Source organism: Lathyrus oleraceus, chromosome 3 (assembly GCF_024323335.1).
Source record: "Lathyrus oleraceus cultivar Zhongwan6 chromosome 3, CAAS_Psat_ZW6_1.0, whole genome shotgun sequence".
NCBI classification, from domain to species: Eukaryota; Viridiplantae; Streptophyta; class Magnoliopsida; order Fabales; family Fabaceae; genus Lathyrus; species Lathyrus oleraceus.
This window is the reverse complement of record NC_066581.1, coordinates 484,239,451-484,311,539: the sequence shown is the minus strand read 5'-3', so window position 1 is coordinate 484,311,539 and position 72,089 is coordinate 484,239,451. Positions and strand designations below refer to the sequence as shown.

The 72,089-nt window shown below is 35.9% G+C and overlaps 1 protein-coding gene and 1 pseudogene across 1 annotated transcript; both read left to right on the top strand.

Moving 5' to 3' along the window:
* The first annotated feature begins 36,367 nt into the window (after nucleotides 1-36,367).
* LOC127128289 (60S ribosomal protein L23a-2) lies at nucleotides 36,368-38,601 on the top strand. The gene is made up of 4 exons (XM_051057534.1): nucleotides 36,368-36,542; nucleotides 36,721-36,754; nucleotides 37,748-38,114; nucleotides 38,266-38,601. The coding sequence occupies exons 2-4, from the start codon at nucleotides 36,739-36,741 to the stop codon at nucleotides 38,348-38,350; spliced, it is 468 nt and encodes a 155-aa protein (XP_050913491.1). The 5' UTR covers nucleotides 36,368-36,542; nucleotides 36,721-36,738; the 3' UTR covers nucleotides 38,351-38,601.
* Nucleotides 38,602-40,112: 1,511 nt separating this feature from the next.
* Nucleotides 40,113-41,081, top strand: LOC127131773 (uncharacterized; annotated as a pseudogene).
* Nucleotides 41,082-72,089: the final 31,008 nt, after the last annotated feature.

The following is a 72,089-nucleotide window of genomic DNA, read 5'->3' as shown; positions in this document are numbered from 1 at the left end:
ATTTCCTTCTCATAGCTTCTGGTATATGCTTGTAACATACTGAACCAAACAATTTTTCCACTCCACTTATCAATAGGAACTACTTCCTTTAAATTATTTATTGGACATATGTTGAGCAGATATACTGAAGTAGAAATTACTTCACCAAACAATTGCTTAGGAAGATTTTTCTCCTTCAGCATGCTTCTTGTCATGTCAAGTAGAGTTTTATTTATCCTTTCAGTAAGACCATTATGTTATGGAGTATATGAAGTAGTCACCTCATGCTCAATACCATGTTCCTCACAGAACTTCTTGAACTATGTTAAGTTGAACTCACCTCCAACATCAGTTCTAAGGATCTTCAACCTTTGTCCACTTTGACTTTCAACTTTCACTTTGAACTTCTAAAACTCAACAAACACATCATGTTTGAACTTAATGAGTGTTACCCATGTCATTCTTCTGAATTCATCCATAAATGACACAAAGTACTTGTTCCCTCCAAGTGAAGGTACCTCAAATGGAACACATACATAAGAATGCACCACAACCAAAGCATGAGTTGCTCTTGGATGCATTTCTGATGAGAATGGAAATCTTAGTTGCTTTCTTTTCACGCATATATCACATGATTTCTCTGGTGCCACAATCTTAGGAATTCCATGTACCAGATTCTTTGAACTCAGATGCCCTAAGCTTCTATAGTCCAAATTCCTCAATCTCTTGTGTCACAACTCACTTTCCCCTTCAGTACTTCTTGCAATAAGGCGTTGAGTTTCTGTTGTTGCAACATTCACTTTGAATGTTTTGTTTCTTACCAATTCATACTGCATAATCATCTTTTAAATACAGTCATATAACTTCAAGATATTTTCCATCATGGTAACTGAAAAATCTTTTTCAATCAGCTGACTACACTCATCATATTTATATTCATGCCAAGAACATACCATACATCCTTGATCAATACATTTTTTCCTTTGTTCAACTTAACTATGAAATTTTCCATTCCTTTAGCATTCAGATATTTATCATTAACACATATGATCTTGGTTCTTTTTCCATAGTCAAAATCAACCAGCCATTGCTTGTTTCCAATTAGGTGATTTTAGCAGCCATTGTCCATATACCATAAGTCTACCATTAATACACTTACATTCTCATATACCATCAATAGAACATGTTCATCATCAAAATTTGTTATGGTTATTGTCTTCTTCACCCTTACTAACCTTGTTTGGCCAACAATCAGCAGCAAAATGGTCAAACTTATTTCAACTGTAGCATTGAACCTTTCTCTTGTCAAACTTCTCTTTTCCCTTCTGAACATTCTAATGTTTCTTATTAGAATTTAAGATTTTTTAATTCTGAACACCACCATCATACTTCTTCTTGTTCTCAAACCATGTTTGCTTTTAGTTCTTCTTGCCAGAAGAAGCTTTTAGAGTCTGGACTTTCAGAGCCTATTCTAACTCTTGTTCAAAGTTTCTTTTAGTCAAACATAACTGTTGTGCCTCTAAACTACTCTAAAGCTCTTTAATTCTTATTGTGTTGGTATCTTTAGAATGTTCTATGACTACAACTATGTAATCAAACTAAAAAGTAAGTGATCTTAAAACATTTTCAATTATTACTTGTTCATATAGCGTTTCTCCACAAGACTTCATCTCATTAGTAACCACAATCACTCTGGAGATGTAATCAGGTACCTTCTCATTGTTCTTCATGTTGATATTCTCATATTGCTTACATAGGGACTGAAGTTTGACCTTCTTCACTGATGCATCACTACCATAGCATCGTACTAGTGTATCCTGCGCCGCCTTCGAATCAACAATTTTCTCAAACACCTTCGTATCCACATACTGATGGATATAGAACAACGTAATTTGATCTTTCTTCCTCGTTTCTCCTTGCGCGGTTATTTGTGTTTCTGTTGCATTTTCTGCAACTGGCGTGTAGCCGTCATTGACGAGATCAAGAATATCTTGAGCTCCAAACAACACATGCATCTGAATCGACCACCAACTCTAATTCTTTCTGTCGAATACTGGAAGCTTATTGTTCAAGTTACCGTTTTCTCCGTTCATCTTCGTTCTTGTGCAAATCACTTAGTTCTCACCAAGACTTATGTTTCTCAAACCTTGAGAATAAAGATATGTGACTCTCTTCGATTTAAACTTCAATTCAACGCAAATTTCAGAAATGAAATCAATCTCACACCTCACTACACCCGTGTCTCCCTATGAATTGAACCGGAGCTCTAGATACCAATTGTTGGAGTTCAACAATGAACTTCCACTAATAATGCACAAGAATGAAGAAGATGATGAACAGTTTGAGAAAAGAGGGAGAGAGATATATAGAGAGAGAGTTGTGTAACTTGTTGGGGTCAATTCGAGAGTTCAACACAATGGAGTATTTTACACTTTAAGATGTTTCTTTAAGAGCAACACACTTTTGTGAGAGATGCACCAGATACTCAATCAAAACCTTTAGGTGATAGGTGTGTGAGTTCTCCCACTTATAAATGTTCAAGTCTCCACATTTCTAATCAATGTGGGACTTCTCCACAGTACTCACACTTGTTATTCTCAACATAACTAACTTTTTAATCTCAAAAATGCAAAAGTTCAAATCTCTTACAAAATGCAACTAACATTTAATTTTATAAATTAACTGAATGAGATTCAAATCAAATACAAACTCAAATATAAACGAAATACAATTAAACCACTTTAATCTGAATTACATTACAACAAGTAGAAGTGTTTATTGGGGAATAATGAATAACACTCAAAGATTTTTAAGAAAGCTTCCATGCAATTCTTTTGTTTTCATATTTTCTTCTTCTTATTATTCAACTTCATATTTTACAAATTTATCATTGATTCAGCGAGAGAAACGGACTTAAAGTAGTGAATATTAATCTCTATTATATTTTTTATTTTTTCTATTATATACCATATGTTTCTTTCATATTTCTATGATTTGATTCTACTTATATTTTGTTTATAAAGATGGTAGAGTTTATGTTATTGTTTTGTTTGGAAAGATTGTAGAGTTTATACGAGGAAAGGGAGATTTAGTGGTTTTTTTTCTTTCATAATGTTGATGTGGTTTTTATAGAGTTTTTACTTAGATTTTTCATATTTTTCTTCTGTCGTTGAAACTCAAGATATACAAATTTAAATATATAATATGTTTTAATATGTTTAAATGTGTTTAGTTGGTATTGATTTTTTTTCTTTTTTTCTTCATGTTAATTTTGAACCTTTATAGCAGCAATATAATGCAATTTCATGTTTTCCTCTAACTCTCATTGTGACTATCCATAAAAAGAAAGGAAGGGGATTATAAAGAGCAAGTGTGCTTAGAGCCGTCAATTTAGGGGGCCGGGGCCTAATTTTTAAGGCCCCCAAAATATAAGGGACCCAAAACTCTAAAAATAAATTAGCCCCAAAATATATAGGCCCCCAAAACTAAGGGCCCATAAAATTCAAGTAAAGCCTTAAGGCCCCATCATTTTTCTAAGTTGACTTTTTAAAGAAAAAAAATTGACTTTTTTTTTAAAGAAAAAATTAATTTATTATTTTATTTTCATAAAAAACATTTTTTTCAAAAAATATCAACTTTTTTATTTTAGAAAAAATTCGATTTTGTTTCAAATAAAATTAAACTTTTTTATTTTAAAAAATCGATTTAATTTTTTGGAAAAAATCGATTTTTTTTATTTTAGAAAAAACTTTGACGTTTTTTTTCTATTTCCGAAAAAAGTCAGTTTTTTTTTTCGAAAAAATTCGAGTTTTTTTTCAAAAACAAATCACCTTTTTTTTTCAAAAAAATCGACTTTTTTTATATATATAAAAAATTGAATTTCTTTTTCAAAAAAAAACAAATTTTTTACTTTCAGGAAAAATCGACTTTTTTCTCGAAAAAATTTAATTGTTTATTTTCAAAATAAAATTGATATTCTTTTTCGAAAAAAATAATTTTTTCTTTTAAAAAAGAATTGACTTTTTTTAAAAAAAAATTGATTTTTTATTTTTAAAGAAAAACCGCCTTTCTCATTTTAAAAAATTAATCAGTTTTTTTTACGAAAAAAGTCTATTTATTTTTCAAAAATATCAATTTTTTTTAAAAAAAACTAAAAATTGTAATACTTTAAAGAAAATCGATTTTGTTTATTTTTTAAAGAAATTGATTTTTTTTAATTTAAAATAATCGATTTTTTTATTTTAAAAAAATAAGGTTTTTTTCGAAAAAATATTTATTATTTAAAAATATTTATTTTAAAAAATAAAATATGTTGTTTCAAATAAATTATATTTTGAGTCCCTCATTTAGGCCCCTTTAAAAAACAAAAATATGAGGGGGCTTAAAAATAAGGGGCCAAAGAGTTATTGATTTAGTAGGGGCCTAAAAAAATGGGGTCAAATAGGGACCTAATTGTTAGGGCTTTATCATTTAGGGCTTTTTTGACCCCTCTAAGTGTAGATAAAGGATTTAATACTAATTTTTTTAGAGATTTAATACCAGATTTTTTCCGGTGTTGTTGCTACCGGTATTGTAAGTATGATTTTGACACTTGTTTTAAAAAATGTATGGTAGATTAATTTAACACCAGTAGTAAACTTGTGTTATAAGTGTTAGATATGAGTGTTAAAACTAATATTAGACACATTTTTTCTCCTTTAAAGAGGTGTAAACACATATAAATCATACCTACTTTTTTTGAAAATTGGTGTTAAAGTTTAATGCAGAGTAGTTTGATTAGAAACCAATTTATGACACCTATTTTTACTTAAAAAAAGATGTAGAACATATATATCATACACATTTTCTCCAAAGTTGGATGTTAAAAGTTTAACGGAGTTATTTGGTTAGAAATCAACCTTTCACACCTACTTTTTTTCTTAAATTAGGCGTATAACCTTTTCTTATAATGTGTGTATGGCAGATGTATCACAAATGTTCTTTATTAAAGTTAGTGTTATAAATGACATCGAGTGTAATTAAATTTTAAATGAACCATTAAGAAATATTATTCTTTAAAATGAATGGAAAAAATATAACATAATTGTTTAATCTTAAATCAAATGAATATTAATTAATAAGTCAACGTTAATTCATATATATATATATATATATATATATATATATATATATATATATATATATATATATATATATATATATATATATATATATATATATATATATATTATATATATATATATATATATATATATATATATATATATATATATATATATATATATATATGAAGCGCCGCGAAAAATACAGAGTCGCCACCGAATTTTATTTATTCCAAAGAAAAGGGAAAATAGCGATAAAACCCCAAATGAGAGAAACGGTCTCGCAACCAAGAGCGGATTCGGAAGTCGGTTATGCAAGGGGAAGATATTAGCACCCCTCACATCCATGGTATTCCATGGGAACCACTTGCTCGTATCAAATGCGTATGGATGTTTATTCATCTGTATGTTGCTTGCTATAAGAAGTGAGATGAAAGATGAAGATGGGGGAGAAAATAAGTTTTAATTTAGTGTGCTCGCCAAGGATTTGGGCCCTTGTGCCTACGTATTCCCATACGTGCAATAGGGAAGTCATAGCTTTGTAGTTCGGCTCAAAAATGGTGTATTTGTTTGGTTGTTTTTACTGAACAGTATTGATGTCTGCGCGCTACTGTTCACTTGCTTGTATACTCTGTCATGGGAGCAGAAAGTATTTGCTTGTTTGCGATAAAGTGGATACGCTTGGTTCGCACTCATGCAGTTAAACATTACTTGCTCGCACATTGAGGCTTAAGCTTCATTCATAGTAGAACGGAAGTAACACGTCCTTATTGAAAGATTTTAAAGAGAGCACTGAGGCAAAAGATGATTTGATTTGTTGGGGTCGATTTTATGCTTGGAGACAAGCATTAGACCCTTGGCTAGATACAGTCAACGGTCCAATAACTCGGGATTTGAGAGGAGAAGTTATCCTAACCACTCTTTTTCGTCCAAAAGAGATTTAATATGAAAGAAGTTTGGCAAGTTTAATCGTTGGAACTTAGAGGGAGACAAGTCTCTAACCCTTGACTAAGTACAACCAACGATCAAAGTACTTGGGAATCGAGAGGACAATGGAGTCCTAACTATTCTTTTTCTTCCTCATAGCGTCTAGATTTAACTTGTTTGAATCATTAGATGTTTTAAAGGGGAAAGTCAAGTGTCGGGTCCTCAGGCTAGGTACGACCAACAACCCAATTACTTGAATGTTGTGTACAAACACGTATACCCCATTTACATTCCAATTTGTTATGAAAATGTTTTGAAAAAGGAACTTGACGTTGAATCAAGCATTTGAATTTATTATGAAACTAGTGAGTGAAGAATGGAGGTGAGATAGGATAAGGTTGAGAAGAGAATGGAGAAGAAATGTGAATAATGGATCTTGGAATGGATGGAGAATGCTTGACGTTGGATCAAGCATTCACATTGCAATGTGTGAGTTTTATTGGAAAACGACTTCGTGTTGAATCAAGTACCTTTTGTTTCTTTTGAAATGCCTTGTTTATCGTTTTGTTTTTTATCTTTGATTATTATCATGCATATTAAACTAACTAGAAAACAATAAAGCTAAGATATTACACGACTAAGGGGTGGGGGAACCTTTAACCCACAATGGGGGGATGGATCCACACAATACAATGGAAAGGAAATGAAAGGAAAATACAAGATATAAATTACTAAACTATGTACCATGCCTAAGGCATACAAGTGACATGGTACTTCAAACAATACAGAGTTATTGAATGAAATGGAATGGTTATGAGCATGACTAGCTAAGAGTGAGCTTGCTTCTCCAAGTCATATGTGACAACCCAAGGTAACAAACGAATTAGCATGAGATAAATTTGAATTAATAAGAATGGTGTAAGTACATGCAATGGTTAGAATCGATTCAAAAGGTAATGGATTAATCAATGAAAAGTGATCAAGATCTATCCTATGATCATGGCAAATGAAATTAGACATGCCAAATATTCATCACCTAAATTGAAATGGGATTTTCAATTTAATCAAAATGATCATAAACCAAAGATATCGATTAAACGGACAATTAAAGTGAGTATTATTTCTAAAGCACTAAAATCTACCTAAACACGCATTAGGATCACAATTAATCAAAATAGAAAATTACCAATCTACATTCAAGAATAGAATTATACTCTACATGATTATACAAATCAAATTGAGTGGAAATTAACCTAAGCTCTAACCATGGCAAAATCGATGTTTAGCCATATTAATCCAAATAAAATCCACAAAAAAGGAATATCTAAGTCTAATGACTAAATATACTAATCATGGTAAGGTTAATCGATTACGAATTAATTTTGAAAAATTAAGAAACTAAATCTAATCTAAAAATTTGATTAGACCTAATTTCTAACTCTAATTAACTAACCAATTCTATTAACCAATCAATCAAGAAGTGAGTTAATCCTAATATCTAAAAATCTAAAATCTACCTAACCTACTCCTAACATGTATTATCAATCCTAATCAGCAAAGTTAATACAACAACTACTGGGATTAAAAAAAGTTAATATGGATTAATCATGCGTTAAGGAGTTAATTAAAAAATGGATTATGAATAATGGGCCTCGGGGGTTTAATGATTAAATGAGGTGTATATGGGAAAATAAATCCAAGACGTTCTTAGGTTGGTTAAAGAGTCTCGAAAAAATGGCCTGCGAGATTGAAATCAGCAGCCTTTCTTTGTCAGGTTTGGGATCGTCTTTTTTTGTTGGTTCCAATAATGGCTTGAAGGTACCGAATCCCTTGATGATGAAGCCTTTTTTTCGGATTGTTAGGTTAGAATTGGTCGTGTGGTGATGAAGGGTGAAGAAATTGGTTAGAGGTTGGTTTCTGTTCTGTTATTGGGGATTTTTGGAGGGTGATGGAAAGGGAGAAGGTTATGAATCATGGAGAGTGAAGAAGGTCCCCTTTGTGATGAAGTTGGCTAGGTTTTGTTAAGGGTTTCAAGGTTGTGAGTTATTCTAGATTGAAGATCGAAGGCTCGAGGGAGTTGGCTTCTGTTATGAAATTCGGTTAGCAATCGGTTTCGACGTGATGAGATGCATCGAGAACGAATGAGTTTCAAATTGTCGCTATAGTACCATAGTATGGTTTAACAAACGTGTATGAAGATTTAAACTTTCTGGATTTTTCTTTTTGGGTGAAAAACACAATGCAATGGCGAACTGTATGAAAAAATGTGGAAACGAACAATGCGAATGTATTAAAGTATTAGTGGCTAAAATCAATTAAAAGGTTAGGGGGATAATATATGTTGGCTGGAATTCATAGTCTGGAAATTGGTTAAAAGGGTTATTATACGATTAAACTGTCGGACAATGTCGACACTTGGTTATGAGAAGCTGCGAGAAAGGCATGGCTCAATGACTATAGAAATAAGGATGTAGCGAAAAGGAGGAGGGGAGGATTTAACCCATTGTTTAGGATAGTGGCCAAACATCTTTTTATTCACTTATTTTAAGCAAACCTTTCTCTCTTTTTTTGGGGTGATATTTTGACATTCCTCTTGAAATGAACATTATACATGTTTAATAAATTAATCAATAGCCAATCATGAATGAAATGTCCATGATGTATGAGTGAACGAAATTCGAATTTTTGAATGAATCTCATTTAGAATCAAACTTGACATATGAATGAATCAATCATCTTTTATCATGTGAACCACCTGAATGAAATGAATCATGATGCATGGGTGAATCAAGAGTTAGAAGCCCTTACGAATCACAATGGACCAAGATTAGTAATGGTCTAATATAAGCAATGTGTCAATGCAAACATGAATCAAAGATCGAAGACCAGGGAATTTGAAACTACCATGAGTTTAGAATCAAAGTCAAATATCCAATGAAATGAACATAAGAGAATAGCCCATGACAAATCTTGAATAAACCCAAGGACCCCAACAAGGACCACGACTTAACCAATGATCCACAAACCAATCATCAATGACATGACCTGAGTTTGTGAACGATGGCTAGATGGAATGACACAAAACATGAGCACACTATGAGCATGAGGAGATGATCAGATGAAAGGAATTTAAACAAGACAAGAACGAAGTACGGGTTAGGCATGAGTTCTAATGGAAACAAAACCAACGAAACATCATGAATGGTTAATGAACAAGGTTGTAGGATGAAGCTTGACCAAGAAAATGCATCAAGCATACTGAATGATGAAGAATCATATGTAACCAGGGTTATAGGGCATGATTAGGGTTTGAGGAAACATCATCAAGTGAGGATCCCCAAGCTATGATTTTGCTTCACCAAGAAGCCACAATTGAATCTCCAAAGTTGATGCGCATACACAAGCTTAAAGAGATATCTCCAATCAGGGTTTGATAGTTGAGCCACCTCTAGCTACAGAGAAACCTTAGCTTCCACCAAGAGCAAGCTCAAAGCTAGGAATCCAAGATACCCGTCATCTTGTATTAGACCATGATTATGCAAATAAAATGAAATGTCTATAAGGCTATGCATATGATCAAGGTTAGTGACCTAGATGAACTTTGTGAAAGGTAGGGTGAATTTTGGGGTATGACAATATATATATATATATATATATATACATATATATATATATATATATATATATATATATATATATATACTGTCACAAAACGAGTTACGGAACTTCATATATGATCAATTTACTGGACATACGTCAAGATGTAGAGTGTGCTGAAAAATACTCGTTTCTTCGTAATTTCTTCTTAATTTCTTGGCATTGCTCTATTTCTTTGTGAAAGGTTGTGAAAGGTAGGGTGAATTTTGGGGTATGACAATATATATATATATATATATATATATATATATATATATATATATATATATATATATATATATATATATATATATACTGTCACAAAACGAGTTACGGAACTTCATATATGATCAATTTACTGGACATACGTCAAGATGTAGAGTGTGCTGAAAAATACTCGTTTCTTCGTAATTTCTTCTTAATTTCTTGGCTTTGCTCTATTTCTTCGAATTCAACACTTTATTCATATTTCTTCATATTTAGTTCATCTTTAACTTGAAATTCCACCGAATTCATCGCAAATACCCATAAAATCATCTAATGACAAACTTTCATCAAGTATGTGACCTTGACTGATGAGGGTTAGCCCGAGTATTTTCAAGAGGCCACGGAAAGTGATGAAAATCAAAAGTGAATGGATTAAATGCATGATGATATGAAATCATTGCATGATAATCACACTTATGATTTAGTGAAGCTGCCTAAAGGCAAAAGGGCTTTGGAAAACAAATGGATTTATAGAGTTAAATATGAGAGCAAGTAAGTGTCCAATATATAAAGCAGTGGTGAAAGGTTTCCATCAAAGAAAGGGTGTTGATTTAATGATATTTTTTCACATGTTGTAAATATGTCATCAATTAGAACCGTGCTGAGTTTGGTTGCTACTTTTGATTTAGAGGTTGAGCAAATGGATGTGAAAACGACTTTCCTTCATGGTGATTTGGAGGAAGAGATCTACATGAAACAACCCAATGGTTTTCAAGTTAAAGGTAAAGAAGATCATGTGTGTGGATTGAGAAATAATTTATATGGGTTGAAGCAAGATCCAAGGTAATGGTACAAGAAGTTTGAGTCTGTTATGTGTGGTCAAGGATACTAGAAGACTACTTCAGATCATTGCATCTTTGTTAGAAAATTTTATAATAATGACTTCATTATTCTGTTGTTATATGTTGATGATATGCTTATTGTAGGGAAAAGTATTTCAAACATTAACAGGTTAAAGAAGCAATTGGAAGAGTCATTTGACATTAAAGACACGGGAATAACTAAACAGATTATTGGCATTAGAATCATGCATGACAGAAAAGAGAAGAAACTTTGGATGTCACAAGAACATTATATCGTAATAGTGCTGCAAATATTCAAAATGGAAAGTTCTAAGGCGGTAAGCACTCCTCTCGCTACTCATTTTAAGTTGAGTTCTAATCAAAGTCCTTCAAGTGAAGATGAAGCATTTGATATGAAATGTGTTCCTTATGCGTCTGTTGTGGGTAGTTTGATGTATGCAATGGTGTGTACAAGACCAGATATAACATATGTTGTTGGTACAGTCAGTAGATTTTTGTCAAATCTAGGTAGAGAGCATTGGAATTTTGTAAAATGGATTTTAAGATTTTAAGTTATCTTCACGGTACTACTTCTATGAGGCTTTATTTTGGAGGAGATAAGCCTACTCTAATGGGGTACTCTGACTCTGATATGGATGGAGACATTGATTCCCGAAAGTCCACTTCGGGCTACATGATTAAATTTGCAGGGGGAGTTGTGGCTTGGCAGTTCAAATTGCAAAAGTGTGTAGCATTGTATACTACAAAGGCCAAGTTTATTCCAATTACTGAAGCATGTAAAGAGTTACTACGGTTGAAGAATTTTTTTGCAGGAGCTTGATTTTGTTCAAGACAGATATATGTTATTTGTTGATAGTCAAAGCGTTATTCATCTTGTTAAGAAACCGACTTTTTATAATAGGTCCAAACACACTGATGTGAGATATTATTGGATATATGATGTTTTGGATGCTAAGTTGTTGGAGTTAGATAAAGTTCATACAAATGATAATGGTTCTGATATGAAGACTAAAGCATTTCCAATAGGAAAATTTGAAGCTTGTTGTGATATCGTTGGTTTGGAGATTTCCTCCACATAATTGTGAGAGGGGGTTTGTTGGGTTTGGGCTCCCTTCCTATATGGGAAAGACCCAAATATAATTAACCCATTTGTCTCACTTATTTAAGTGGAGAAGATCAATTTAGAGTTGAGAGAGATAGAGAGAAAATAAGGATTCAAAAGAGAGAAAAGAGGATAGAAACTCATTCCTTTTTTCTATAATCAGTCTCACTAAATTAACTATCCCCGGTTCGTTAACCTTTGAATCGAGCTCAAATTTGGAGGGCGTGTTTGTAACACACGTATCTAACTTTTGACTGTCCAGAATTTCAAAAAAATGTCTGACGTGAGAGTTATGTTCTTCGCACTGAAGCTGCATATTTTGGAAATTTTTCATCTTTGTGATTCCTATTTGTAAGTTAGTTTTCTTTGTAATTTGCAGTTGTTAGCACTAGTTTGTGAATCACTTTAAAATTCATTTGTATCCTTAATTGATTATAGAGGAGTAATTTATTTGGTCTGGTTGACTTGTGTTTTTACTCTCATATTGAGGGGGGTTTCACGTTAAAAATATAGATGTTCTTTTGTATCGTTATTTGTTCGATTTGCCGTCTTATATTTGTTGTTGATCCTCAAGGTTCCTAAAAATATATTATATGATTTGGCCGATAACTCTGGATTAAGGTAAAGGTCAACATTTCAACTTATGAACGTACATGCGGAGCATAGAGCAAATGTTGGCTTTACACTAGTGGGTGTTAAAAATTACAACAATGCAAGAAGACAGGGAAGTATGGAGTATCGTGAAAGTGGATGTCTTTCACAATATTTCCAATGAAATTTGTTGGAGAACCCGTCTTTCTTTCATGCATATCAAATAGATATATCAGAACAAATTACTAATGTGTGTTGGTGTAAGGCGAATATGATTTTGGATCCCATGTATTTTGGTGATGTTGTGTCTTTAGACACTACATATTATACTAATTATGTGAATATACCACTTGCTTTGTTTTGTGGCTTCAACCACTATATGGGTTTAATAATATATGGTGTAGTCTTATTGTCTAATGAGACAATTGACTCAACTAAATGGTTGTTTAATCCATTCTTGGACGTACATAACAACAAAAGGGCAAGGAATTTCTTCAATGACCAAGGTCAAGCAATGGACATATCACTTGCTAAAGTGAAGCTTGATACTCGTCATGGCTTATGCACTTGGTATTTATTGAAAAATGGAATTAAACACCTTGGAAACTTGATGAAGGAATAAATTTAATTTTTAAGAGATTTTAAAAAAATGCATGTATCATATTGACATTGAAGAAGATTTTGAAATATCTTGTAATAACTTGATCAATGATTATAATATTCATGAAATAATTTGACCAAATAAGTTTATGTTATAAAAAAGAAATGTGCTTCATGTTGTATGAAGAAAACATTAACACTTGGCCTACAAAGTACTCAAATCCGAGAAAGTTTGAATGCTCACTATAAATCTTATATGAAATAGAACGTGGATATCATATAATTCTTTAAATATTCTAACCGAGTTGTTGAAGGGAAAAGAGGAAATGAGATGAGGTGTGAGTATGAGTTTTGAATTCTATTGTAAACCATAGTTTTGTTACGAGAATAAAAGTTTGTATAAAAATGAAAAGGATACACCCACTTCCGTCGACATGTTGTCTTGCTCTGATCAAATACACTACCCATTTTTGTCAGTATAATGTATTTGTTCAGACCTAGTTTTTCAAACAACCATTAACCAAAAAATACTTTCTCTCTCGAATAATTGAGACATTTTCTTCGCCTCAATTCGACAGTTCGATGTTTCTAATTTTGATATCGCGCTACACCTTTTCAGTGTATATGCGGTATCTATTTTATTCCTACTTTCCCGGCGAAAATAAATATATTTAAGATCAAAAACATCAAAACGAAATTTCCTAAAGTTATCGTAACGAATTTCCTTAAGAATCTACATGAGGATTATTACAAGGCAATCCTTATTTCTCTAAACTTTTAATTGACTACTCGGACATGGAAATAATGGTAACAAATGAAGCATACATTACATACATGATTAAAAAAAATAGCAATAAAAATTAATAAATGAAACTTGGATTGAATATAAATAAGACTTGAATTAAAGAAGAAGAAGCTCCAATGGAGTCTTGAAGTTTACAGCAGTTGAAGATAAAAACAAAAATGCAGAAAAATAAACTTGCAAAGTAAAACTGAAATCTAGGGTATAAGGTTTATTGTAAAGACAAAGTGTCATACAACATACGATATCAAGTTTCGATGATGACAAAAGACCATCATGCACGTCTACAAACAAATGCAACACATTACCCACCATATCCTTTTCTACGTTCCTCTAAATCTACTATAATCATTAAAAACATGTAGACAAAGTGTGATCATGACTAAATGCATGAAAATCACAAATCACGATTTTTTGCAGATTTAAAAGCTTTGAGTCGACCATAGGGGTCAGCTCAAAGCTCACGGATCAGCGCAAAGCTCAAACCAAACTGGAGGATGGTCAGCGCAAAACTGCTTGCGTCGACCATAGGGTCGGCGCATAGCTCACGGGTCGGCGCATAAACCCCTTGAGTCGACCACATGTCAGCGCATGGCATAGTGATGCTATCCACGGGTTAGCGCATGAAATGTTTGAGTCGACCATAAGGGTCGGCGTATGCCCCACGGGTCAGCGCACGCCGACCTATGGTCGACCGTTCGCGCGCCAACTCAGTTTTCTGAGTTATTTCAAATGTTTGAAATACTGTTATGTTTGTTTGATTTTGTCTGTTACTATATATAGAAGTCAAAACACTTCTATTAACCAACATTTGTCAATTTGTATGCAAGTGTTCAAGGAAACAAGAAAGAGTGAAAAAGGTGTCAAAGATTCATCATCTTCATCCTCAACAGTTCACAATACATCAACTGCACACAATAACGTTTGATGTGATTCGTGATAGATTGAAGGTGATAAGGTTCGTAGCTACGATTGGAGAATCGGGTTCGAGTTGAAGTCTTGGCAGGTTCTTTCTTGAATAAAACCATTAGGGTTTTGTCCTCCAATACCGGTTTGTGTTTGGGGGTTTTTGGACGAATTGCTTCATTAACATTCAGCTGAGCGAAGGTGACTGATAAGAGAAAGTCTTCATCAGTCTAGTAGCGGATTCGGTGTTTGTGTAGTGAAGGATTCAGGTTTGATTCGTTCGTGTTCGTGATCAGCCGGGCCAAGGGGTTGAAGAACGGAAGGTTTCTCAACGAGTGGCAGGAAACGGAGGTCCAACATCAACGATCAAAGGTCTTGATTCATCTTGAATCAAGGAGCAAGGATAAGAAGTATCATTCAACACATTGGAAGTTCTGTTGTTTACATACTCTGAAATCCTTGTAAAAACGATTAAATCTCACAGGTGATATCTAATTAATCATCTCAATTCTATTTTTAGAATTGAGGGCAGACGTACCCCGAAGCGAGGACGGCGGGGGAACTGCCTCATCAAATCTGCGTCTTCTTTAATTTTCTGCATAATCTATTTTTCAGCTTAAAATTTAAGTGATTTTAGTTTAAGCAATTTTTACCAAACGTTGATATAAGTTGAGTAAGTGATTAAAACTGCTGTTTGAATACTAAGTACAATAATACATTGTACTAGGACAAATTGATTTACTTACTCAACTCAAGTATCACTTGGGGTGTTTATGCACACCAAGTGTTTGTAAATTTGCTTAAGCCAAAGTTGTCTTAAGTTTGTATCGGTTTAAATTTGATATTTTGATTCATTGAAACTAGGTTTGCTAGTAAGTGAATTATTTCATTGATTGTGCAATAATTGTAGTGACTTGTATTCCAATTCATCTATTATCCATTAGCTTAACGCATATCCGGTTTTCCAATAACGGTTCGTTTTAGACTAAAATTTCCTCGGCCGCTTCCGCACCTAAAACATTTTTAAAACCAACTTTTCTTCTAAATTGGTAGCGCCGACTCGAGTTTTTAATTGGGATCTATTCAACCCCCCCCCCCTTCTAGATCCGTGCCATAGTCTAACAAGTGGTATCAGGAGCTCCGGTTCACTCCGTGCTTCAAAATACAACGTTGATAGAAAATGGCTAACGAACCTAAAGGGGCTTACAATAGAGCTCCCGTTTTCAATGGTGAAAATTATAGTTATTGGAAAGACTGTATGCGGGTGCACATAAATTCCATAGATAGAAAAATATGGAATGCTATTCTCAATGGTCCAATTGAAATAACCATGACCAATGAGAATAATGAAATAGTGCCTAAGCCTGAAGCACAATGGACCGATGATGATGAAAAGAAATACAACTATGATTGGAAAGCCAAAAACATCTTAATCTCCTCATTAGGGGTAGACGAATACTATCGTATATCCCATTGTCCTACTGCTAAGGCCATGTGGGATTCACTTCAAATTGCCCATGAGGGGACGAACGGTGTTAAATTGGCTAGAATCAATACACTAACACAAGAGTTTGATCTCTTTTTCATGGAGCAAGGGGAAACCATTGCCGACATGCAAAAGAGATTCACTCATCTAATCAATCGATTACATTCACTAGGTAAACCTATTTCCAATGATGTTGCTACTAATAAGATCTTAAGATGTCTTAACAGGGAATGGCAGCCGAAAGTGACCGCCATCAAAGAGGCAAATGATCTTACCATATTGGACTTGACAACATTGTTCGGTAAACTACAAGAGCACGAACAAGTTCTCTTAAGCTTGGAACAACATGAAAAGAAAGATAAGAAAGACAAAGCAAAGGTGAGTGAAAAGAAATCAATAGCTCTAAAGACTTCCTCCTCAAAGTCTCAAGCAAAAGAGCAAAGTGATTATTCATCGAGTGACGAAGAAGAAGAAGACAAGAGTGAAGATATGGGGCTGTTCGTCAAACGCTACAACCGTTACGTGAGAAAGAACGGCATCCAACATTCCGAGAAGAACTTAGTAAACTTCCGAAAGCCATCTAGGTTCTCCAAAAATGATGACTCCAAAGGAAAAACAACTAGAGGGTCGTGCTACAAGTGCGGAAAGCTGGGTCACTACAAACCGGACTGTCCGATGAACAAAAAGACAAAAGAAAAAGATTCATACAAATCACATAAGAAACCATCAAAGCCAAGGAGGGCATACATTGCTTGGGAAAGCGATAGCGACTCCTCCGATGATGAAAGCTCTAGTGATGAAGATGAAAATGCAAATCTATGTCTCTCTGCTCATCAAAAGAACAAGAAGAAACAGGTACGACATGCTAAATATGAAAATTCCTCTAGTATGTCTCATCATGAATTGCAAACTGTTTTTGAAACTTTACACTGTGAAGCAAAAGAGGCCTTTAAAAGGCTTGCCTCAAATAAGAAAATCTTTTCTCATTTAGAACAAAAAATTCAAGAATCCAAAAGGAAACTTGAGGCACTTAAGGCTTCTATAGTGGAAAGCACAAAAACAAGTTATGAGGACCTTAAAAGTAGAATGATGAACTTTGGGTGTGATACTTGTTACATTTGGCAAGGTGAAGTAAGGAACCTAAAAGCCAAACTTGACAAGGCTCTTGAGCCCAAGATTACATTTGCTATTGATAAATCTAATTTTCGAAAGAGTATGGTTAATCCATATCAAAAATACAAATATGTTATAAAGGATGAAGATAGCAAAAGTGATCAAAATGAAAAGTTCTCTTGTCTTTATTGTTGCAAGAAAGGCCATTCCATTGCTAAATGTAGATTTAGGAGATTTTTGGTTCCTAAAGGCATTTATCAATGGATGCCCAAATGCAACCATTTTGTTCCTCACCACTCAGGACCCAATAAGCCATTGGGTACCTTCTCTTGTTAATTATCTTGTCACAGGTACAATGCCTCGAGACTACCGAGAGACGATGGTTTCTCGATAGTGGATGCTCAAGGCACATGTCTGGTGACATATCTCTCTTCATTGACTTTGTGGCTAAGAAGAAGGGATATGTAACTTATGGTGATAACAACCGTGGAGCAATACTTGGTAAAGGTAGTGTAGGTAATCCCTCGTCTACTACTATCTCTGATGTGTTGCTTGTCGAAGGTCTTAAACACAATCTACTTAGCATCAGTCAATTATGTGACAAAGGATACAATGTATCGTTTTCAAAAGATTGTTGCAAAATTGTACATAATGATGATAAGAAGAGTATGTTTAATGGTCTTCGTGTGAGCAATGTCTATATGCTTGACTTAAATGAAGTATCGTTAACAAGTGACAAATGCCTCGTAACAATGAGTGAAGACTCATGGTTATGGCATAGGCGTTTAGCACATGTTAACTTTGACTTACTCAACAAAGTAGTCTCAAAAGATCTAGTCCTAGGTCTCCCCAAAATTAAGTTCACCAAGGATCACCTTTGTGATGCTTGTCAAAAGGGGAAGCAAACGAGGATCTCATTTAAATCCAAAAATATCGTTTCAACAACGAGACCTCTCGAGCTTCTCCATATGGATTTATTTGGGCCATCTAGGATTAAAAGTCTAGGAGGAAACTATTACGGTTTCGTAATAGTGGACGACTTTTCTCGATTTTGTTGGACTATTTTCTTAGTAAGTAAGAGTGACACATTCGCCGCCTTTGAACGATTTGCCAAGCTTTCCCAAAATAAACTAAATACAAACATTGTTGCAATTAGAAGTGATCATGGAGGTGAGTTTGAAAATCACTTATTTGAAGAATATTGCGGTAACCATGGTATTGATCATAACTTCTCCGCTCCACGTACCCCTCAACAAAATGGGGTTGTGGAGCGTAAAAATCGAATTTTGGAAGAATTGGGAAGAACAATGATCAACGAAAGTGGCTTACCGAAATATTTTTGGGCCGACGCCATTAGTACGGCTTGTTATGTTTTGAATAGGGTGCTTATACGCCCCATTCTAAATAAAACACCGTATGAACTTTTAAAAGGGCGAAAGCCAAATGTTTCTCACTTACATGTCTTTGGTTGCAAATGTTTTGTATTGAACAATGGAAAGGAAAACTTAGGGAAATTCGATTCCAAGGCCGACGAAGGTATCTTCCTCGGATACTCTCAATCTAGCAAAGCATATAGAATATACAACAAGCGATTACTTACTGTAGAAGAGTCTGTACATGTTACTTTTGATGAATCCAATCCGAGAAATGTCGGAAAGGGTAGTGTTTTACATGGTGCAGGTACATCTACTGAAGACATACTCAAAGGTGGCGAGCCGGGGATTGATCAACCCGACATAGTCAAAATTGAGAAGGACAAAGATGTACACCATGATGAAACTGAGGTAACTCATCCGCCTTCAAACGATGATCTTCCTCAAGCTTGGAAGTCTTCCAAAGACCATCCAATCGACAACATTATCGGAGATATCTCAAAGGGTGTAACAACTCAATCTAAGCTAAGTAATTTCTGTTATCACTTCGCTTTCGTTTCGCAGATGGAACCTAAAAACCCTAAAGAAGCCCTACTCGATGAACACTGGTTTTTATCAATGCAGGAGGAACTTAATCAGTTCACCAGAAATGAGGTTTGGGACCTTGTCCCTCCTCCGCGAGATCATCGAGTAATCGGCACCCGATGGGTGTTTAGGTACAAGCTGGACGAAAACGGGGTAATAACCCGTAATAAGGCGCGTTTAGTCGCGCAAGGGTATAACCAAGAGGAAGGCATCGACTATGAGGAAACTTATGCGCCGGTTGCCCGACTCGAGGCTATACGCCTTCTCCTTGCCTTCGCTTGTGCAAAGGACTTTAAGCTATTCCAAATGGATGTCAAGAGCGCGTTCCTTAACGGTCACATAAATGAAGAAGTTTATGTCGCACAACCTCCGGGTTTCGAATCCCATGAGTATCCTGATCATGTTTATAAACTGAAAAGGGCTTTGTATGGCCTCAAACAAGCTCCTAGAGCTTGGTATGAGAGACTAAGCAAGTTCCTACTCGATCAAGGTTACTCAAGAGGAAAGGTTGACACAACCCTCTTCATTAAACGTCAAGGAAAGCACTTGATATTAGTGCAAATTTATGTAGATGATATCATTTTTGGGTCTACTAACATGAATCTTGTGAGAGAGTTTTCTGACCTTATGCAGGGCGAGTTCGAGATGAGTATGATGGGGGAGCTCACATACTTCCTCGGTCTGCAAATCAAACAGCTCAAAGAAGGAACTTTCGTGAGCCAGACAAAATATTGTTTGGACCTTATCAAGAGATTTGACATGGCAAAAGCTAAGGCCATAGACACCCCCATGCCTACGTGTACCAACTTGAACAAAGATGAAGACGGTAAGGAAGTAGATGTAAAACGGTATAGAGGTATGATTGGTTCACTCCTTTATCTTACTGCTTCTCGTCCCGATATTATGTTTAGCGTATGCATGTGTGCAAGATATCAATCATGTCCCAAGGAATCCCATTTAAAAGCCGTTAAACGGATACTTCGATATCTATCCGGTACTCCGAAGTATGGACTATGGTATTCCAAAGGTAATGATTGTTCCTTGGTAGGTTTTTCCGATTCCGACTTTGCCGGTTGCAAATCGGATAGGAAGAGCACCAGTGGCACTTGTCACCTATTTTCAAACTCTTTGGTTAGTTGGCATAGCAAGAAACAGGTTTCTGTTGCTTTGTCAACCGCCGAAGCGGAATACGTTGCCGCCGGTAGTTGTTGTGGCCAAATCCTTTGGATTAAGCAACAACTATTGGATTTTAACCTCAAACTTGAACGTATTCCCATCTTTTGTGACAACACAAGTGCTATTAACCTGACCAAGAATCCTGTGCCACATTCTCGCACCAAACATATCGAAATTCGACACCACTTTCTTCGGGATCATGTAGAGAAAGGTGACATCGTGTTTGAACACGTAAACACTGAAAATCAACTAGCGGACATTTTCACAAAGCCGCTAGCCACTGAACCTTTCTTTCATATTCGCCGAGAACTTGGCATTCTCGATATTTCGGAACGGGCACTCTAATCTGCTGTTTACCTTATTACATTTAAAACCTCAATTCTGTACTTCTGACAAATCTTTGTTGTTGTAAGCATAAGTCTACAGTTCACTAAGTCACTCAGGCATTAAGGTGATATTGTTCCTCTCTTTCTATCTCTCTGCAAAGTCTCATGACTACAATAGTTATATCTCATAATGATGTTGCTTATATATATATTTGATATCTCTCTTTGGTTGTTTATTGCTGTATGAACTGATAATTATGCATCAAACTGGTCATTGCATGTGCTAAATAGGGAAAAATGAAAATTTGAACTGTATGAGTCGACCGCAGCAGGGCTATGGTCGACGCATGACTAAATAATTTTTGCATTTTTTTTAAAATCAAACAGTATGCGTCGACGCATACAGGGGTATGGTCGACGCGTCGCTCGAAAATTTTGTGTTTCTGCAGAAAATTTTAAATCATCCTTCATGCACTCACATTCAAAAACATTCATTAAATGTGCATTTACATTCCATCACCTTTCAAACTACCCACTACTCTGTAACTTGCATCTACCTATTGGCTAGTGTCCTTTGTTCTTCCATCTTCCCAAAACCCTAACCTTTCCACTATAAATTGGGAAAAACCTCTCTCTAGAAGAATCACTCTCAAAACCCTTATTAAACCCTCTCTCTATATCCAAACACCTAGTTTCAAACCTTCTCAAATGGCTTCCTCATCACGCAGACCCTCCGGCAAAAGACCCCGAGAATCATCTGGTGCATCTCTTCCCGTATCTGCTGTATCACTCGTCCCACCTGCTCGTGTCGAAATTTTCAACAAAGACATCGGTAAACGAGAAGTTGTGCAACAACATGCGTTCTACAAACTTGAAGCTGAACGCATGCACCTACCGGAAGTCCTGTCTCTGCTGCAGCATCAAGGCCTCATCAACTTCTTGGAGTGCAACACTCAATACAGTGAAGACCTTGTCCGAGTTTTCTACTCCGGTCTTCATGAGAACTTTCGTGGGCACAAGCTTTCCTCCAGAGTTGGCTCTACAAAGGTATCGATTAAATCAAATTTCTGGAACAAGTATTTTGACATGTATGTGGATGATGCTGAAAATTCTCTACCTGAGGTGACTGACTCTCACCACATAGATGGCTATGAGTTTAAGAGTGCATTAAATGACATGCTGGCACGGCCATATTCTGATGAGTTTGTGCAAAGTGACTTGTTCCCACGAACCGTCACTGCCGGCAAGCTGAACGCCGGAGAAAGGATTCTTCAGTGGGTTGTCTCACGCATCCTGCGGCCGAAGAAGGGCGGTCTCTCCAGAGTCGAACAGCCCGAGGTTCATTTGATTTACATTCTGAAAAATAAGATAAAAATCAACTGGCCATACTACATTGCTAGTAGAATGTATAATCTACGTGATTCTGGACGAGGGACTGCTCTTGCCTACAGATCATTCATTCAAGAAGTCATTACTGCCGCTAATGTTAATCATCCGTCTTTCCCGTTCACATCAATCTCACCTGACAAAGAGTTCAGCACAAAAACCATGTCTATGATGGGATATATTTGGTGCAAGGAGCGGAGAAAATATAAGTTTGTTAGAAGAGGATACGTTCCTCCAAGGGCTGACAGTGATGAAAGCGAAGAACAAGACGATGAAGTGGAAAATGAAGAAGAAGAAGAAGAAGAAGAAGAAGCAAGGCACGATGCTGCTTACAATGGTGGAGATGACAGTCCTTCACCCGTTGGCACTCATGACTACTCCGGCTCCGCTTGGGTTCAGCAGCCGGATACAAATGAAGAAGGTGTTCCACGCTGGGGTAACTGGGGTGATTGGCAACATACGGGCTGGACAACTCAACGTGAATCTTACCAGCCGTATCACCAAGTTGAGGAAGAATTTCCTCCGTCCCCTCCACAGCAAGCAGATTCTTCAGAGCTGTTGGACATGATGCGAAACATGCAACTTGCCCAACAATCCTTCATGCAAGCCCAGGATGACCGATATGCTCAGATTAACAGTCAACTTCAAACCCAAAATGAGCAGCTCGACAACCTCTCCACAAGCCTAAATGGACGGTATGCAGATTTGGAACGGTGTGTCGACAGGAGTCTCAGGCATCTGGAAGGTGTTTCTGATTACCTATCAACTCTGGCTGACCCCAGCAGAAACCCAGGCGTCTGCTACCATCCAGGCCACCGTCACCTAAGACAATAGACCCTCATTTGCATATTACATGTTGCTTGTTGTCTTTGAATGCATTCCTGTTTTTTTTTGTTTTGCCTGTTTATGCGACCGTAATTTCCTTATGTATTTTCTCCTTTTAATTAATGACTATTAGTAAAAAAAATGATATAAGTGTGATATTATTTCGTTGGTATCTATATCTCTGCTACTACCTGTGAATTTTTCGTTGTTATCTTGAATAATCACTCTGTCTCTCTTTTTGATGTTGTCAAAGGGGGAGAAAAGTGCTGACAAAATGTCCACAACTAACAGTCTGACAAAATGTCCACAACTAACAGTCGCTTTCGCTTTCTGCAAATAGCCTTAGATTACAAAAGAAAGGGGGAGTGTGCAAAATGTGTCAATACCGCATGCTGTTTGTCACGTTGATTTATACAGGTTGTCATCATCAAAAAGGGGGAGTATGTAAAGACAAAGTGTCATACAACATACGATATCAAGTTTCGATGATGACAAAAGACCATCATGCACGTCTACAAACAAATGCAACACATTACCCACCATATCCTTTTCTACGTTCCTCTAAATCTACTATAATCATTAAAAACATGTAGACAAAGTGTGATCATGACTAAATGCATGAAAATCACAAATCACAATTTTTTGCAGATTTAAAAGCTTTGAGTCGACCATAGGGGTCAGCTCAAAGCTCACGGATCAGCGCAAAGCTCAAACCAAACTGGAGGATGGTCAGCGCAAAACTGCTTGCGTCGACCATAGGGTCGGCGCATAGCTCACGGGTCGGCGCATAAACCCCTTGAGTCGACCACACGTCAGCGCATGGCATAGTGATGCTATCCACGGGTCAGCGCATGAAATGTTTGAGTCGACCATAAGGGTCGGCGCATGCCCCACGGGTCAGCGCACGCCGACCTATGGTCGACCGTTCGCGCGCCAACTCAGTTTTCTGAGTTATTTCAAATGTTTGAAATACTGTTATGTTTGTTTGATTTTGTCTGTTACTATATATAGAAGTCAAAACACTTCTATTAACCAACATTTGTCAATTTGTATGCAAGTGTTCAAGGAAACAAGAAAGAGTGAAAAAGGTGTCAAAGATTCATCATCTTCATCCTCAACAGTTCACAATACATCAACTGCACACAATAACGTTTGATGTGATTCGTGATAGATTGAAGGTGATAAGGTTCGTAGCTACGATTGGAGAATCGGGTTCGAGTTGAAGTCTTGGCAGGTTCTTTCTTGAATAAAACCATTAGGGTTTTGTCCTCCAATACCGGTTTGTGTTTGGGGGTTTTTGGACGAATTGCTTCATTAACATTCAGCTGAGCGAAGGTGACTGATAAGAGAAAGTCTTCATCAGTCTAGTAGCGGATTCGGTGTTTGTGTAGTGAAGGATTCGGGTTTGATTCGTTCGTGTTCGTGATCAGCCGGGCCAAGGGGTTGAAGAACGGAAGGTTTCTCAACGAGTGGCAGGAAACAGAGGTCCAACATCAACGATCAAAGGTCTTGATTCATCTTGAATCAAGGAGCAAGGATAAGAAGTATCATTCAACACATTGGAAGTTCTGTTGTTTACATACTCTGAAATCCTTGTAAAAACGATTAAATCTCACAGGTGATATCTAATTAATCATCTCAATTCTATTTTTAGAATTGAGGGCAGACGTACCCCGAAGCGAGGACGGCGGGGGAACTGCCTCATCAAATCTGCGTCTTCTTTAATTTTCTGCATAATCTGTTTTTCAGCTTAAAATTTAAGTGATTTTAGTTTAAGCAATTTTTACCAAACGTTGAGATAAGTTGAGTAAGTGATTAAAACTGCTGTTTGAATACTAAGTACAATAATACATTGTACTAGGACAAATTGATTTACTTACTCAACTCAAGTATCACTTGGGGTGTTTATGCACACCAAGTGTTTGTAAATTTGCTTAAGCCAAAGTTGTCTTAAGTTTGTATCGGTTTAAATTTGATATTTTGATTCATTGAAACTAGGTTTGCTAGTAAGTGAATTATTTCATTGATTGTGCAATAATTGTAGTGACTTGTATTCCAATTCATCTATTATCCATTAGCTTAACGCATATCGGGTTTTCCAATAACGGTTCGTTTTAGACTAAATTTTCCTCGGCCGCTTCCGCACCTAAAACATTTTTAAAACCAACTTTTCTTCTAAATTGGTAGCGCCGACTCGAGTTTTTAATTGGGATCTATTCAACCCCCCCCCCCCCCCCCTTCTAGATCTGTGCCATAGTCTAACATTTATTTCTCTTCCTCTCCCTCCAAGATTAAATAGGATAATACTTATTACATTACATCAATTTGCGTGTTCAATCAGTGCTAGGATGATTTATTACGCTTGCATATTATGGCCCGTAGCAGCTGATATGGCGAATATGTAGCAAGCCTCTGACCTTTTCACCTGAAATACGGAGAATACACAAAAGCACACGTAAAAATGCACAATACCATAAATCAACTTCTTATAAATCACACACAAAACATACTAAAAACATAGTCAAAATGCCACTGATCATGCAAGATGAAACTCCAACAGTAAATTAAGCATAAAATGTTCAAAATTCAATTTTGTTCCAAGATTTATGTACTATAATGATTTATGCGCTAGAATGACCTTCATAAGGGAAAACCATAAAATTAGCACCAAAAATAATCCAGTTCCATGATTTATGCACTAGAATTGTGTTGCTTTTTTGACTGCTTTTCGCACATCATTTCTACTATTGATAAAGAGGTCAACAGGAAACAATAGCATGTCAAAGCATTGAGTTATCTCTATGATTTTTTTTATTTAATCAAAAACATATATAATTTATTAAATTGTTAAAAAAAAAAGAAACACGAAGTAATATAGAACATTCAATTGATTGTACGTTGGAGGTTGGGTGAAAGGCATTGTGACTTTCTCAAGGTGAAAGTCACTGAAGCCTCATCTACTAATAACATAAAATCATTCACAACTCTTAGTAATCAAGCACATAATTATGACACATTATCATATTTAACTACCTATCTCTAATAGTTTGGCACAATACTTCAAAGTTCTCCTTATTCTATAACGTGTCACGTGTCCTGGTCATGGTTGTAGAGCTACCTATAAATGCAGAAGGATATTTTGTGTATATGTTTGTGTGTATGTTGTAACATCCCATTTTTTATTTAATTAATTGTGTTATTTTAATTAAATTTGTGATGTGTTGGTGAATTATTTTATTTTATGTGTTTGGGGGTAGATAGCCTAAGACGAGAGAGCATGCCCTTTAGAAATAAAATGAGATTTTTATTCAATTTTTATTGACTTAATTATTTAAATTGAGAAAAATAGAGTTTGGGGTAGAAATTATAAGTTTAGTAGAATTTGGGGTGTGGGAGTAATTAGCAAGAGATGAGGGTATCATGAGGAATATTAGAAATAATTAATTAGGTTTGATTTGTTTTGTTTAAATAGAAAATTGAGAGAAATAGATCGAGTTTATAGTACGTGAAATAAGAGCAATTTGAGAGAAGAGGTAAACAAGGGTTTGGAAGACGGAGAACTAGGAGGAGACACCAATAACAAATCGATTATGCAATTCTAAGGTAAATGGGGAGAATTGTTCATGTGTGGGTGTTTAGGCAAAGAGGATATAAAGGATTCCTTACCCTCCTCCTTTAGGATTTTCCCTTTTCATCATTGTTGAATGATTGGGATGAGTTTTCATAGAACTCTTTCATGATCTCTGTGTTTCAATATTAATTTTTGTATACTTATTTTATGTCAATTTCATGTGAGTCTATCTAATTGAATTTTGAAATTTGGCGTTCTTATGAATTATATTGCAATTGTTGAAGGTGATGATGATTTTGAATCAAATTGATGGAATATATGTTAATTTGTGCCTAATTGAGTGTATTTAATATGGTATTGATATTTATGAATGAATTTCGTGCATTTGGGATCGATTGGGGTCGAAATCAGAGCTTTGATAGGGCTCAAATGGTGGGAAATCGTGTTTTCTAGGTTCTGGTCTGAGCGATCTTGCCCAATGAGGTTGAACTTCGCCTAGCAATCGATGTATCGCCTAACAAGATATGCAAAGTGAGGAATTCTGGTTTCTGAGATGCGTGCCCAACGAGAGGAGATTTCGCCTAGCGAAAGCTCGCCCGATGAGGTATAGTTCGCCCGACAAGGGTGACAATGCAGAATTGAGTTGTTTTCAAGTTAACTTTGTGACAATGTGTTATTTTGACGGCTAATCATTATTGTAATGTATTGTTTGAGATTATGTGTTTCTGTTTGTTTGAATCGATGCATTTTATTGAATTGATAATGATTATGCATAAAATGGTTGAGTTTATGTTGAGTTGTGTTCAATTGATTGATAATGAGAATTATTGAGTTTCATGGTGAGTGACCATGAGAGAGTAATGGTTGAGATGTGATGATTTTGGTTTAGAGAGAGAACCGTGATAAACATTGATAGATTTGAGTTGCATTACATGCATTCATGAGTTGTAGAGTTTCCCGGTTCAGAGAGGGGACCTTGGGGCGGCCCAGTTCAAAGAGGGGACCATGGCGGGATGTAAATATGTAATATACCTTTGATCATCCAAAAGTCTTGTTACCACGTGCATATAGAGTTGAGTTGCAAACCCGGTTCAGAGAGGGGACCGTGACGAGTATTGACAGAGTTAAGGAGTCGAGCATTGCATACATATCTGCATTGAGTTTGAGTTAACTACTTAGATGAGTTGATATGAAAGAGTAATTGATTGTGTGAGTTGATTGAGGCGTTTTATATGAGTTTATGTTATCGATGTTGTTCTAATAGTTGATATGAGTTGTGATACTAATAACATGATGTTTATCCATCCTTGTTGTTTATGCACACTATCTATATATGAATATATTCTCACCCCTTTTTGTTTGTTGTTGCGTTTGTTCTCCCCTGGGGTACAAACGATCAGGTACAAGAGTATATGCTTGAATCTAGATTATGATGTTGTGCCTCTTTAGTTATTTATCGTTTGGGCCTTAGTGGAATTGCTTTGATATGTAACATTGAGGAACAGGTTGTTCTATGTTTTCTTTTGTTGCATGTCTTATTTTTTTTTAGGATTGTTGAACCACTTTCTCATTTATTGTTGTTGAGATTCATATGTTAAACTTTTGGTTTCCACTGCTTATTCCTGGAAGTGTTAATTGTGGTTCTTTTATGCTATGGTGAAGCATGTGTGACAATCTATTTGTCGAGTTGTATTAAGTTATTTTAGTAAATGTCGAGTCAGAGAAATAGGGTGTTACATTTATGTGTGAATGTGTGAAAAAACCAATTAGGTTATAATTTGGTTATTTTGCCACGTTGCCCCATTTGTTTTCTTGTTTTATTTCCCCATTCATTTCATTTCCAGCTTTGTGATTATTTATTATTTGAAATTTAGTTTTCTTGTGTTATTAAATTTGATTTTTTGAAGGACTAAAAATAGGAATTAAGTGAAAAAATATGCAAATTTGAGTGTAAACATATGAGAATTATTATTATTATTATTAGGGTTGATGGGTATTTTGAACCTTGCCATATAAGCGAGCTTTAAAAAAATATGCAAATTTGAGTGTAAACATATGAGAATTATTATTATTATTATTAGGGTTGATGGGTATTTTGAACCTTGCCATATAAGCGAGTTTTGAAAAATATCTTGCAAGTAAAATTTTAGATTCCCCCTAACTTATAAAGATTCTTTTGTTTTGTTTATTCATTAAACATTAAAAGATGGCGGAACATGAAATTACAAATAAAAACATTATTCAATAAAAACTCATGAAATTTTACATACTCATCCCACTATTCTATTAATAATTTCTTGGGACTAATAATTTAAACATTAAAAGGTGGTGGAAGGAATGGTTATTCATTTATTTGAGTGGCTGTAACGGTTATACTTTAAATTTATGACTAAAAGGTTGAATGATAGCAATTCACAGACATTTTTATGATCACAACTCTCTCTCTCTCTCTCTCTCTCTCTCTCTCTCTCTCTTAATGGTATGCCTCCCATTTTCTCCAACGTATTATTTACAATGATTGGAAACTTTAAAATGGTTTAAAAGACACAATTAAAATAAAGTATTTTTGGCTAAAGTTGGACAAGTTGGCCACTAACACATTTTATTACAAAATCATTAAATAGAAAAATTAAAATGGAGGCAATAAGTGTGGATCTATGTACTTGCAAACATAATCAAGTAGTGATCAAAGATGTTAAAGCTCATGGATTGGAACTCTCAAGCTTTGATGGAACACTTTTGAAATGATCTATGGAGTTTCTCCCAGCATCAAATAAGAGAGAATGAATACACGAGTATAAGAAAATGAATACTTCCTTCATAAATTCTTTTCAACCGTTAGAAAGTTTGGAAATAATGTTAGAACTTCTATCACTAACAAATATCTTAGAATTTAGAATTGGAAAGAGAAACCTAGTACAGTCCTTAAATCGGAAGACGAGAATGTTTATGATTTTCAAGAAAAATCCAAGAAGGAATAAATCTTCGGGAAATTGAATGAGTTGATTCAAATGTTAGATGATACCGTCATGATCTCAAATCTAGAAGTATCTCTAGCAACTTCATTAACAAACTTATGTGTAGAAGAATAAACTCTTGCAATCTCCTTTGAAAGAATAGTCATAGTAGTTGAATGATCTGTGTAAGTCTCCACATAAAATAAAGGAACTTCGTTAAGAAGAGAATGTGAATAAGTATCACCTAATGAAATATTTGAAAGAATAAAGGAGAAGAAAGTCTCAATGAACAATACATTCATAGATTTAACATCAAGGAGAAATCTCGAAGAATCAACCTCTGGTAGAAACTTCAAAGAATCTTTTTCCAACAAAGAAGATGAAATTTGCTTGAAAGCATCTCATGAAAAAGATAATTGTGAGGTGTCAAAGTTATCATACAACCATGTGTTTAAATTAAGTGCTAAACTAATCGAAGAAAGTGATAAAACTAAATAATATAACCTAGATCTTAAAGACTATATTGAGTCTCTAGAAAGTAGCAATGAAACACTTGAGTATGAAAGAGATAATATTAGAAACCAAGCTCGAACATGTGAGATTTGTGTCTCGATGAAAAAGGAAGTGAAATATTTACATGAAATCCTAAGTAAATTTACTAAGGGAAAAGAAATCCTTGAGTTTATTCTATCAAATAAAAGTACTTCCTTAAAAATAAAGTTGATTTCCTTGTCTAAAATGTTCTTACTATAATAGATTTATCCACCTAGAGCCATTATGTCTTGATAAATTAATTAGGTCTAAAGTTATTAATTATATACCTCTTAGAACTACTAACGCACCAGGACCCAAAAATATTTGGGTACCAAAGGTGAAAACATAGTGTGTTTTACAGGGATGCTTTACAACTTTAATGAAGCCATAGTGCATATTAAATGAAGGTGTGTAAAAAAAGTGTATACCTTCGAGTATACAATAGTGTTGTATTATACTAATGCTTATGATCCAAGGATGTTCACTGATAGGGTATATCTATGATCATGATCAAAGCAAATGTTCGTCGAGGATGGCCTAAAAATTTATGATATGTGATGATTTGTTGGCCTCCTAATTGGTTGATAAGATAAATATGTAATGGATTCATCTATTCTGTATGCTTAACCAACTCTCGTATCCAACGATTCATAAAAAAGAACTTACGACAATATATGGTTGTTCCCTCAAAAGGGGAGGTTTTATCAAGATTGCTTGATATTCAAGGTAGTGTACATTTTAGAGGTTGAATAATCAAAGAACTTTGATTAAACCTTAAAATAAGTGCTTTATTATTTGCTCATCATTTTAAAATAATTATTACTAATAAAGCGAATGAGCTTCTAGCATTTTTCAAGAAAGGGTGCAAACAGAACAAGTAAGGATGCAAAATGCAGGGTGTCGTGGTAAAAATTCAACCCAAAACCTAAAAGAATCAAGGAGGCTGAAAAAAATAAGGAATTAATCGATTAGATGACCTATTTTAGTAATATTTGGTTCTCATATTTTTTTGTGCCAAATCTTCAATGGTTTTATGAGGCTTCTGCATGCCTAAATAGTCAAAAGGAAAACTATAAATAGGTAATTTTATTTCCTTGGTTTGCATCTCATTATTTTCTATTTTCTTCTTTTTGTGTGTGAGAGTAATACATAAGTATTCCATTGTCATCATCTTGTCACCTAGGAGGTTAAGATTTGTCTCTCTTATTCCTTTTACCTATGATTTCTCATCTCAATAATAAGAAGGAAGATTGTTTCAAGACTTTGCAAATAGGATTGTCTTAGGAATTCACATTTTGGATGCTAGAATCTTTCAAAATGTGAATTCTTAAAGATTTTTGAAAATTAAAATTTAAAAGAATTCTTCTTCATCCTTCCAAAAAAAGTGTATACATATTTAGTTAATATTTTCTTCTCAAATATCTACTTAACTAAAGGAATCATCTACTTCAAAGTAAGAAAACACAAGATATCCTTAACTTTAGAAATTTTTGTTAACATTTTGGATCTTTCCCATGTCGGACCTCTCAACAAGCCAAATGAATAAGGCGACAACTTCAACTATAAGAATCAGTGCCTCCTCATTTATGATAAATCCAAAACATCTTTATTACTCTCTCCATTCACTGTAGGCTCCGTATACCCTGACATTCTTCTAATTCATTATGTGGAAAATCATATACTCTTTCCATAAAAAAGCAACTCAAGTCACTTAACAAGGTCTGATGTTACAATTGTGTGGTTTCTTGCCAACAAAATTGACACAAACTTGTGCAATGATCCAATACATGTTAGGGAGAAAAGGGAAAGGAATATACTTACCATATGGTGACTTAATCACAAAATTATTAGAACACACTGGTTCCAACCTTGAAAGAGAAGATTAAATGGAATATGTAACAAAAATTGGAGAAACAACACTAAGAATGATGAGGTATGAAATAATTGACGGGGAAATAACTCAAAAATCCTCCAAAGAAAAGAAAAATCATATTGGAACAACAATAACAAGAAGCACCCATGAATATAGAAGATTTTGACTATGACATCCATGAAATTCCCTTTGTTGAAGATTTACTTAAGAACATAACTAAGAGACTAAAGCGGACAAATGAGAAGATCAACTACTTGACTTTTAACTTTTCCAAAGACTTATAACATCTACTTCCATGGATTTTCATGGATGAGGAGGAGGATAGCCTCACTTATGTGCCTCTTAGCTTTAAAGTGTGTTTAAATTTATGGCATTTTTCAGATTTGGCGTTTTACTGCTTTTTGTTATTTGAATTGTAGCATTTTGAATTAATAAAATGATGTTTTGTTCCCTTAGTAATATGTTTGACTACATGAATAATGTGCTTGCATATTTAAAATTCTACCTAGAATCTTTACTAGACTTTTTAGTTATGACAAAGGGGGATAAGTATACTACACGTGGGAGTAGAGTATACTCTTTACTCATGTGAGGGGAAGTTTAACCACTCAAAATTTTATCTCCCTGCTTTTTCTTTTACCACCTTCCTGAGAGATGGATTATCATCATCAAAAAAAGGGAGAATGTGGATCTATATGCTTGCAGGCATAATCAAGAAGTGATCCAAGATGTTAAAGCTCATGGATAGAAAAAATCAAGAAGAAACTATATAGCTTTGATGATGATATAATTTTGATGATGACAACACTTAAAATGGTTTTGGTGATAACAACACATGAATTCAAGAAACTAATCAAATTAGATCAAGAGGTAAAAGATAAAGGTGGTTGATAAAGTTATCCTTCTGAATAAGGCTAAAGATTTGTGTCAACCCAAATGACTCTTAAGTGAAGACTTAGGGTTAATGATTAGTAGTGATCTTAGATGATGGTAACTAATATAGAAATATCTGAAGCCTCATAAAGAAGACTCGAGTTTATTGTGTATTGATAAAGGCATAGATAATGCAAATATTGGAAGCTTCAAAGTGTGAAAGAGAGAAAGTATAAAAGCTCGCATGATCGTGTATGTCGGAGTGATTAATGTATTGTAAAAACACTAGGGCATTTCTGGAAGTAGAATGGATAGTTCACACACACACTTAAAATATAGAGAAGCCTCTCACTTTTTAATTAAAATAAACAAAAAATGTTTTTGGAGACTAACTTATTGATTACGAGGCTTACGACTTAATTAATAAAGGTTTTTAAGTTGTCTAATTGATTAGATTTATAGCATAATCGATTATATGATTCATAAATGATTCTATAATGGATTATGATAGTTTTTTAATAATTAGTAACAATTCTCTATAAAAAACTTCTAATTTGGTAAGCTATAATCAATTATATGCACTGGCTAATCGATTAGATAAATTAATATGTCAGTGGAGTGTTTCCAAATTTACACAATTTCTTGGCCTATGAATAAAGAGCTTATATATCATTTCAAATAATTTAGAAAATGTGAAAAATATCACCTTTCCTTTTTCTCATAATCTCTCTAAATCATTTCTACTTTTCTAATACGCTTTAGCCATAATACTTTGAGAACGCTGTTAGGTTTAATGAGAAATTTTGTTCATGGTGAGGGCTAATTTGTAAATTTACCAAGAGTATATTTTTATCTTGAGTTAATGATTCTTCCTTATGAAGTGAATATTTTGGTTGGGAGCTAAACCATTGTAAAATCTCTTTGTTTATTTTAAGAGGATTAGTATCAGTCTCTGTTTGGTTCTTGAGCTCCGTCATTGAAGAAAAACTTTCTTTTAGGTCTGTGAAGAATAACCAATGAAAAATCTTCACAAAGGTTCTTCAACTTAACCCGATAAAAAGCTTTATTGGTTTGGGATCAGCCTGGTGTAAAATCTCAATCGATTTGTGAGTTTAACCAGATTAAAAGCTTAGTAGGTTTGAGATCATCCTAGTAAAAGTCTTGGTTCAGTTCATGGTCATCCCGTATAAAACCTTGATTCGGTATGGAGGGTAACCAATTCAAAACTCCATCTTAGTTTGAGATCAACCTGTAAAAAATCTTTGTTTGACTTAGAAACTAACCGCTCGAAGCCCTATTCATTATTTGATTTCGAGACTAACCGCTTCAGGTCGTAGTACGTTATTTAGTATAAGTTAGTCTGGAACTTCATTTCTTTGTATAATAGGATTTATGGGCTTAATCTTATAAAATATCTTAGGCAATAATAGATATTCTCAATGTCGGTTCTTGTGGAGAGGAGTAAGTCATTTCTTTAGACCGAACCTCTATAAATTTCTTATGTCGTTCTCTCTTCCCTGATCTCTTTTATTTTCCACTTAATTTCTTTTTCCGCTGCATATTTATTCAAACGTCTTTGACAAAATGTTTTCAAACTCTAATTTAGAAAATGATATTTTTAAACCAACAATTTTCAAACCTCTACAATTCACCTCTCCCTCTTGTGTATGGAATCACATGTTCAACAAGTGGCATCAGACCCTAAATCCAATTTAAAGACTAATTATCCAAAGAGGAAGATGACTTTCAACACTACTTTTTACAAGATGACTTTTCTAAACACACCACCATCGTTCCATGGTGATTGGTTTTAATTATGTAAAGCAAGATTTAAAATATTCATTCAAAGTTTTAATCTTTAATTGGGATATAATAGTCAACAATTAGTTTATCACTACTCATTACATAAATGGTGAAGTAGTAGATAAAACATATTTTGTTGGACTATATAGAAAAAAAGATACTTTCAAATTGATTTTAAAAACCTTTTAGTTATGTCCTTATATGAAAATAAATTATTTTATTTTCATAATTGTAATTCCGCCAAGGAAATGTGGGACACTCTTGAAATGATTCATGGAGTTTCTCCAAGCATTTTACAAGAGAAAATGAACACACAAGGTGAAGAATTTGAATACTTCATTCATAAATTATTTTCAATCTTTAGAAAGTTTGGAAATAAGGTTAGAACTTTCGTCACTAACAAATATCTAAGAATTAAGAATTAGAATAAAAAATCTGATTGAATCTTTAAATTGAAACATGGGAATGTTTACGATGTACAGGAAAAATCCTAGAAGGGAGAAATTGTAAGGAAATTAAATGAGTTGATTCAATTGTTAAAGGATGAAGGCATGAGCTCAAATCTATAATCACCTCTAACAACTTCATCAATAAACTCATGTGATGAAGAATCAACTACAGAAATATCCTTCGAAAGAACAGTCTTAGTAGCTAAACTATCCATGCAAGATTCAACATCAAATGAAGCAACTTCATCAAAAATAGAATATGAAAAACTATCATCTAATGAAATATTCGAAAGATGAAAGGAGAATAATATCTCAACATAATAAATTCAGAGATTTAACATCAAGGAGAAACCACGAAGAATCAACATTTGGTAGAACCTTTGAAGAATCTCCTTATAACAAATAAGACGAAATTTGATTCAAAGCTTCTCACGAAGAGGATGAGAGTGAAATGACAATGCTATCATACAAGCAACTGTTTAAATTAAGCTCTAAATTAATCGAATAAAATGATAAAATTAAATATCACACATAAGATCTTAAATACTACATTTAGTCTCTATAATGTAGCAATGAAACACTTAAATATGAAATAGTTAATATTAGAAACCAAATAATAATATGCAAATCTTGTGTCTTTGTGAAAAATGAAGTGAAATATTTACATGAAATACTAAGTAAATTTACTAATGAAAAAGAAAATCGTGATTTAATTCTATCAAATCAAAGGTCTTCTTTGAATAAAAGTGAAATAGGGTTTAAATCAAGTAGATCACATAGTAAAGGGATTAATAGGAAGAAAATGAGTCGCCATGTCTACAAATGTTTTTACTATAATAAATTTGGCCACCTAGAGCCATTTTATTTTGATAAATTGAGAAGGTCTGAAGGTAGTAATCATGGATCTCTTAGAATGATAACCATGAAATGTATCACATTTCTGACTTGATACACATGTCACTTTAGTCCATTTTATTTCCTTTTTACGGTTTTATGCTGGTATATTGTGTCTATTTCAGGTATTTTCCAAGTAGGAGCATCCATGCGAGAAATCGGGACAAAAATGATAAAGAACGGAGAAAAAGGACAAATTCTGCACTTTGGCATTAACCATGGCGTTTTCCATGACGTGGCAGTCAAGGTGCCCACATAAGCACGAAGAAAATTCAAAAAGGGCGCAATCCAACCCTCGTGGCTTTTGCCATGGACCTTGCAACCCACTTTCTACCAATTCAGCACTCATGGTGTTCGCCATGAGGCAACCCACTTTCTACCAGTTCAGCACTCAAATGACTCTTAAATTCAAAGCATATGAACACATCAAGTATGACAATTTCGCTCAAAAAATAAATAAAAAATAAAAAAATCATTGTAGTTTTGAAAAGGTTATTTTCGTAACTTCGATTAACCTATAAATCACCCGCCACCTTCTTCTTCTTCCTCCAAACCCCAAACCTTACTATCCGCCGCAGCACCACTCTTCCTCCCATCTTCCAGGTTTCTCAATTTCTTCCTCATTTTATCAATTTCCCTTTCATTTTTACGTAGTTGCATAATCGAATTCTCTGTTAAACCCTAATTCTAATGCTTGTTTTTGTGTAGCTTCAAAACCCTAAATTATCTCTTTATTAATTTTCTCATGCTTTAATAGACTAATGCAATTCACTTTTAACAGGGGCTTTTAAGATTTGCAATGGCTCCTTCAAAGGGTGAGTTTTCCGTTTTCACTGCATAATCTATTGATCTGACTATGTAATTGGTGTTATCATTTGTGGTTTAGTTGATAGTATATCAAATGATAGTAAAGTAGGTTTTTTAGGGTTCTAAAAGTTTGATTTTTATACTAATATTTGATATTTTGTTCACATGGGTAATGTACATTGGATTTTGGGACTTATTTGTTTTATTTTGTCCTCTTTGATTCCGTCTATAGTTACAACACTAAAGATCTTAAACCCTTAAACCAAGGAAATGGGTAATCCATTGTGTGCTTTTGGGGGAATCCTGTAGGATTGGATTGGATTGGATTGTTTAAGTACTTCATTTTTGTTGGCTTTTTACTGGTGTTCTTAAATAGTGGTTATACCGATGCTATAGTGTTGTGGAATTTGAACAAATTGCTATTGTTATGGGTTGTGCTAGTTAGTATAAATTATTGTCTAATACATAGAGCAGGATTTGAATATAGTTATTAGTTTAGAATCTTAGGCCCTTTTACTTTCCATCAACATTTTCAATTCATACTCATCAGTGTTATCAAATATCTGCCATTGCGGCAGTATGGCGAATATACATGTTTTTGGGCTTGCTGCAATAGTAAATGTTGCCTGATATTGTGTTTTTTTCTGCCATAATCCGCTATTACATCGCCGCGAATCGGCCGGAATGGCGGGACGTTGGCTTTCCGCCATCGACAACACTGATGCTCAGTATGTGGGTTGTTGGATGACATTTTGTGTAAAATTTTCCTTATTTAATTGGGATGGAGAGAATATAGAAGCTATCTAGAAATAAATCATTTTCAAAACACCTTAATCTATGTTTTTTTTTACACTTTCCAAAATGCATTTTCAAGAACTTCTAGTGTCTACTCCAATTTTAATTTTATTGGTGAAAGCGGAAACCAGAAACACTAGCAATAACGAGGGTCTTTGATGATTAAATCGAGTTCATGGAAACAACTTTTTGTCATTATTGTGCAGTGGACAAGCCAAAGAAAGCTGATCCCAAAGCTCAGGCCTTGAAGACAGCCAAGGTTGTGAAGTCAGGTGGCCAAGTGATTAAGAAGAAAGCAAAGAAGATCAGAACAACCGTCACATTTCACAGGCCAAAGACACTGTCGAAGGAAAGAAACCCCAAGTATCCTCGCATTAGTGCAACACCAAGAAACAAGTTGGACCACTATCAAATACTTAAGTTTCCTCTAACTACTGAGTCTGCAATGAAGAAAATTGAAGATAACAATACACTTGTTTTTATTGTTGACCTCCGCGCCGACAAAAAGAAAATTAAAGATGCTGTGAAGAAAATGTATGACATTCAGGCCAAGAAAGTGAACACTTTGATCAGGTAATTGGCACGGCGCACATGACAATGAAAAGAAGCTAAAAAGTGTTTATAATTTATATTGCTTTTGAATTTAGATTGCTTCAGTATATTGGTATTACATACAAAACAGTTAACAGCTTATATACTAACTGTATCTGTTCTGTTTTTGCAGGCCTGATGGCACGAAGAAAGCCTATGTTCGGTTGACTCCAGATTACGATGCACTGGATGTTGCCAACAAAATCGGTATCATTTAAGTTGTACTGCTTATTTGAGTCCATCGATTCTAAGATAGCTGATATACACATCCTGTGTTAGGATTCTTTTCTCATCCTTATACATTACTCCGGCTGTGTATTCAATTTTGACAATCGTTTCATGAGATCAGTTTATATTTTGAAATTACCTGTGGCTGATTTCTTTCTGCATTTGCCTTGTAATTTAAGTTATTGGTATTTAAAATTTATTTTTTAATTCAAAAAGTTATAATAGTAACTTATTTCACATACATACATATTGGTATATTTGAATTTCTTCCTGAGATGAAGAATGTGCTTGTTGTGAATCTGTTATATTAGAAGAATAGAAGAATCACTTGTCAAATTTGATTTCAAATGACATTCTATTTTTCATATTTTTTTTATGTACAAATTTAATGTTTGCTACAAAGATTCAGATATCAAATTTGTAATATTGTTAACTTTAAAAATTCACAAATTACTTTCACTCTTGTCCATTTTACAATAGTAGGACATAACTCATAATTTTGATTACACAAATATATAACTTGTAATTTGGATCTCACAAACCTAAGCTATAAAAGGCACACTTATAATTAATAGTATTCTCAAACGTGACATAATTTGAGTTCCATGTGAGCACAACATAAAAAGAACTCTCCATTAAGTAACAAACTATTTGACAATCCTAAGTGGTCTTTCAAATAGATATGGATGTTTTTATTTGCAGAGACATCATCTAAAGTGAGGATAAAAACCTCTCTTTGAATTTTATTATTTAGCTTCCAATTCACATTAACAAAATAAATAGCTAAAGAAATGTAGTCATGATTTGTGCATGAAGTTCAAAGACGATACAAATTCTTAAAATTTAGGTTAATTTTGACTTTAATATTTTTTTTTCAACCTTATAAATTTCTATTACATCGGCTTTAATGGTGTTTTTACATATCCACTTAAAATTTTCATTCATGAACTTTTGATATTTTCTGAAGACCTCCCAATCAACTATGTTAAATGGTACACCATGTGTAATTATCATTCGGCTATAATTTCCGTTTCAATTTTCCTTCCACATCAAAAGTGATAGAATAGAATATTCTTGTTATGAAGGGTACTTATATTTGTAGCTATTTTGTTTATGTTTATCATTATTTATAGGTTTGACTAACCTATTATACTCCATCCGTTCCTTTATAAGTGTCACTTTCTTATAAAAAAAATTGTTTCTTTTTAATTGTCACTTGCAAAGTTCAAGATAATATTAATTGTAATTTTGTCAAAATTACCCCTAGATAATAATTGCAGAGAGAGAAAAAGTAAAGTGAATGTAATAAATAATTAAGGGTATTATAGGTAAAAGAAGAATTATTGTTTGAAAAGTAATAATAATGATTAGCTTCCTTGGTATGTGTAAAAAGTCAAAAAATGACACTTAAAAAGGAACGGAGGGAGTAATTGTTTATATATACTCTTTATCATATAAATAAAGTACAATAGATTACAAACTCTTTTATGGCATCACGATTTTCCATTTCAGCGCGATCTTTCCTTCAATCACACAAATTTGCCTTGCCGCCTGTTCTTCCTTCACATCAGGTCGTCGCTGCCGCCGTCAGGCTTTCCTTATGCCGCCCACTGCCATGTCGCCCAACCAACCCTTTTTTGTTTCAGCGGTTTTTTTTTGGTTTTTTTTCTATTTTTGTTCCGTCTCATCGCTGTTGACATGTCTCTCGCTGCTGCCATGTCATACTATGTTGTCGTCTCTTCAACGACTGCGATGGCTTCCTCCGCTACTGCTCCGACGAAATCAGATTTTCACCCGGCCCTTGTTGTCACCAACATAAAAAATAACATTCCTTTTTTGCTAGAAATGGAGAAGTATCATCACACTATGTGGGCTGAACGGTTTGAAATTCATGCTCGTGCCCACAAGGTTTTCAATCATATAATTCCTCAACCCGATAAAGAAAAATCGACGTCCACTGATGCTAATTTTGAAATGTGGACAACTCTTGATTCCACCGTTCTTCAATAGATTTATTCCACCATTTTCGTTGATCTACTTACCATAATTTTAGAAAAAGGATCCATTACTATGGCTGCTTGGAAGCTTTGGTTGACATCTTCAAAGACAATCAAAACTCTTGTGTTGTTGCCCTCGAACATGATTTCTCATCCACTCGTATAGAGGATTTTCCTAATGTTTCTGCATATTTTCAGCGCCTCAAACAACTCTCTGATCAGTTGAAGAACGTTGGAGCGCCAGTCATTAGTCACCGCTTGGTCCTTCAACCAGTGTTTGAACTGTTTGAGCCGTACTGTGGGGTTGCCACCTTGATTCTCCAGAGCAACCCTTTGCCTTCATTTTTTCAGGCTCGCTCCATGCTCACCTTAGAGGAATCCGACTTGGCAAAAATGCACAGCAGTAGCTCTCCCGCTGTATTGCACATTGTCATTCCACATGACTCAAATGACTCCTCTCAGCACTGTTCCATCAGCCGTCAGAACAACCACTATGGTTCTGGCCGCAACCGCAACAATTAGACTCACACTGAAAGGCGTGGACAGCGCGGTGGTTCCCAGTCTAATGGTATGTCTTGGACCTCTAAGCCATGTCAGTAGCCCCGATACTCATCTTGGTCTCCTTGGAGTTGGACCCTACTTCCTTAGGGCGTGCCTCCTTGCCCGTGTCCTACATCTCAGTGGACTCGACCCACCGATCCTCCAAGGCAACCATGAATACTAGGCCAACATCCTTAGGCTCACACTGCCACAACTTCACCATCTCCCACTGACATTGCAATTGCCATGCACATTATGTCCCTTACTCATTAGGACAACACATGATACATGGATACCTGAGCTTCATATCATACAACATCATCTCAAGGTAAGCTCACGTCTTATTCTAATTTGAGTCATTTAAATCATAAACTTATTGTTGGTAGTGGTCAGGGTATTCCAATTAAAGGGTATAGTTACACAACCCTACCTACATCCTACAAACACAAACCCTTAAATCTTAACCATGTTTTACAGATACCACATATTATTAAAAATTTGATTTAGGAGCGAAAACTCACTACTGAAATAAAGTTTCTATTTCTTTGATCCATTTGGTTTTTCTGTCACTAATTTTCAGACAGAGATTCCTCTCATGAGATGTGACAGTATTGGCGATCTTTATCCGGTCACCTCTCCTTCTCATTTTGCTGGTCATGTTTTCAGTCTTTAGCATTGTCGTCTCAGTCATCCAAACTCATCCACTTTACAGTCCCTTCATAGAAATAAGTTCCTTAGTAATGAATACTTGAGTTCTGAAAGTATTTGCGACTCTCGTGTGTTTGGCAAACATGCTAGGTTGCCTTTTGATTCATCCAAAAATGTTACATTAATGCCCTTTGATATTTTACATAGTGATTTATGGACATACCAGTTTTAAGTTCCTCTAGTCATTGATATTGAGTTTTATTGCTAGTTGATTATTCCAATTTCTTGCGGATATTTCCTATAAGTAACAAATCTCACGTTTTCGAAAATTTCACTTCTCTTTCTAATAAAATTCATACACAATTTTCCCAATCTAACAAATGTTTTCAATGTGACAATGGGCGTGAATATGACAATACACTATTTCATAAATATTGTGCTGATAATGGTCTTATTTTTTTTTTCTCTTGTCCTCACACTTCATCTCAAAATGGCAAAGCCAAATGTAAAATACGCACTATAAATAACATGATTCACACTCTTCTCGCTCATTTGTCCGTTCCTCCCACCTTTTGGCATCATGCACTTAAAATGGCTACATATATACTTAATATCCTTCCCCAAAATAGTATGTCAAATCACTTTCCTACTCAACTCTTGTATCAACGTGATCCTTCCTACACACATATTCGTGTCTTGGATTGTGTTTGTTATCCCATGTTTCCATCCACAACCATTAACAAATTACAACCCCGCCCGGCTCTGTGTGTTTTCTTAGGGTATCCCCTTAACCACATAGGTTATAAATGTTTTGATTTTTCACACAGAAAGATCATCATTTCACGCCATTTAATTTTTGATGAGACACAGTTCCCCTTTGCCTGCCTGTCTTCCCCACCTTTCGCTGACTATAACTATTTCACTGATGAGTTACACCACATATTGTCCATCAGTGGGAGAATGCTAGTTCGCTACCTGACCTTGCCAATCCACCATTAGCCCCTCAGTATCTCTCCCCTGCTGGACCTCATAATACTTCTCCTATACCACCACCATGACATCCTCTTCCACCTCTTCATATCCAACAATACCTCTCTATCACCTACACCATCGGCCCCACTTGCACCATGTACTCGGATCATGGCCACCCGTAGCATGTAGGGTATCTACAAACCCAAAAAACTCTTTAACCTTTATGTTACCATTGATGATTTGACCATCTCACCTCTTCCTAAAAAAACCAAGCTAGCCCTATACAACCCTAATTAGAAATCTGTAATGCAGTTTGAATTTAATGCTCTTATTAAAAATAATATGTATGATTTGGTTCCACAACTTTGTGATGTTAATATTGTTCGTTGTATGTGGATTTTTTGTCATAAGAATAAATCTAATGGTTGTTTTGAGCATTACAAACCTCTTCTTGTAGGTGATGGCTGGTCTTAGATTGCAAGTGTGGATTGTGATGAGACATTCAGTCTTGTGGTGAAACCGACGATGATTTGTACCATTCTCATCATTGTTATCTTCAAATCCTAGCCCATTCATCACGTGGATATCCAAAATGTATTTCTACATGGTGACCTTCATGAGACAATCTACATGAATCAACCTCTAGGTTTTCGTGATGCTCATCACCCAGATTATGTGTGCCGTTTGAAAAAATCCCTCTATGGTCTGAAGCAAACGCCTCGTGCTTGGTACCAATACTTTGCTGACTTTGTTTCCACCCTTGGATTTCAACATAACACTTCATATCACTCACTCTTAATCTATCAGTGTGGCTCTGACATAACTTATATCTTGCTTTATGTTGATAACATCATCCTCATCACCTCCTCCCATGACCTTATCAAATCTATCGTAACACTCCTTTCCTCGGAGTTTGCTATGAACGATTTCGGTTCATTGAGTTACTTTCTGGGCATTGTCGTGACTAGACATGCTGATGAACTCTTTCTTAGTCAGAATACTTATGCTAGTGACATTATTGCTCGAGCTGGCATGGCATCGTGCAAACCTTCTGCTACTGAGGTTAACACTAAATAGAAGTTCAGCACCTCCGCCGACACTCCATATGACGACCCCACCTTATATAGGAGTCTTGCAGGAGCCTTGTAGTATCTCACTTTCACACACCCTAACATATCTTACGCTTTCCAGCAGGTATGTCTTCACATGTATGCTCCTTGCAACGATCACATGCTAGCCCTCAAACACATCCTTCGTTATCTTTAGGGTACCCTACACTATGATTTGCATCTCTATCCATCCCCTATTGAGAAACTTGTTTCTTACACTGATGCTGATTAGGGTTGATGTCTGGACACTTGTCGTTCTACATCTGGCTATTGTGTGTTTTTTGGTGACAACCTCATCTCCTAGTCTTCCAAGAGACAACATACACTATCTCGTTCCAGTGCAGAGGCTGAATACAGCGGTGTTGCTAATGTGGTTTATGAATCTCGTTGGCTTTATAACCTACTTTTGGAACTTCACTTCCCACTTTCTCAGGCTATCTTAGTATATTGTGACGATGTTAGTGTCATCCACCTCTATGGTAATCCTGTACAACATAAGCGTACTAAACATATTGAGATGGACATTCACTTTATACGTGAGAAGGTAGCTCGTGGCCAAGCACACATCCTTCATGTTCCTTCTCATCACAAAATAGCTGACATTTTCACCAAAGACCTATCTCGAATTCTATTTGATAAATTTTAAATCAGTTTAAGTGTCCTTGAAACTCCCGTTTTGACTACAAATGTGTGATAGAATAGAATATTCTTATCATTAAGCGTAATTATATTTATAATTATTTTCATTTATATTTGTCATTATTCATAGATTTGACTAACCTATTATATATAAAGACAGACAAATTACAATCTCTTTTAAAAAAGCATATCACTCACATTACCATGTTTCTAAAGAAGAAATTTATAAAAATCAACATGACAAATTAAATGTGTGGTTCTACAGGTAGCTTTAAACCTTTGCATTTACACTTTTCTTTTTCATCACCGCCAATACCAATCTATATAAGGTGGTTGCATACATTACATGTTAGCGCCTTTTTCTTTTTTCCCTAAGTGTCTTAATGTTATCTCGTAGATTGACCACTTTAGGTTGATTAACTTATAGTGGAGGAATTTCTAAAATTTGAAGTTAATCATCATCGTCATCATCACAATTATTCATATTCAGACAACTCTGTTTCAAAGAGTAAACAATAATACCAACAAAAAGAAAAAATTTGTTGTGTACATAATTCTTGCAATCATAATTGTATATAACTAGGAAATCATGCAATATTTTATTTTCTTTAAAACTTAACAACAACAACAACATGATAATCAGCATCACTTTGCTGATTGAATATTGGTTCATGAAAACAATTGGTATCCAGCATTAAACCCAAAATTTGTCATCCAACTTCAGCAACGTAGCCTCTGCATCTGTTATGACAGGAAACCTTAATCCAACTTCAGCAACATGCAACAAAAACTTATTAATTTAAATTAAGATGATAAATACTTTGTTTTAGTTTAAATTTGGTAGAACAATAACTCTGATTTATTTTTGTATTACATGGGTTTATGATAAAAAAAGAAAAACAAAGAATTTAGTAAATATATATGGTTTTATTTACATAATAATCTACATAATGAACTAATAATAAAAGTTAAATTCATGCCTTCAAAAATATTTTAGGGATAAATATTCTTAAATGAATAAAATAAAAATCTCTCAATCCTTTGAGATATTATTTCTTTTTTCACCATTTTCCAAAGTTGAGTTTTATTTGTTATCATTATGGAGCTCCAATTGACATAGTAAATTTTTAGATGTTTGATTTATTTTAATAAGGATGATAAGAATGTTAGTGAAATAGTGGTGAAAATGCAACAAATCATTTTTTTATACACATTGCAGAAAAGGTAAATACACCTTATTGTCGAGTTTGTCGATGGATGAAATTGTTTATTCATCCTTTCATGTGTTCCATTTATCTTCAAAATCTCCTATCTAAAAGTTGTTGCATAAGAATAGTGAGAATAAGTATGATCCAATTGATATATAATACAAAAGCATAAAAGAAATGATTAAGTATAATTTACTTTTATGTCGAAACAAGTTTCAATATTCTTCTGTCTTAACTCCTTACATAATTGGAAGATTTCACTGTTTAGTTTGGCTGTATATTAAAGCGAAATAATATTATATTTAGTTATCATCTAAAGAATACAATATAATCTTGGTATTTCGTGTAAACAAAATGGAAATTAATGTGTGACCAATTTTTTTAATGTACTTAATGAATACATGCAGAAGAGATAAAATAATTTGTTTAAAGACTATATTTTTTGTGTAGTCACCATCTTCTCTTTTTAATTTTCCTTCCCTAGTTAAAACTCTTGTCTTAGTTTTTGAAACACCTTTGGATAAAGCCACATATAACTGTCAATGACTGAAAACATGTCGTGGAAGATATATTCCACATCCAACATATTCATAAATAAAGCACAACATAATAATTGCGTCCCATTACACAATCCATATCTAGGATCTAGATTTCGCAACAACATCAATGGTGCACCATTTTTTATCTTCAGAATATATGGTGGAAAACTACCATGCTGGATGTGTAGGGCATTCTACAGAAGCTTGTCATGTTATCAGGAACAAAGTTCAAGAGCTCATTAACCAGAAACTGTTGTGTTTCATCTCTGTGACTGCTGATGCGCCTATTGAGAAGGATTTTTAATATAAGGGTCCTCAGGTTCAGGTGCAAGTTCCTCTTTCAGTGGTCCAACCTGTTATGCAGCATTAAAATCAAGGATATCACCCTAGAATGCCTTTGGCCTATCATGGGGCATCATCTTCTACTATTACTGCACCTCAGTATTCCTATACTAGGGCACCCTATATCCCATTTGGAGTTCAGTACAGTCTGACTTTCAATCAGATAGTCAATCCTAGATTGGTGCACTCTGCTCAGATGTTCCCACCAGTGACTACTCCTTAGATTCAACCTCAATTGCAAGTAAATGTGGTACCCATGCCATACTACTCATTCCCACAGGGTGTTGCATCTCAATATCAACAACCTCCTCAGACTCGTATTCTGCAAAGTCAGCAAACTAGGCCATGTAACCACAAAGGGCAAGGGCAGAGAAAATGTTGTGATAAGAAGCATCCTCAACGGGATCAGATCCCCATGACGTATACTCAGTTGCTACCTTACCTTATCCACCATGGACTTGTTGTGCCAAAGGAGATTACGCCTGCCACTTTTCCTTACCATTGTAAGCATAATCCTAAGGCCTCATGTGCTTACCACGCTGGGCATATAGGACATTCTATTGAGAATTGTTGGCCTCTCCGAATTAAGGTACAAGAGCTTATTGATATGAAGATTTTGTCTTTATCTGAGGCAGGGCCCAATGTGAGGATTGATGATGGTGAGTGCAGTCATTGATGAAGAAGGCTCATAATTGAGGTTGCATCTGCAGAAGAATAATGAGGCCAATCACGCCAGCAATCATGCTGTCTTTCAATCTTTTCATTTGTAATCTTTTCTCGTTTGTCAATGTATTATTCAATTGCGAATTTGTTTGTTTTGAATAATAATCATAATAAAATGAATATGCATGTTTTGAATAAACTCATTCATGTTCACTCATATTTTGTTTATCAGTATCAAACTGTTTTTCAAGCAAAATCAAAAGAGAATGATGCAAATAAAATGCACAAGATCGCTATTTGTATGCTTTTGGATAAAACAGTGCTGATGATGTAAGGCATTATTTTAAATCCCTAAATACCAGAGATATAAGAAATATAATCCGTAGCCAACCCCTTTGGGCCTTGAAGTAGAAGTCTCTTTCTTCAAAAACATAAAACCCTCAATCTTAACCAGTGGCATGGTATTCTTTAATTAGTTTGAACTTGTATTCAAATTTCAGAAGGAGAATATCTCATCAAGTGATCAATTATATCATATCACTCTCAAGAGGATGAAATCACTAATTCATAATGGTTATCCCTTACCAACAAAAGGAGTGAGACACTCACGAACCTTGCAACAAATAAAACAAGCAAAATGTCACAAGATTTGCTCCAATACAAAAGAAAAGATGAAAAATCAAAATCAAAACAAAAGCCCGCTAAGTCAAAAGCCTGAAAACAAGATTGACTTGCGCAAAATTTAGGGCATCCCAGTAGGCTGCGGACCCAAAGGGTCAACCCAGGAAAAAATAAGGGAAAGAAAAAGACAAAAGAGCAGAGGATCAATAACCAAAAATCCTCAACAAGAGCAAATATGTGTGACAACAAACAAGAGGTGAGTGACTGTCACTCTAAACTCTCAGTGGGTTCCTTAACCATCATTGATAATATCCAAAATCCTTTTTTGAAAGAGGAATGGTTGTTTTAAGCTAACTAAGCGTAAGACTAGAGAATATCATGGAGAATGAGTGGGTTAGAGTAGGTCTTGAGCCTGAAGTTAGTAATGGAGGATCATGTCTTAACCACCCTTATCCTAGATTTAAAGATCTTACCACCCGCAACATGGGCATCAGGTTAATCATTGCACAAATCATCAGCACGTAGTTATCATGTCGCTTTGCTCATATCATGGAACCTTGAGGGTAAACAAGCAAAACTTTATGGGTTTCTTTGATTACCTTGAAGGTTTTCGATACCTGAAAGCATCTTAATGACTGCCCGGTTAGATCATATACCTTTGTGCTCCCCAACAGGATCATGTGAAATCCTCAACAATGGTGGTAACACAAAGTATTCTTTCAGTATAGTTTCTTTGGTATAGTCAGTGGCGAGTCGAAGTCTTCCCAACGCCAGAAACCCTACCTTGTGGACATCATCCATATGGACACATAAGCATTCATACATTATAAAAAAATGAAACATACATCTATACCTATATATAAAGGGGATATAATGTTTTGGAGTGACTTTTATTTTTTCCAAAATTACCCTTATTTAATCTTTTAATTTTTAATAATAATAAAACAAAATTGTATGATAATAACTTCTTGATAGTTACCACTTGAATTTACAACAATATAACCTCCATGTATTTATTATTTTGACATGCTTTTCGAGATATGGTGGTGTATAAGATGAGTTTTTCGAGATATGGTGGTGCAGAAGATGATAGATTATGGTATATATTATCTTAATTTTATTTTTATGACATGTGTCCAAGTAATATTCTTTTTAACATGACATGTGAAAAACATCATAAATGATATACACACGTAAGCACAATAAAAAAGCAGACAAACGGGCACGGGAGTAAAAACAAAAACTCAGTGTAGCGCAATAAGGAGACTTGAAAATGGTCACAGGCTCAAATTAGATTTTCTTGATCCCACATTGCTTAACTGAGATATATTTTGAATGTATTCTTTGATGATATGACATTTCTTCATGTATTTGTAATTTTTTAAATCTCAAGAGCGCATTAATAAAAGGGTGTATGAAGAATTGATTTGAATCTTTAAAAGGTAAAAAAAGCTATATTACACTAGTTAGTATTAATTTTACTATCTTTTTCTCTAAAAAAAATTCTAATTTGAGAGTCTTACATTTTTTGTTTACTATGAAAAATAATTGCAATAAAAAAGAAAATACTTCGAATAAAGATTTCATGTTCGGCATTCCTTTTAAAGAACGTCATTGATTACACAATATCAATAGTACTTTGCATGCTTCAATATAATTTTGAATATCTTTGTTTACCATTTTCAAAGTGTAATAATATTATTTTTAATATGACGTACAATACAAATCTGATAAAAAGAAAAACAAACATTTATTTGTCTCTGCTGTGCGCATTAAAAAAAAGCGGACAGACGGGAACGGGAGTGTCCGTCTGAACGCTAGTTACATATAATATGCATATCATGTTTCTCCTTTGATTGATTTATTTTCCCACAGAATATTTCAATCCAACCCCCAACAGGTGAACCTAAAAGTCAAACTACCCTACCAATATTCCATATGATCGCTCTCAACGGGGAAATTTTCGGATACGTCAGTATTTAATCCACTCATACCTCGAATACCCAAAAAGCTCTCACAATCCGTGCATTCAGATCCAAGATGATTAAATATGGGTAACTGTCATACCCAAAAATTTGCCCTATTTATTTATTCAATTCGTCTGACTTGTGGTTCTGTTTGTTTTCATATTTTTTTTCTTCTATTTGATCATGCATTCATCGACATTTGCATATGGTAACAAATTTATGTCAAATGTTCGATGATAATAGATTTAATCGGTTTAAGTGGATTTTTGAGATGGATATTATTTGGTGATTATTCGGGTTTATTTCCCATATTACTTGTGGTGGAGATCTTCTCTTTATTTGAGATTCATGGTTATTTCAGAGGTTTGCTTGGATGCAAAGGAAATGGGCAAAGTTGGAATAAAAGGAATATTTCATTCACTTATTGAAAAATACAATTTCTCAAAAGTACTAAAAGTCATGGGTTAAGCCGCTCAAAACTCAAGCCAAAAGTGATAGAAAAATCAAGGCTAATACATTAAAATTCAAGTTAATTACCAGTGATTCTTTGTCTTACATTCTAACTTGATACTTTTGCTAAATTCCAACACCATTGGTCTCTAACTACCCTTAACTACCTATTTCTCCACAAACTATTCATCTTCTCCCTCACCCTCACCAAAGTTCATCTTCATCACCATTCTAGAACTTCAAATTGAAGTTCTAAAATGATGAAACTTATCCATCAACAATTTCTACATTATCAATCAACATTTCAACTATTATCATCAAAAACTCTTCTACCAATAATTTTTACATTATCATCAACAATTATAATCTAAATTTTATCAAGATTCATCAACAATCATCATCAAAGATTCATCAGTTCAAGCTTATTCTTCAAAATCCTATATTCAAGATTCATCTTCTACATTCATTCAGCATCAAGAATAATTATCAAGACTTGAAATTTAATTGGATTAAAGAAACTTATTCTTGAAGTATTCCGGATTTCTTTTCGGCGCTCCGATTTTCAATACTAACCGGAGCAAATCTCCGCTCCGTCGATAATCATTTATCTCTTCCGCACCTTTGCCATGAATGATTGAATTTTTGGTTATTGATCAATTTTAACCACTGTTTTGGAATTGCTTATTAGATTAATCACTTATTTTGGCATGGGACACATAAACTTAAAAATAGTGATTTTTCAATTCTTAACTATTAATAACATGTGAATATACCATTCGAATCAAAATTTCGCATTGATCATGAATATATAATTAGTTTTTTTTATTTCGATGCATATTTTAGCTGAACCGACGCATTTTTTAATCGAATTTTTTGTCAACTTTTTGCTATTTTTTCCAGTATAATTTAGAGTTTGTTTCACAATTTGCAGTATATATTTTATTTCTGTGTGAAATTCTGATTTCAACGATATATTAACTTGTCGAATTTGATTCCGTTGGCTGTTACCAAAAATTTATTCAAAGTTGATATTTTCCTTTTTTTTTTCTACCGCTTGATTGCTATTGCCACCCTTATTTTCATATTCCATTTTTCTACTATTTTATATATATATATATATATATATATATATATATATATATATATATATATATATATATATATATATATATATATATATATATCATCTTACTTTACATTATGCTATTACTATCATATTACATAGTTACTTATTTTGTTGATCCCATCTTGAATTCTTTTAATACACAGGTGTATCAAAGTGTTTGTCTCCCAGAATACTGCTAATAATGTAAAGGGGATTACTTTTAAAGATAATACTATTTGATAGCATTATTTAAAGATAGTATGCTGCACTATAATTGTAAATACACGATCAAGAATCATTTCTGTTTTTTCAGTATGAACAACAATAAATCATTTTAGTTAGTTTTCCAATAATTTCTTTTAGGTAGTTTTTAACAATAATTTCTTTTAGTTAGTTTTCTAATAAGTTATTTTAATTTCTTTTGCCAATTTTTTTAAACATTTAATCCATGTTTAAATACATTTTTTACTTATTACAAGATATAGAAAATACATATTTCTTTTAGTCACTTTAAAAATAATACTTGATAGATTATATATTAATTAGTCTTAATTGAATTTAATTCATTATAGTTAATTTTTAATTGGATTAATTTTTGTTAGAATTTAATTTTTAATTTTGTTTAATTAGGATTAGTCGTTAGTTGAGTTTAATTGTTAATTTCTTTTTAATATCATTTCATGTTTACTTAGAAATTATAGGTGACCTGATTATTTATAATTATTAATTTCTTGATCTATTTTTCATATTTCATGTGCTTATGGTTAATTTTGCCACTTGAATGATTTTTTGTGTGCATGATTAATGGTTGTATGTTTTGTATGCTTGCATGAACCTTTTCCCAATCCTTGTATGGTTGATGATTCATTCCTCCATTGTGGGTAATATATCCCCCATTCCCAGGATCATGTAATAACTAAGCATTTTATTTCCCTTATGGTTCACTTTATGTTAATGCATAAGATAAAATCAAACGATAAAAAGATCTCTTTCAAAAGACAAAAAGCACACTTGATCCAATGTCAAGTATTTTTTAAATTAAATCAAATCAACTGCAATGCGAGTGCTTGATCCAATGTCAAGTATCTCATCCCCCATCCCATTTTCATATCCTACCTTTATACCTATCATGCAATCCATTCTATTCCTATCTCATTTTATCCTTGATCCATTCTAATTCATCAAACTATTTTCATAATAAAACTTGGATGAAAAGTGGAGTGTACATACTTGTGCACAACACTCAAGTACTTGGGTTGTCGGCCATACCAAGCTTGAGGACCCGATGCTTGACTTTCGTTTAAAACACTTAATAAATAAACGTGAGTCCAAATCATTATTCTAAGAGGGAAATAATGGTTAGGATGAAGTTGTCCTCTCAACTCACAAGTGTTCTGATTGTCAATCGTACTTAGTCGATGGTTAGACACTCGGCTTCCTCTAAGTACTAATGGTTAAACTCATAAAACAAATTTCATAATCATAATCAATTCAAAGAGATTCTTCCGCCTTAGGGCACTCTTCTTCTCTCCCTTGATCCTTTGTCCAATACCTGCAATATAACTTCCTAATTTCTTAATAGTGTTGCATTATCCTTCTTGGAACCAAATACCATAATCCCTTTGGATTCCAAATACCCTTTATTTCTTGTTTGTCTTGTTAGTCCTTATGCTTAAACAAAATTTATCTATCTTATTTTCCTTATCAGTCCTCGTGCTTAGGCAAGTTCATTCTTTGTATCTGTCATACCCCAAAATTTGCCCGTTAATTTTGCAAGACATTTTTCAAGGCACTCCAACTCATTACTCAAGGCATTGATCTTAAAGGAACAAAGACCCAGCACACAGGTGGTCAAATCCAGAAAATGGCTTAAAATGGCTTGCTCGCTAGGCGAGCAAAATCATTCGCCTAGCGAATTCTTCGCTGCACCACTCGCCTAGCGAGGCATGCGAATACCAGAATTTTTGGGCTTCATTCTGAGCCCATTAGGTCACAAAAAACTATTATAAATAGTAGAGCTTCATTCACAAACGGGGGAGAGAGAAACGGACGGACAGAAACCCTGGCAAGGAAACCCTAACAGAAGCAACACAACAAACCCTGGAGGCTAACCCAAAGAATTCAGAGCAACCCTAAAGGAAACCCTGAAGGAAACTCATCTGCACCAAGGTTATCTCCGCCCAACTCAACCCGGCACCAACCCTAAGAGTGACTTGCCAATTCAAGGTTGCAATTCAATTGCAAACAGGTTTACATTACTATTCCTGCTTTATGTTCTTAATTTGCATATGGCATTATGATTGAATTTATAAAAATATCTTAAGTTTTGCATGTGAATTTAAGTATGTATGAATATCTTGAACGTTTAACCATGTAATTTCTGTGATGGGTGCCATAGGGTACGAAACTTTCTGGAATTGTACTGTTATTAAAACCAGAACCCGCAGCCGCTCGCTAGCATATCGCTAAGCGAGCATGTAGCGAGCATTTGCTAAGCTTTCGCTAGGCGAGGCAGGAGCGAATGTGACAGTCGCCGATTTTTCTGTTCTGTTCTATGTTTATCGGATCTGTTTTATTCTAACCGTGCATTGTTTACCTGACATCATTACTGTTGTGATTCCTTTTGTTTGGTGCAATTCTCGATTGCACCCTGATTTGGTATTCTGACCTGTTTGCTGAATTTTGTAAGGGTTCACATACTCCCGGAAAAGGTAGCTTGCTAGGTATTCCACTTTATTTGTGGGATACCCTTGGGAAGATTCATCCTAATTACTTAATTGATTTTAATGTGGAGATTCATCCTAAGTACTTAATTGATTTTAATATGGAGATTCATCCTAATTACCTAATTGATTATAAAATATTGCCTTTGAATATGTGATCTTGGACCACTCTTTGTTGCCTTACGATTACGGTATTATGGTCATGTCCCGCGAACGTGGGGATACACTTAGCAAAGACCCTTCGATTAAATCATCATGTCCCTATAAACTAAATCATCGTCCCTCGGATGTTGCCCGCGAATATATGATTTTGTCCCTCGGTGACCCGTCGTTGTAGCCTACGGTTAAATGATGATTGTCCCTTCGAATGCTAAGGTATCCTTACAAATGTTGCCTTCAATGACCAATCGATGACCCTACCATGACCCTTTACATCCAAAGGATAGAACTACTTACTTCTCAATAGTAAGGACAGTTTTACCCTCATAAGGATAGGAAATGCCCATAAAGACCTTGGGTAGGTATAACTCCTAAATGCTTGCTCACAGCTTAAACTACTTTTCACACCTCACACTTTTCAAAACCTCTATTAGAAAATCACCACTTGGCATACATTCGTACTAGAATCATTGCCAAGTTATATTTTTCTAAACAACTTTCAAAATTAAACGAGATAAATACTTTATACACATTCGTACAAGAATCATTACAAAGTTAAACTCTCTTTTCAAAACATTTTCTAAACAACTCCCACACACTTTTTTCAGACAAGAAAAACATAAGTGATCAAGCAATTAAGAGCCCATGGATAACCATGGATACAAAGGGTGCTAACACCTTCTCTTTGTATAATGTACCTCCCGGACCCAAAATATAATCAAGGTCTTTCCTGTTCTTTTCCGCCTTTCCTTATTGGATAAAAGAAAAGTCGGTGGCGACTCTTGCTATCCGCGACATTTGCTTTCCAAAGCAAAAACACACAAAGTTGTTGTACATTAGACGATATCTGAAGACATGGGTGTCATACCGGGTCATACGCTAGACCGTATAGTGAGGCATCCATTAGGCTGTCGACTTCGCTGGGGAGTCAGAGTGTGTCATACGCTGCTGGGGATAAGAGATCAGAATGGATCATACGCTAGACCGTATCTGAATAGCAGAGTGAGTTATCCCTTAGGCGGTGACTTCACTGAGGATGAAAGATCGGAATGGATCGTACGCTAGATCGTATCCGAGTTGCAGAATGAGTCGTCCATCAGGCTGTATCTGAGGATGAAAGGGTAGTCGTACGCTAGACCACGTTTCAGAATGTACCGTACGCTGGGTAGAATCGGAGGAATAAAGATCAGAGTGGATCATACGCTAGATCGTATCCGAGGGGATGAACATCCAAATGGGTCGTACGCTAGACCGTATTGGAGCAGTGGGAGGAACCATACGTTAGGCTGAATCAGGATGAACCGTACATTAGGCTATATCCGACAATATTTGTACATGTTGTATTTGCGATAAATGTCTGGGATGGGCTTAAAGGTGCCACCATTAGGAGAATCTCAGAGTACTTGTCCGAACGGATGTTCATGTGGATTATATCTGAAAGATGTAAATGTAATCGATAAAGATGTCCGTCTGAATGGATCTTTATTTTGACTGTATCCGGAGGATAATTAACCTGTTTAATAAAGTTAGCTTCATGCCGTGTCATGATGCATGAGATATTTTATGCTTATGAAAATAGATGCGAACAATGTATGCATGCGTATGCTGTGAAATGATGTGATGAATGAATTATGCATCTGAAAAGTTTTTCCCGGCGACTCCATTGGGGAAAATAAATCCCCATCTTCTGGTTGGAGATACTTGTATTGATGACCCTTTCTTAGCTGGGGATACTTGATTTCTGTCTGATGGTGGAAACACTCAACAGAGCCCGGTTGGGGATGGAATAGATGCCCAGTTTGTCTGGTGATGCCAACCTCTTCTGGGAAATAACTGGTTTTTGTTGGGGAATAGAATTAGCAACCGGATTCATTGGAACGCATGGTTAGACCTTCTCCTCGATCCTGGAGTCTTTTAGTAATTTCTATTGCTATTTCATGCATGTATTTTCGATAAACATCAATCATATTCGATTAAATCAATGGACGTTTATGCAAACCAAACAGAGGAAGTAAAACAAAAGCATTTTTTTGGAAACAAAATTGTATTGATTTTGAAAGAGGGCCTATAAACAGGCAATTTGTGTACAAGGAGACAGAAATCCTGGTAAGAGGAAATTGTCAAGAAAACAAAGACAAAGCTATGCAGAAAAAGTCCCATCGATTTTAATTCTACTACTGTCATTATGTCTTCAAGCCTCTCATCTCCTGCTGTCGGATAGAAGTGATTGGCTTGTTCAGTCCCTTTGACTTGGGTGAAGCTGACCGAGAACGGGACATAGTCATACGCTTTAATCCCTAATTTTTGCCTGGACCGCCTTCTCAGGTTTTCAGTCCACCAGGATACCCTTTTTTGCCCAAGCCGCCTTTTCAGGTTTTCGACTTGCCGGGTGTACATTTTTACATGTTTATCCCTAATTTTTGTCCGAACCCTTTTAGTTCGCCGGGATGCCCTTACTTTTGCCTAGGTACGTCGACCTAACGGGTCTCTTTTATGCGTAGTATTTTTTAACTATGTCCGCGTTCATGGGATGCGGGAAGTCTTCGCCGTCCATTGTAGCAAGTATCATGGCTCCACCAGAGAATACCTTCTTAACCACAAATGGCCCTTCGTATGTGGGAGTCCATTTGCCCCTGGGATCACCTTGCGGTAGAATGATACGTTTGATCACCAAGTCGCCAATTTGATACACCCGTCTCTTGACCTTTTTGTTAAATGCCTGGGTCATGCGCTTCTGATATATCTGCCCATGACAAACAACCGCAAGTCTCTTCTCATCCATCAAATTTATCTGATCGAGTCGAGTCTGAATCCATTCATCTTCATCTAAGCCCGCCTCTTTCATGATTCTTAGAGAGGGAATCTGAACTTCCACTGGTAAGACGGCTTCCTTTCCGTAGACTAAAGAGAAAGGAGTTGCCCCTATCGAAGTGCGTGCTGAAGTGCGATAGCCATGAAGAGCAAACGGTAACATCTCATGCCAATCTTTGTACGTTACTGTCATCTTTTGTATGATCTTCTTGATATTCTTATTAGCAGCCTCCACGGCGCCGTTCATCTTTGGCCGGTACGGAGAAGAGTTATGGTGTTTTATTTTGAACTGCGTGCAGAGGTCAGTAATCATTTTGTTGTTCAAATTGGTGCCATTGTTCGTGATAACTCTTTCAGGGATGCCATATCGACAAATAAGACTATTCTTGATGAACCGTGCCACCACATTCTTGGTAACAAAAGCAAATAAGGCTGCCTCTACCCACTTCGTAAAATAATCAATAGCAACAAGAATGAAACGATGTCCATTGGAAGCGGTAGGTTTAATCTCTCCGATCATATCAATGCCCCACATTGCAAAGGGCCAAGGAGCTGTCAACACGTTTAATGGAGCAGGAGGCACATGTACTTTGTCCGCATAAATCTGGCACTTGTGACAAGTTCTGGAGTGATGGTGGCAATCAGCTTCCATGGTAGACCAATAATACCCTGATCTCAGAATCTTCTTGGCCATCGTATGTCCACTAGAATGGGTCCCAAAAATACCGTCATACATGTCTTCCATAATCTTTTCTGCTTCCTTTTTGTCCACACAGCGAAGCAAAGTCGAATCATGATTACGCTTGTATAATACTCCATTACTCAAAAAGAATTTAGCGGAGAACCTCCTCAGAATTTTTTTGTCATTGATGGATGCCCCTTCAGGGTATTCCTGGGTTTCTAAATATCTTTTCACTTCGTGGAACCAAGGTTTCTCTTCTACTTCATCAGTATTCAGTTCATAACAATATGCTGGTTCATCTAATCGTGCAATGGTGATCATGTGAGCGTCATTGTCCCATCTGACTCTGAACATAGATGACATGGTAGCTAATGCGTCTGCCAACTGATTTTCTTCACGTGGAATATGTTCGAATGTAATCTCTTCAAAGTATGGGATTAATGTCAACACCCGCTCTCGATAAGGGATGAGATTCGGATGTTTAGTGTCCCATTCTCCTTTGATCTGACTGATTACTAAGGCTGAGTCTCCGTACACACTCAAAAACTTGATTTTCAAGTCTATAGCAGCCTTGAGTCCCAAAATACATGCTTCATACTCAGCCATATTGTTGGTACAATCAAAACATAGTCTAGCAGTGAAAGGCATATGGCAACCCCTGGGAGAAATAATTACAACACCAACACCGTTGCCCAATGCATTAGAGGATCCATCAAAAACCATAGTCCATCGGGATCCCAATTTGGGTCCTTCATCCGGTCCAGGTTCTTCATAATCAGTGACAAGCATGACATCCTCATCTGGGAACTCAAAATTCATAGATTGGTAATCATCCACCGCTTGATGAGCCAAATGATCAGCTAGCACGCTTCCTTTGATTACTTTCTGGGTAGTATACTGGATATCATACTCTGTTAAAATCATCTGCCATCTTGCTATTCTTCCAGAGAGGGCAGGTTTCTCAAATATATATTTGATAGGATCCATCTTAGAAATCAATAAAGTGGTGTGATTCAACATATACTGTCTTAGTCGGCGAGCAGCCCAGGCCAAAGCACAACAAGTTTTCTCAAGCAGTGAGTATCTTGTTTCACAGTCGGTAAACTTTTTGCTAAGGTAGTATATGGCATGCTCTTTTCGACCAGACTCGTCATGTTGCCCCAACACGCACCCCATTGAATTTTCTAACACGGTCAAATACATGGTTAAAGGTCTTCCTTCAACTGGTGGTATCAGGATTAGAGGTTCCTGGAGATACTTATTGATTTTGTCAAAAGCTTCTTGACATTCGTCATTCCATATCATCTCTTGATTTTTCCTCAGTAGTTTGAAGATGGGTTTGCAGGTAGCAGTTAAATGGGAGATAAATCGGGCAATGTAATTCAATCGTCCCAAGAAACCTCTGACTTCTTTATCTGTACGGGGAACTGGCATTTCTTGAATAGCCCTCACCTTAGCCGGGTCAACCTCAATTCCTTTACCACTGACAATAAAGCCCAAGAGCTTACCGGATCTTACTCCAAAGGTGCATTTGTTCGGGTTCAATCTCAACTTGTACCTCTTCAACCTCTCAAACAGTTTGTATAAATGATCGAGATGTTCTTCTTCAGTATGAGATCTGGCTATCATGTCATCCACATATACCTCTATTTCATGATGGATTATATCATGGAACAAAACCACCATAGCACGCTGGTACGTTGCCCCTGCATTTTTTAAACCAAATGGCATTACTTTGTAACAGAAAGTGCCCCATTGCGTCACAAACGTAGTTTTCTCCATGTCCTCAGGCGCCATCTTAATCTGGTTATAACCCGAGAATCCATCCATGAATGAGAATACCTTGTGTTGAGCGGTGTTATCTACCAGAACATCAATGTGCGAAAGTGGAAAGTCATCCTTGGGACTCGCTTTATTCAAATCTCTGTAATCTACACACATTCGCACCTTACCATCCTTCTTTGGCACTGGTACCACATTAGCAACCCATTGAGGATAAGAAGTAACAGCCAGAAAACCTGCATCAAATTGTTTTATAACCTCGGCTTTGATCTTCTCAGACATTTCAGGACGCATGCGCCGCACCTTTTGCTTGACAGGACGACAATCTTCCTTCGTTGGCAAACGATGCACTACTATATCAGTATCCAGTCCTGGCATGTCTTCGTAAGACCAAGCAAAAATCTCCATATAGTCATGTAACATTTGAGTCAATCTTTCTTTGACACTATTTTCCAAGCCTGCTCCTATTTTGACTTCTTTCCTGTCTACTTCGGTTCCCAGATTTATAGTTTCAACTGACTCCTCGTGCGGCTGTATGGTCCTTTCTTCTTGTAGTAACAGTCTGGCAAGTTCTCCAGGTACTTCACAATCTTCCTCACTTCCATCCTCGGCTTGGTAGATCGGATTTTCAAAGTCATAATGAACAGTAGTAGAACTATTATCAACAGGATCCAAAGTGGGTATGGATCTGCAATTTGTTACATGAGTGTGTGTAAGAAAACATAGCTTGTTTGGAAGATGATAGGAAAGATAAAGAGCACAATATTTGAATGCAAAAGGTCCATTGATTTATTGAATGTGAATATGCTTATGAAAATGACAAAACCCTTAACAAATTAGCTATTGTGCCCCGGGCATAGACACAATGCTTTAAGAAGTTCAATTGTAAAAATTAAAAAATTTGCAACACTAAAATAGACAATAACAATTACTCCTGACTAAAGGAAATCGGGATAGTGTCTTCAGCCTTCCAATTATTGAGTCCGTCACCAATTGTTGGGAAAATCCAGCTATCCAGGTTGCAATCGCTGTCAGCATCTTCTACAGCGTTAATCTGATTCTTGACTACTTTCTCAGAGCTAAATCCCAGGCCAAATCTATCAGACTTGTATGGTACATCGATCAGTTGACCCCAGCCAGTACGACCACCATCTTCAACCACGGCTTGAGCATCCTTTAGAGAAATCATAGCAGGAGGAGCACGAATAACCTTGGGCACACAAGAAGCTGGCTTAAGGACAAGATTAGTCGGAGGAACTACTTCAAATGACTGAGACGGAGTCTCAAAGAATTCACCATCCATCTCGACGTATCTGAAGGTATGCACACTACTGACAATATACTCTTCTTCCCCACACACAGTGACGATCTTGCCCTCTATCGGATACCTCAGCTTTTGATGGAGAGATGAAGCTACAGCACTTGCCCCATGAATCCAAGGGCGTCCTAGCAAGCAGGAATAGGCAGGACGAATGTTCATTACGTGAAATATAGTGTTGAAAACTCGAGGTCCTATCTTGATAGGGAGAATCACTTCACCATGGACAACGCTCTTCGCACCATCGTAAGCACGTACCACAACGTCACTAGGTTTCAGTTCAATACTTTTACAGTCAAGCTTATCGAGCACAGCTTTCGGTAGCACGTTCAAAGAAGAGCCATTATCGATCAACACATGAGACAAAGTGATCCCCTTACACTCAATGGAGATATGCAGAGCTTTATTGTGATTCTTTCCTGCGGGTGTCAGGTCAGCATCGGAAAAGCCTAGGCCATTGTCAACAGCCAAGTGAGCATCATAATTTTCGAACTGATCGACAGATGTCTCCTGAGGCACATGAGCGGTCTTCAAGAATTTTATCAATGCATTGGCATGAGATTCAGAAGATAACAACAAGGATAACATCGAAATCTTAGACGGGGTATGCCCCAACTGTTCTACCACATCAAAATCACTCTTACGGATGATTTTCAGCACTTCTTCCATTTCTTGTTTAGCAACATCTTCGGTACTAACCTCGACCGGTGTCTCTGACTGAGAAGGGTTGACTGGTTCCTTTCCTCGAGTTTCAAGGGCAGGAGGTGAAATTTCTGGAGAGAAGATCCTTCCACTTCGAGTACTTTTACTAGTCCCAACAATGCCATTAGGATTAGTAGAATTATCAACTTGCTTTACGCCCTGGATGTAAACATCACCTCCATAATTCCACGGAATGGCTTTGCTTGAGGAATATGGTACTGGGCCAGGTGCAGTAATAATTAGAGGAGCTACCTTGGGCTCAGCAGTAATCTTCACAGGCACTCTAGTAGCGGTAATCTTCACTGGAACTTTGGACCTAGCTATCACAGATATTTCTTCAGTAGGGTTTTCCATCTTAGGAACCTTTTCGAAGAGAATTGTGCAATCACCCATCAGCCGTTGGATACCATTTCTCAACTTCAAGCAATCATTGGGTCGGAATATACAGAGATCACAATTTTCAGCACAACCTGGAAATAAACCAGCTTGCAATAAGTTCTTCTTGATGGTCAGGAGAGGAGATGTTAAATCAGTTACATTAGAAATGTGAGAATTGTCGTCCACAACATTAACAGTCTTGTCATGGTTAGGCATAGGTGCAGTGATGACATTAGGAGTCTCTGGAGGATCGAATTTAATTTCTCCAGCGTCGATCATATCCTGAATCTTATTCTTTAACGACCAACAATCATTTGTATCATGCCCGGGGCTATCGGAGTGATATGCACACCTGGCATTGGGATTATAACGAGGAGAAGTAGTGTTGGGATTCGTAGGAGGATCTCTGAGGGTAATCAAATTTGCTTTTAGCATACCCTGCAGTGTCTGTGCTAAAGTCATATTGATCTTGGTAAACTGCCTTCTTGGCCTGTCTTATCTGTGCTGGAAGTTTTGAGATGGCGGTGCTGCAATCGTCACTGCTCCAACAACATGGTCACGATTTTTCTTGTTACGACCCCTTTGACCGTACACAGCATTTGATTCGTTCCTCCCCTGGTAGGACCTTTTGGTGCTTGCAGAAGTAGTCGCCTGTATCTTTCCACTTCGAATGCCGCTTTCAACACGTTCACCTGTCAATATAAGTTCAGTGAAACCCGATGAAGAACTTCCCAGTAGATGGCTGTAGAATGGTCCAGTCAGCGTACTCATGAACATGTCCACTAATTCTCGATCAGTCATAGGGGGTTTGACTCTGCCAGCCAAATCTCTCCATTTTTGAGCATATTCCTTGAAGCCTTCTTTAGATCCCATAGTCATATTCTGCAACTGTAGCCGAGTAGGCGCTAGTTCAGAGTTATACTGGTACTGCTTGTAGAAAGTTGTTGCTAAATCAGTCCAGGTGCGGATGTTTGAGCTCTCGAGCTGATAATACCATTCCAACTGTGTGCCAGATAGACTCTCTTGGAAGAAATGGATCCATAGCTTCCTATCAGTGGTATACGGCTGAATCTTTCTCACATAAGCTCTCAGATGCATCTGAGGAAAAGACGCACCATCGTACTTAGTGAAAGTGGGGATCTTGAATTTGCGAGGAATGACCACATCAGAGACCAGACCTAAGCCTTCGAAATCCAGACCGGGCTCCTTCTGACCCTCCATAGCTAGCATACGTTCTTCCAACAACTTGTACTTGCTATCTCTTGGAGAGTACTGTTCATTCTCATAATCTTCATCGTCGTCCTCAGGGTTGAAGAGATCAACATTCTCCTCTTCTGAACCATTCTCTGTCTCCTCTTCTTGATCCTTCAGAATTCTAATCTTGGCTCCTGCGGCCTGTCCTTTAAGCCTTCTTCCCGGGTTGATGTAACTCACAGCTTTCTTGTCTTTCTTCTGCTCGAGCAAGAGAGCCTTCAGCTCCTCCTGTCCCTTGGATAAGCTCAGGATCATCTCCTGGAATTGAGCATTTTGAGCCTGGAGATCTTTGACAGTTTGTTCGAGGGCCATTTTTCTGTTTAGAAGGAAGATCGTAAGAACATTGATCTTTTAGAATACCTGTTATGCAATGTTATGTTATGCTATGCAATGTATGAAATGTTTTCATGGACTTTTAGAATTTAACTTTGCGTAAACCACCAAAAAGAGAGAAACTTTTATTAATAATTTCTTTAATCAATGTTCATTACAAAAAAGAATAATAAAAATACAATGAAAGCTCAAGTCTCTCAGGGACGGCTTCTTTTTGGGCGAAGATATGCATTGAGTCTTCGTTCCTCATTAAGCTGGCTGGTGAGTTCTAATACTTTCTTTCTTTCTGCACCGAACTGAGTTTCAAAAATGTCCCTTTCCTCTCTCAACTGGATCCAGGATTTCTTCAATTCTTCAACATTGGTAGGCATATCTGGATAAGGAATGATCTGAGGAGTACCTTTTTCAACTTCTGGTTCAACAATCAGCGGTCCGACTGCCAGATATGGCATGACAAGTTCACGAGCTCTTGCGCGTACCCATATGAGATAAGGCTCCATAGGGATAGAGTTTTTATGTCCTAAAGTACTTCTTTTCACCATGCCCCAAGCTCGTACAAACCTTTGACGGAGACCTTGAGAGTCATTGTCATAGTCAAACACAGTGCCTTGGATAATTATTTCATGCGGACCGTCTCTTCGAGCACAACCGAACTGATGTAGGGCTAAAGCAGGATTATAAGTAATACCTCCTCTTATCCCCAGAAGTGGTACGTTAGGGAATTCTCCACAACGGTCAATGAGGATAACATCTTCTTTGAGATGAGGACACCAACGGATGTCTGAATGGGAGAGTGACATTATCCTTTGAGACCATTTCAGATTTTGCTCATTCTTCAAGACTGATTGAGGAAGGTGCGAAATAAACCACCTGGATAATAAAGGTATGCAGCACATGAGAGTCCCTTGTCTCTTCATAGTACGAGTGTGAAGGGAATGCAAAATGTCTCCAAGCAAGGTAGGTACAGGGTTATGAGTGAGAAACATCTTAATAGCATTCATGTCTATGAATTGGTCTGGATTAGGAAATAACACCAAACCATAGATTAGTAATGCTAGGACATCTTCGAAAGCATGGACATCCATAATTTTTAAGAATTCCCGGGCCTTATTTATCAGAAATTTGGCAAGTAAACCCTTAACTCCACTTCTTGTCACCCAATTAGTTTCAACGTCGGACTTTGTCATGTGTAAAGCCGCGGCAACTTCTTCAGACTTCGGAATCTTTTCTAAGCCACTGAAAGGTATTTGATCAAGGATAGGTATCCCAAGCAGCCTGGAGAATTCTTCTAATGTGGGCACCAACTGATAATCTGGGAATGTGAAGCAATGGTGTTTAGGATCGAAGAACTGGAATAAAACTCTCATCATATCTTCCTTGAAACCAGTGGTAACCAAATTGAGGAGAGAACCATGTTTCTTGATGAACTGAGCCTGATCAGGAAGTTCTGACACTAAATTCTTTATTTGAGGAGAGATTGCTACAAAATTGATCCGGATAGTCTTCCTGGAAGCCATAGCCCTGTTAAACAGAGCAAAGTCAAATCCCTAAGTCCTTGAAATGGTTAGTACAATGCCATGATGTTATGATGTTATGATGTTATGATGTTATGATGTTAAGTAAATAACAAGCACAAGCAAGTCACACAACCATCATTCCTAAGTTTTAAGGCTTGCATGAGTTCCATAGGTAAGTACCCTTCCCACGGAAGTTTGGTTGGTTCAACCTGTCCTAGAATAGTAACCGGGTTCTAGAAGGATCTCAAATCATTGACCTTCCTTTAAGTCCACTTCAGTGCAACACCAAGTGGTTGACCGAAGCTTCCCTAAAGTCCAATCTCAAAGAGTGTAGTATCGAGTCTCAACCAACCGAAGTCAGTTATCTCACTACTTTCTAATGGCTAGGATGAGTCAATTAGGGTTCTAAAGGTCTGGTTAATGCTTTGATGACACCACGCGGAAGCCAAATTTTTCCTCAAGTAAACATGAGGAACATCAGGACATCCAAAGTGTCACATTAACCGTAGCCATCATTTTGACCATTCCAGTATACGCCGGATAGTCGCGATGATCTTTTGCTACTTACCTAAGGTACACTAGATCCGGGTGTAGGATCTTTCACTCAAGCATAAAATACCCAAGCAATCCCTTAAAAGTAAATCAGACAATTTAAATAAGTGATCTTGTTTTTAAGGTAACCTCTCTCAAGTCCCCAGCAGAGTCGCCAGTTCTGTCATACGGTGAACTGACTTTGTGTGTTTTTGCTTTGGAAACTAAATGTCGCGGATAGCAAGAGTCGCCACCGACTTTTCTTTTATCCAATAAGGAAAGGCGGAAAAGAACAGGAAAGACCTTGATTAGATTTTGGGTCCGGGAGGTACATTATACAAAGGGAAGGTGTTAGCACCCTTTGTATCCATGGTTATCCATGGGCTCTTAATTGCTTGATCACTTATGTTTTTCTTGTCTGAAAAAAGTGTGTGAGAGTTGTTTAGAAAATGTTTTGAAAAGAGAGTTTAACTTTGTAATGATTCTTGTACGAATGTGTATAAAGTATTTATCTCGTTTAATTTTGAAAGTTGTTTAGAAAATCACCACTTGGCATACATTCGTACTAGAATCATTGCCAAGTTATATTTTTCTAAACAACTTTCAAAATTAAACGAGATAAATACTTTATACACATTCGTACAAGAATCATTACAAAGTTAAACTCTCTTTTCAAAACATTTTCTAAACAACTCTCACACACTTTTTTCAGACAAGAAAAACATAAGTGATCAAGCAATTAAGAGCCCATGGATAACCATGGATACAAAGGGTGCTAACACCTTCCCTTTGTATAATGTACCTCCCGGACCCAAAATCTAATCAAGGTCTTTCCTGTTCTTTTCCGCCTTTCCTTATTGGATAAAAGAAAAATCGGTGGCGACTCTTGCTATCCGCGACATTTGCTTTCCAAAGCAAAAACACACAAAGTCAGTTCACCGTATGACAGTATCTTATTTGTCTTGTCAGACCTTGTGCTTAGACAAACCCCTTTTATTTCATTGTTTGTCTTGACAGACCTTATGCTTAGACAAACCCCTTTTATTTCATTATTTGTCTTGTCAGACCTTGTGCATAGGCAAACCCCCTTTATTTCATTATTTGTCTTGTCAGACCTTGTGCTTAGACAAACCCCCTTTATTTCTTGTTTGTCTTGTCAGTCCTAGTTGCGTAGACAAGTATCCCTTTTCTTTCTTTGTTTTCGTAGTTTCACTAACTACGAAGCCCTAACTTTCTCATTGCACGATGAGAATACGTAGGCACGAGGATTCAGATTCTTCGCGAGCATCCTAATTACTCATCCTAATTATTCACTACCCTATTTATTAATCCTACCCTGATTATAAATTCTTCTTCAATCAATACCATCTTTTTGAGATCAAATGCCATTTTCCTTGGATTCCATGCACATTCTTTTAGAACGATTTACTCGGAGTCCACATTATGAACCAAGAGATGTTTGGCTTATTGCAAAATACTTAATTCCTTTTTTTTTGTTATTCCGATATAGTGATACCATGCCTTAGGCCCCTCACATGTTGGTTTACCTTTACTCTTAGGTTCAGAATTTATTCCTTCATGGATCCAATGTACCATTCTTTCTGGTTTCAAATTGTTTATTCCCTACAGTGATATATTATTCCTTGTACCAAACATCATTCTCCTTTGGGTTCCATACTTATCCTTTTAGGATGAAATAGTCGGAATCCACCTTGTGAACCAAGAGTTGTTTGACTGTGAAACCATACATTTAATTATCTTTGTTTGTGGTCATTCCAATACAGTGATACCATGCCTTAGGCCCCTCACTTGTTGGTATGTCCATTTACTCTTCGGTTCTAAGTTCATTTGCCTTTATTGGATCCTGTTCTACCATTGTCTTTTGGTGCAAATTATATTTTTCATCATTTTCAATCTTTCTTTTCTTTGTTTTTGTGGTTCCACGAACTACGGAGCTCTGACTTTCTCATTGCACGATGAGAATACGTAAGCACGAGGATGCGAATCCATGGCGAGCACAATCCTAATTATTTCTTCTTCCTTAGGGCACCATTCATATCTTTCATGATTCATACCATCTATCTTCAATCATAACCATTCACCCCAATGACATACTGCCTTTCTTTGGAACCAAACACAGTTTTCCTTGGATTTCCATATATACCCTTTTAGAACAATTGTCCACCTTTGGGCCAAGAGTTGTTTGGCTTATTGCCAAACATTTAATTCCTTATTTTCGGCCCAACCATACAGTGATACCATGCCTTAGGCCCCTCACTTGTGGTTCATGCCACCTTTACTCTGTGGTTTCAAATACCATTTATCCTATGGATTCCAATATACCCTTACCTTTGGTTCCAAATTATACCTTTCAGTCACTTTTACCAAGCCCTTCCATTCTTTGACTTTGAGTTACTTTTCTCTATCATTCCATTCATCTCCATGATGCATTCATAATATTCTACCTTCATTCACTCCATGTGATATACCTGTTATCTTTGACTCAAATACACTATTTCTTTTAGCTCCATCTTAGGCCCCTCACATGTTGGTTTACCTTTACTCTTAGGTTCAGAATTTATTCCTTCATGGATCCAATGTACCATTCTTTCTGGTTTCAAATTGTTTATTCCCTACAGTGATATATTATTCCTTGTACCAAACATCATTCTCCTTTGGGTTCCATACTTATCCTTTTAGGATGAAATAGTCGGAATCCACCTTGTGAACCAAGAGTTGTTTGACTGTGAAACCATACATTTAATTATCTTTGTTTGTGGTCATTCCAATACAGTGATACCATGCCTTAGGCCCCTCACTTGTTGGTATGTCCATTTACTCTTCGGTTCTAAGTTCATTTGCCTTTATTGGATCCTGTTCTACCATTGTCTTTTGGTGCAAATTATATTTTTCATCATTTTCAATCTTTCTTTTCTTTGTTTTCGTGGTTCCACGAACTACGAAGCTCTGACTTTCTCATTGCACGATGAGAATACGTAAGCACGAGGATGCGAATCCATGGCGAGCACAATCCTAATTATTTCTTCTTCCTTAGGGCACCATTCATATCTTTCATGATTCATACCATCTATCTTCAATCATAACCATTCACCCCAATGACATACTGCCTTTCTTTGGAACCAAACACAGTTTTCCTTGGATTTCCATATATACCCTTTTAGAACAATTGTCCACCTTTGGGCCAAGAGTTGTTTGGCTTATTGCCAAACATTTAATTCCTTATTTTCGGCCAAAACCATACAGTGATACCATGCCTTAGGCCCCTCACTTGTGGTTCATGCCACCTTTACTTTGTGGTTTCAAATACCATTTATCCTATGGATTCCAATATACCCTTACCTTTGGTTCCAAATTATACCTTTCAGTCACTTTTACCAAGCCCTTCCATTCTTTGACTTTGAGTTACTTTTCTCTATCATTCCATTCATCTCCATGATGCATTCATAATATTCTACCTTCATTCACTCCATGTGATATACCTGTTATCTTTGACTTAAATACACTATTTCTTTTAGCTCCATCTTATGTCTGCTTGTGAACTAAGAGTTGTTGGGATGTGAAACCAGACATTTAATTCCCTTTTTTTTTCGGTTATTCCAATACAACGATACCATGCCTTAAGCCCCTCACTTATTGGTTCATACCAGTTTTACTCTTGGGTTCAGATTTCACCATTTGTTTGGAGTTCAAATAACATAATCTTTTGGCTCAGACCATATTGGTTATCACTATTATTTTCACCTCTCACCACTAGTTTTATGAACTACGGAGCTCTGAATTCCTTATTGCACTATAAGGATACGTAGGCATGAGGGCCCTAATCCTCACCGGGCACTTTATCTATTCTATTCCTTTCCCTTATTCTTTTGCGAGTAACCTTAGATATAACACCCATTCAAGCAAACACAATCAAAACGGTTCCCGTTGAGTACAACAAATGTAAGGGGTGCTAATAACTTCCCGTTGCAAAACCGACTTTCTTACCCAGTTATCTCTTTCCATATGTTTTATCGATGTTTCACCTTTTCTTCATGAATAAATAAAGTTCAATGGCGACTTTGTTGTATGTTCGAGCGTACGATGCGTTCAGATATATTTCTGCTAGCTTCAGGTATAAATTACGATTATCCCCTCCAACCTCTTCAAACGACAACAAATTATGTTCTTTTCCTGGAAACTGGTCGATAATGATATCATTCAATTTTTAGATATCATTATTTGTTGGTGTCAGAATATCTCTTTGTACCATATAAGTGGCATCCCAACCATGCAATTCTAAATCAGGAAAAATATGTTGGATAAATAATTTTATGGAATGTTCACCTTCCCATGGGATTGAAATTTGTGGAGGTAACCTCACGATGTCATCTGGTTTGGTAGATTCAACACCATCACCAATGCGCATAAGAAATTCTGCAAACTCTTGAAAATGCAATGATCACATATTTTGACACAAACACAAAATCTTGGTATGAGCCCATAAGTGAGACTGAATAATACACGCCGAAATCATTTATGCCTTAGTACCTTTTCTTACAACAAGAAGAACTTGACGAAAATTTCCCCCCATGATCATAAATTTTCCATAAAATGGAGCATTGTTGCTACAAATGTCTTGTAATGACCGATCTAAGGCTTCTAAACAATTTTTGTTTGTCATTGGGGCTTCATCCCAAATTATTGCAGTAACAAATCTAATGAGATTTGCAATATCTTTTTGCTTTTGATTACCACAAATGGAACTCGATTGTATATCGATAGGTATCTTAAATCGAGAGTGTGTAGTCCTACCACCGGATGATAATGTTGCAGTTATACCAAATGATGCGGTTGCTAAGATAATTTCTCCTCTACTTCTTAAACTTTCCATAATGTTCGATAAAGGAATGTTTAACCTGTTCTGCCTAGACCATCAACAAAAATACCCCATTCTGTTTTTGATCAATTACATTCATAATGATTTTGAATGCAATCACTTGGTCATTATTTAATTTATCAACATATTCAATATCTTCATTGGGGATATCTGTAACACCCTTCTAAAATACCCTAAATAATTAATTAAAATAACAACATATAAATCAGAGTAATCATGCAATTAAGGGTGTCACACATTTAATTCGCACCATTCGTCATACTATTTAGTCATGCTCATTATTTAACTTAAAACATAAAGTATTGCACAATACGCAGCGGATAGAGATCAAATCGATCATTCAAAACATGTAACATACTACATGTAAACTGGTTCAACAAACATCAACAACACAATTAAAATGTTCCCTCCCGATGTTACATCTATCAGAGCATGACCCACTAAGGAGACTACACTAGACTCCAAGCATTAACTTCTACTCAATCACTGCTCGTTACCTGAAAAAAATAGTTGTAAGGGTGAGTTCCTCAATCGATATAGTAAGCATTATGAAATATCATGTCATGTTAAGTAATTTAACACATTAATCACCCTAATCATATCACACATTCAGTAACGGCACATCAACCCAATTATCATACTCAATGTCAACACAACCACACGTATAATATTGGAATACATCCATTCATATTATACGCCATACATACATTATGAAATGAGACTCCACACATGCGGTACCGACTATTCTTGAACATATAGTTCAAGCTCACCGATCAAATCCAGATACGGCTACTAAGCTCACTAGTCCCACTCATTTGAGATCTAGTGACTCACTCACTAATTCCTCACCATGGGAATTAGCTACAGCCCCAAAGGCTATGCTATGCACACTAATCACCTAGCATGCAAACATCAACAACGAAACCACAATGATTCACTCACTAATTCCTCACCATGGGAATTAGCTACAACCCCAAGGGCTACGCTATGCACGCTAATCATCTAGAAATGCAACATCAACAACAATCCACAATGGACATATGCTCACACTCTAAGCCATACCACAGTCCATTCACAAATACATGCATAATATATACATTCACAACATTATGCATATCATCATACATCATCAACACATATATCAAACACCATATCATGTCAAATAATTAATCACAGTATTAGCACACTCTACTAATACCCTTACTACTCAAAACAACAGGAAATGATCCCTATTACATCATCCGCCAACATATGCCAACCATCAATTAAGTACACAACATTTAAAACACCAATTTTCCACTCTGCAACAGTGTTAACCGGTTAACGCCCTGGGTTAACCGGTTAACGCAGCACAAACACGCTTCCTGCCCAAAACTTAACAGTGTTAACCGGTTAACGCCCTGGGTTAACCGGTTAACGCAGCACAAACAGCAATATCTCAGCAATCACAACAGTGTTAACCGGTTAACGCCCTGGGTTAACCGGTTAACGCAAGCAAAACAACACATTTTCCTAATTCGCAACAGTGTTAACCGGTTAACACCCTGGGTTAACCGGTTAACGCAAGACAGAAAGCTGTTCCTGCGCTAACACAAGCAAAATGCAGAATTCTCCGCATTTTCCGCCGTTGGAGGACTTCCGGACCTCCGATTCCAATTCCGTAAAAAGCTATACGTCCAGAAATTTACGACACACACCATTATCGATTAAATTACATTTTTCACACAACTTATTCATCACAATTTCTCAGCATTCGTCATCCCAATTAGGGTCAATTCAACGGTTTATCACTACCCATTACATGCAAACCCTTAATACCCATTAAACGACGATAAACCCCCC

Bases quoted from the DNA above. Each gene is read 5' to 3' on its own strand.
- LOC127128289 (XM_051057534.1), top strand. The intron at 38,115-38,265 runs GTAATTGGCACG...CTGTTTTTGCAG, and splicing joins AAAGTGAACACTTTGATCAG to GCCTGATGGCACGAAGAAAG.